This window comes from Lutjanus erythropterus, chromosome 7 (genome assembly GCF_056507025.1).
Source record: "Lutjanus erythropterus isolate fLutEry1 chromosome 7, fLutEry1.hap2, whole genome shotgun sequence".
NCBI lineage: Eukaryota > Metazoa > Chordata > Actinopteri > Lutjaniformes > Lutjanidae > Lutjanus > Lutjanus erythropterus.
This window is the reverse complement of record NC_139323.1, coordinates 42727645-42792644: the sequence shown is the minus strand read 5'-3', so window position 1 is coordinate 42792644 and position 65000 is coordinate 42727645. Positions and strand designations below refer to the sequence as shown.

The window sequence follows — 65000 nt, the reverse complement described above, 5'->3', positions numbered from 1 at the left end:
AAGCTCAAACCAAACATCTGGATCTACAACGAAATAATCAATCAACAGAAAATGAATCAGCAGCTTCTTCGATTCAGTCATTTCAGTAAAAGTTTCTCTGGTTTCAGCTTATGGTTGGAAAAAACGACATTTTTTAATGTTTCATTGATTAAACATGTTGTGCACCACTTTAACGACATATACCAAAAAATACGGTTTTATATCACAATCCTATCGTGTTTTCTTCCTGTAAAACAAAATATGACGCGTGCTTCTTTCTTCTCTCTTGGTTCTTTTCAGTTTCATTTTTTTGTGTGGAAACTATCATAAACAATATTTGTGTGTAGATGTGTGGCAGTGCAGGCTGCTTTAATTTCAAGTGTTGGTTTCATCTATAAACCCTCTGAAGATCTTTTTTAATCCCACCTGTGCATCTTTTATATTATAGTATATTTCTTCTGTTTTGTTTTACTATATGCACAAATAAAGAAATAAAATAATACGTAGACTTGAACCAACCAATATCAGCCAGTAACATCTCGACATCCACCCAAAGATCAGAGCTCAGATTCAGGTTCAGGTTTTGACACACTTCAAATCAAATTCCTCCCAACATGATTTCAAAATAAAAATCATAGACAGACAAAAATTGGATAAATGTTTGAGGCTCCACAGTGTTGCGCTCAGTGCTGCCTCTGCTGGTCAGGAGAGAATCTACAGGAACGATCTAATGTTTTTTTAAATCTCTCTGATGAGTTTAGATCCTAATCTTCAGCCTCAGTGTGAGTCATGTGACCAGTTTCAAACTGTAACTTTAGTCTGTTGGGTTTTTTCTTTTGGTCCAGCTCCTCCGCGGAACACCACGGTCCTCGTCCTGCCGTCTGCGGTGGTCCAGGAGGGACAAAATGTCACCGTCTGCTGTCAAACCATCAGCTTCCCGCCATCAGCCGTGGTCCTGAAGAAACTGACCAATGGGACGGAACTTTATTCAACCAATGGGACCTTCCTATTGGTCAACGTCACAGCCAGAGACTCTGGGCTTTACCAGGTCAATGTGACCAACAACCTCGGATACCAGGTCAAAGTCTTCAGCATCAGCGTCAGAGGTCAGTTACACCAGTTTGACCAGTTTGACCAGTTTAGTTTCCTGTTTCTGTCTGCTGGTCTAAATCATCCACACAAAATCGCTGAGTAGAATTATCATTTAATGGTTTTTATTTTTGTGATTTGTTTTATTTCATTCTGAAGTCTTCATATCCTTTCTCTCCTGCAGAGAGAAGCACCAGCCTTCCTCCCAGCCTCAGCGTCATCATCATCCCCGCCGTCTGTGTTGCCGCTGGGCTAGCAGCTGCTGCTCTGCTCCTCGACTACCTGAGGAGATCCAGGAAGAAAGGCTTCTATCAGCTGCCCCAGTCTGCTCCGCCTTCAGCCTGAGACCAGCGCTGAGCTACCACCTCCCAACATATGGCTACCAAGTTCCAACATGTAGCTACCACCTCCCAACATATGGCTACCAAGATCCAACATATGGTCACCAAGTCCACCATGTGGCTACCAAGTTCTAACATGTTGCTTTGATTTCCCAACATGTGGCTTTCATGTCCCTGTGTGTGGTTACGACATCCCAGCATGTGGCTACCTCTAAACATTATGTGTAGTTACCATATCCTGACATATGACTATGATATGCTAACATGTGGCTACTATGTCTAAACATGTGGCTACCACCTGCAACATGTGATTTCAATATCCCAACATGTTAGTACCACTTCTAATAACCCATTGTGTGGCAGCTACATCCCAATATGTGGCTACACCATCAGAACATGTGGCTTTGATATCCCAACATGTGAATACCACCTTGAAATATCCCAAAATGTGACTACTACATTCTAACATGTGGCTTACATATTCTAAGATGTGTCTACCATGTCCAAACATCTGACTACCATCACCTAACATGTGGCTACCACTTCCTAATGTATAGTTAGTTACCATGTCCTAACAAATGGCTTTGACATGCTAACATGTTAGTGACTGTGTCCAAACATGTAGCTGCCCAAAGTTCCCCGATGCTCCAATGTGTGACCAACAACTTGCAATATCCCATTAATGTGGCTACCACCTCTCATTAAGTGACTGCTTTCCAAAATGTGGATACCTCATTTTGGCATTTCGGCAACTCCAACACATCGTTGTCTCTTTTCCAAGACATCCCAGAATGTGATTACCACAGCCCAGTACATGACTATCACTTCCCAACATGTGGTAACTGACTTGTAATATCCCAAAATATGGCTATCACATCCCAGTATGTGACTATCACCTCCAGACTCCAGATATCCCAAAATGTGGCTACCACAGCCCAGTATGTGACTGCCACTTCACAACATGTGGCCACCATCTTGCAATATCCCAAAATGTGGCTACCACCTCCCAATATGTGACTACCACAAGCCAAAATGTGGCTACCAAACTTCAACACATGGCATTCCAACATATGACTAGTGATTTGACACAATGCTGTCACTTGTCAACTTGTTTTCATGACAATCCAATGCTTGGCTACTACATCCCAGTTGACTACATGCAGTTTATTTCAATATGTGGCTACAACCTTCCTACATGTGGCTCCTGCTCTTCAACATGTGGCTACATCAGTCCAGTCTGAGACATACTGATAATCACTCCTCATTTCTACATCCTGTACCACATGAACAGCAGTCAACACCTCCATTATTTAGTCTTTTGTCAGCTTTCAGCAGCTTCGCAGCTCGTTCATTTTTCACCAGTTTTTGTGGAATCAGACTTTTTAGCTGCTGAGAACAGTGAACTGTCCCTTTAAGTGCTCAGCCTGGAGAATCCAAACTGAAGCACATTTGTTGCTCTGAATCAAAGCTTTGGCTTCAGCTTGTCAGAAAAATTCCCAGCATGACCCGCCAGAGACTCTTTGGAAACTTTCAGTTTCAGTTTTAGAGCATCTCAGTCGGTTCGGTACTGCTGCACCTTTGGTTCTTTATGTTCTGCGTACAGAACCGTGTTGTTTCTGTGTGTTTGTGTTGAATGACCTGCTGGATTTATTTTGTTTGAATGTTTCTCACTGTGTGCTTTTATTAAAAGATATTTATTTCTTCAGCTTGTTGTAACTTGATTTGATTTTCTGGGAATTTCCTGTGATTCAGCAGCTCAGCCAGCTTTTCCTTTCACTTCTGTCAGGATCAGGGTTTTACTGGAAGTCTTCAGGACGTCTCAGCTGGTAACCATGGTGACACCCACGCTGCTGTCCTGAAAACTGACAGACGGACAGACACTGTTTGTTTTTCAGGCCTTTAACTGCAGGAAATGTGTTTTCACTCAGAGTTTAATGCTTCATTAAGCTGCAGGGCGAGTTACACTTCAGCAAACCTGTTCAGAGGAAGTTTTACCTGCTGTGACATCAAAGTCTTTAACAATTAAACTAAAGCTTCTCTGAGATTTGAAAGTGTAGTGAAAGTATCTTGAGCTGAGGGGGAGCTGGAGGAGGAAGTTGTTAAAGTCTAAAGGCGTCGTGAATGTTTTTAACACATTTCATAGAGAAAAAACACGGATCTCTCAGACGTCCTGGAGATGAAGACCAGTTTCCCAAACCGTTTTCCTGAGGACCCACTTTCAAAGAATGACAAACTAAACCAAACAAACTTTGATCAACAGTTTTCAACATTTATTTATGGACCAAACAACTAATTGATTAGTTGAAAAATTATTGCCAGATTGATCACTAGTAAATAGATCCAAACGTGTGAACACAGGTGGAGCACACGGACATAAATCCTATTTTTTAATTGACAAGATTGTACTTTTTCACCATTTTCTGACATTTTATGGATCAAACAACAAATCATAATAATATATATGATGCATAGATTGATCAGCAATTAATTGTTAAAAGTGCAGCCTTAATCTTAAATCTGTGCAAAAATCAGTTTCAGGGCCAAAGTGAGCTCGACATGGACAGACAGACTAATTATCTTACTGTAAACTGTACGGTCGGCTCCTCTGTGGTCGCTGCTGCACGCAAATGTGAAGATAAATCCACTTTTTAATCCCAAAAGTTAGAAAAAAACAAATGCTGAGCTCTTGTCTGTACAGTCCACAGGTCTGTGATTTCTTCGTGGGTCGCTGCTACAGAGGGCTGAGAAGCAAAAGTAAAAATAAATCCTGTTTTTAATCCCAAAAGTTTGAAACACACTCTGAGCCTTGGTGTTTGTTCCTCCAGAAGCTCCACTCTGCCACCGACCCTCTCCTGCAGAGCTCCTCGGCTCTAAGCAGCTGTCTGTCGGCTCTGTGTCTCAGCTCCGCCCAGTTCTCTCAGCGCTTGGTAAAAACCCACGGTAGACGTGAATGAACACAACTGAAGGTGAAGTCAAAAGTAACTGAGTGAGCTGACAAACCCCTGAGCTGAGCTTGTTGTTCATTAGCTGGACTCTTTTTAAGATTCTCTGTCTGATAATTCAGGTTTATATCGACTTTTCCTGCAAGAGATTTTGACATTGATTCAGGATTTCATTGAGAGAACATGAATGTGCAGCTGCACTAGTAGAACAGCAAATAGGAACACCCGGTCTGTAGATGAGCCGTGATTGGTTTAAATCCACTGTCACTGGATAGATAACACACTAGATATGACACTCTGAAAGGTTATTATTAAATTATTGATAATTTCTAACAAAACAATGTTGCCTTTCACAGCTTTAAAGTGATGATTGCAAATGAATCAATTAGCAAAACTATTGCAGAAAAATGATCGTTGACTGTCAGCTCATCAATCAATCAACTAATTGTTCACATGAAGGTCAGTAGAAAACTGTACGTTCAACACTTTAAATAAGACGACAGTTTAAAAAAAAAAAAAGTAAATTGGGAGAGTTCAGAGTTCAGTCCAATTCAAATGCAGCTCATTGGCTGTTTACAAAAAGAACAAAATGCTGAAATTCTGCATAAAAACAAATGTACAGATTCAGAGGGATGAGGGGAGCAGTCCTGTACAATAAACCATGTCTTTAATAATCTGAATACACTTGAGACAAAGGGACGTCTTCATGGTGTCACACTGAGACAGTTAAGTGCCAAACAAACACTGATTGGCTGCTGCAGTGTTAAGATTTCCTTTTACTGGAACAAAAACAGGATAACTGGCACATAAACTGAGGAAACTGTGGGATCTGGCTAATTCCTGGCTCTCTCTCTCTGTTTAACGAGCTGAACCAATGAATTAAATGTTCTGGTGGGTTTTTGTCTGCGACCCAGAGCTCGCTGGCTCCTCAGCTCGTCGTCATGGAGACCAGAGGTGTGAAGAGACGTGTGAATGTGGATCAGATTCATTTGAAACTCTCACGGTGTCTCAGCTCTCAGTGCGGTTTGTTTTTCACACAGTTTCTGTTTGACTCAGAGAGTTTTCTGTTCATTTAAAGGGATAGTTCCAATTATTCAGAGTGTGGTCGTATGAGGTTCTTCTCCACAGTCAGTATTTTACCTACAGTAGATAGAGGTCGACGTGTCTCCAGTCTGGAGAAGCAGCAGGAGAACCGATTTAGGTAGTTAAGCTAACGTTCTGCTGCGGACAGGGTCAGCAGCAACACAGATTTTATTTTATCAATTTAAGTGTACTTTATATTTAAAATACTTTCACCTCTTTACCTTCACAAACACACTAACAGATGGAGGCAGCAGACCAACAGCTCCTGTGTTCTCTGAGCTAAAATCACTGATTTTATCAATGGAGTTTGGTTGGTTTGTAGAGAGATATTTGTCTTATATAACAGTGGTTTCCTGTCAGAAAAGTCTGTCTGACAGAAAGGTAAAGAGGGGAAAATATTCTAAATATGGTGTACACTTAAACTGATATTGATTTTTTTAGATAATACTCTGAGTATTGGTAAGTACCTCATACAACCACACTTCAAAAATTCTGAACTGTCCCTTTAAAGTTTGAGTTAAATTTAGCTGGAGTGAAAGCAGAGATTTAAATAAATGTGTCCGCTCTCTGTGTCGTCTGTGAGGCGCCTGCTGGTCCTCACAGTCTGTCAAACTTTAGAGTTCAAAGGTCAAACAAACTTCTTCTTCAGTGGTTCTGCAGATCTGAGTCCGTTGCTGCAGATTCAGCTGAAACTCTTTAAAGCAAAGTGATGATAAATGTGTTCTCCGCTGCTCCATCTGCTGTTTTTCACTCGTGTGGCGTTCAGTGTCCTGCTGGGCCTCTGTGACCTCTGACCTCGGGTTGTGTAAAAAGGGACAGAGCATTCTGCTGCGTCTTGTCATTTTAATCTGCTGGTATTTCCTGTATGAAAAAGAACAGAAGAAGAAGAAGATGGAGTCTTTTGTTTTCCTCCAACAGCAGCTTGTGGACAAGAAGCCAACACATGTCAGTTCAGAGATCATCTTCATCATCTTCATCATGGATCATCGTCACTGTTCAGACCCTCTGAACTTTATTTAAATGCAAAGTTTCCACAGAGCTCTGATCTTTGTGTAGAACAGACGTGTTGAACATTTAAATCAATGAAACATCATGAACAATATTTGTCTCTGTGGAGACATCAGAGACCCAGAGGGACGTGTTCATGGTTCTGTTTTAGTCTCTTATCTCATCCCCAGTTCTGTTTCCAGAACAGACTGTTAAAGACTGTTTGCTCTTCTGGTCATGTGATCAGACAGTAGTGGAGGTTAAAGGGTTAAACAGATCATTAATTATCATCAGCTGAACTTCAGACTGAAGATGATCCATCAGAGACATCAGGAGGCAGAACACCACAACATGGCTGCCTTCTCTTTACCTTCACTGTTGTGTATAAAATGATTGTGTTCTGTTGGTGTCAGTCTGAGCTGCAGTTCCTCTAATGTCCACTAGATGCTGCTGTGATCAAACAGTAAAATACATTGTCTTTTGTCTGAAAAGACAAGAGATGGTGAAAATCTGGAGGGACATCAGGACATATTTAAAGATAAAAACACATTAGCCACTAACATTAGCATTCCAACACCTCCCAGCTAACGTTACCGTTTTATAATGTTACATGATCGTAAAGATTTAAATTAATTCTGAAATATCAACACACATTTTATATAATAAATAACATTATTTGTTTAAGCCCGGAATGAAAACACACTGGATGTAATCAAGCTAATGTAGGCTAATGTTAGCGTCAGCTGTTCTGCTGTCTCTTCATGTTCTGCTTCAGTCAGTAATGTTCTGTGACATTACGCTCACTGGTGTGAACATGATAATACCAGGACTAAACATGTTAACATGAGTCACGGCGCTGACCTGAGTCGAATAATTTATTTGAATAATGTTGAGTTGCATCCTGATGTAGGTGGATTCCAAACCTGACCACGTCAGTGTTTTATCCGGCGCTATCAATGATAATTATTGAGACAGAAGAACGTCATTTCAGCATTAATCAACGCTATAATGAACAGAATATAAACATGCAGGCTGTGTACAGTTTGACCTTCACTGCAGCTGTGAGCATGAAATGTCCAGTTCACTGCCTGTGATCAGTCTCTGTTTTACACTTGTTTGTATTTTAAACTGACGAAATTTACTACGACGAGTCATTTATTGTTTTCAATACTGAGCTGAGACAGATTCTATATTCTGTTGGCGTTCAGCAGACGGATCACACCGTGTGCGCTTCACTGTTCAACACAGTCCACTTCATAAAGTTAATGATCACATAAAGGTAAAACATAAAACTCAAAAAGAGGCTTCAGATGGATTCTTCAGGAGATTTTGGCGTCTTTCTTCAGTGAGGTGTTTTTTTTTTTTACCACAGCTGAAGGTGAATACAAAATTAAGGTAAATTAAATCTTAAGGATAAAACAGCAACATACTGTGACTTTATTTTCCTTTCTTGTCAAATGCAAATTAAATGTATTAGTCTGTAGTTTTACAGCTGCAGTTTTCCTGCTGTGCGTCAGATAAAACCCAGTGCTCCCCTGCAGATGGGGCCCGTGGTACCAGGTGTCAATATGTGACCATGATAATATTAAGTCTAAGCATGTTAATAGCAGGTGTGAAGAAAAGGCTGAAATATAAATTTCAGTAAGTGAAAATGAGAGTCCTATCAGAGGAGAGTGTTAGACTTGACTGGCAGGAGTTTCAGCCAATCACACGCAGAGTTTCAGAGGTCTTAAGTTAAACTTTGAACATATGACTGAACACTTCTTCAGCTGCTTCAGGATGTTTCTCTTCAGACCTGCAGTTCACTCTGACGGCGAGCGGTGATGACCTCTGGCCGACCAATCATTTCCACTTCCTGTCTCTGCTCTGACCAATCATTTCCTCGTCCTGCCTCTGACCTGCGGCGGCGGCTCTTTAATCACAGGTTTGTCTCCGTGTGGAGGAGGACGGGGCTGCTGCTGCTGATGGAGCGTCGGCGGCTTCTTTTGATGAGGTCACTGAGGTGTGTAGTTGCCATGGAAACTGATGAGCGGTTCCTCTCATCACTGCACAAAAACAGTCCGTATTTCATAACTGACAGACAGGATGAAGATCACAAGCCTCATGGATCAGGAAGAGGAACAGGACCTGTGGTTGGTCTGAGGTTTTCTTCTGATTTTATTTTTGTTGTTATTTATATATCACATCTTTGTTTTTATGTGTGAAATATATAAATTATTATAAGTAATTTATTATTTAGCCTGTTTTTTTTGTTTGTTTGTTTGTTTTATGGTGGAGCTCAGAGATCAGCGAGCATTTTGTGTTCAGTGATGAAAAAAGTACTGAAAATTTGTACTCAAGTACTGTTACATTACTAAAATATTACTCAGTTACAAATCACAAAGTACTCATCTCAAAACTACTCAGAGTATTAGTTACTTTGGTCCCATAATTTCATGGCCGTTCCTGAGTGACATATTTGAAATTTCTTAGAAATTAACCCTCAAATTTCATATTTAATTATGTGATAATCAGTGAGTATCTTCATGAAGTAGGTGATAATTACATGTAGTAACATTAAATTTACAGTTAATTTCAAATATGTGAAGTGGTAACTTACCACCTACTTAACATGAATTATCACATATTTACCATGACATTTGGGGATAATTTCTAATTAATACAAAATATATTACTTGGTAATTACCATGGATTTACTATGACATTATGGACATTGTCTTTTTTTTTTCATTTTAAATTTTATTTTCCTTATTCCACAAACAGACAAAACAATTATTTTTATTATTATTATTAAATTATTAATGTTATTTTTTTATTTATTTGCACAAATATAAAATATAACAATGAAAGAAAAAAAGTGAATGTGTGAGGAGAGTTCAGGAAGCCACAGGTTTATACAAGGGACCAAAACAATAATAAACAATAATAACAATCAAAACAAGAACTAGAATATAATTAAAGAAAACAAAAAATGTCAACATGAAACTGACAATGAGGAAAAAACAGTCAATAAACAAATGATCCAGTAAAAACAAAGAAAAAAAGAACTCAAACAAAATATGATTGTGTTCATGTCAAGAAACAATTTAACATTATGAATCAAATGTGATGCCAGTTTTCTTTTAGAAATCTCTAAAGTCTGTTAAGTTCAGTTGGTAGAACGTCGGTTCTGTCAGCGCTCTGCTGGTTCTGCTCCTGTCTGAGGACCTTTACTGTGTGTCATCCTCTCTCTCTCTTCTGTCCTGTCAGTGAAGGCAAGAAAAGCCCAAAAATATAATAAGATAAAACAAAAATCTCTAAAGAAGATGAAACGTTAATAACATGAACTTTTGCACCAAAGTCTGATGAGCTGCAGTTACGGTCATCAAAGATCCTTTAAAACTGTTTTAACTGGTTAAATTCCTGATGCTGATTAATCAGTTAACGATTAATCAATAACATTTTCACTCCAAACCTGCTGCTGCTGCAGCCTGAAGTTTATCATCCATATGTTCTGTTCTCATTGGCCCATTTGTGATCAGATCATCTGATTGGCTGCTAAAATACAGATGAAATGACATTAATTCAAATAGAAACATGACTTTACATGGTGTTATGAATACTTAAATATAAGTGAAAGTACAAACCTGTACAAGTACGCAAAAAACGACTTAATTACAGTTATTTGAGTATTTGAGTAATTAGTTACTTCCAGCTCTGTTGTGTTGAAGCTCCAAGTAAACAGTAAAGATAAAAACAGTGAACATGAACCTGCAGCAGCTCAGACTTTGTCCTCCATGATGAAACACACACACACACACACACACACACACACACACACACACACACACACACACACACACACACACACACACACACACACACACACAGGCAGGTTCAGTGGCCGAACGTGACACTCTGACGCCCCCTGCTGTCTGCTTCTCGTATCACAGAGAAGAAACGAGTTTTATTTTGAAATCTATCAGATTCACCAAATCATGCCACTGAGTGAAAGTACTTATAACTATTATTTTATATTACATTAAGATAACATTTTACTGAATTAATCAACATTATACTAAATAAATAAATGCAATTTTAAGAACTTAACTCATAAGTATTGGAATACAATTAAAGTAATTATTACATTATAAGCCAAATTCTGAGATATTAAAATAAAACTGTCAGTCAGTGTCCCACCATTTAACTGTTTAGGCATTTTATAAAAGAGATGCCATTGATTTTGATCTTGTAAAATAAATTTGTCCGTGAAAAGTTTTTTTATTTCATCACTCACAACATTTTCAAATATTTTTCTCCTCCGGGTGAGAATGGGCCTCTGTGCATATGATCAACTTTAATAACTGAAAATACTTCTTTTAAAAAAGAAAAGAAAAAGCAAAGAGCCAACACAGAACGTTTCACTAGTTCATTATAATCCAAGTGAAAAACATGACTGCCATAGCTAAATACATATATATACAATTTAAAAACATGAAATAAAGTCTTATAGTAGTTATATAAATACAGTGTAATAGTTTTAGTAATAGTAGTGGTAGTAACAGCAGTATTTCTTGTGGTAGAGGAGTCAGTACCTGTAGTAGGTGTAGTAATATCTTTGTTTGAGTAACTGGGGCGCTTTACCGTTAACGTTAGAGAAAGAGATCGATTTGAGTTCAAATGTTCATTCTCGCGAGATCTTTCGTGACTCTGTGGTTCCCTTCTAGACACGACCCTGAACGCCTTTATTGTGAAAGCTGACCAAAGCGGAAGTTGATAGTTAGCATATCGTAGCTAAGTCTACGTGCAGTGAGTGTGTGTGTGAGAGTGTGTGTGTGTGTTCAGGTGTGAAGATGTTACCGTTATCCATCAAAGACGACGAGTACAAACCCGCCAAATTGAACCTGCTGCTCAAACTGTCAGGATGGTTCAGGTAAACTCACCGCTGCTGACTGCTAACTGCGGCTAACGAAGCTAACAGAGAACCAGCTGACTCTAACGATGAGCTGCTAGCCTCATGCTAACCGGCTAGCCCTTAAACAAACCCGTGTCTTTATTAATCTGTGTTCGGTCCTACTGTCAGTCGCTAATACGGGTTATTGACGGTGTGTGTGTGAGTGTGACTGTCAGGTGTGAAGAAACCAGGTGTTCTCGGCTTGTTCTGTGTGTGAAGGAGGTTCTCTGATCGGTTCTGTTGTATGTTTGTGTTTTCAGGTCGATCCTCGCGGATAAAACGTCCCGGAATCTGTTCTTCTTCCTCTGTCTGAACCTGTCGTTCGCCTTCGTGGAGTTAACATACGGCATCTGGAGTAACAGGTAGGCTAACGGTGTTAGCATCAGCTGCTAATGTCTCTGTTTGTTCTGCTCAGGATGTGCCACGTATGTGTTAGCATGGAGGAGCTCGGGCTGTGTGTGTGTGTGTGTGTGTGTGGCAGCTCAGTCAGCCTCCACACCTCCTGCCCATCAGTTACTCGCAGCTCTGAGTAGTGTGATTACTGATGAGCAGTCAGTGGTGGAAGAAGTAATCAGATACTTTACTTAAATAAAAGTACTAAATAGATAGATTAGGGCTGGGCGATAAATCAATATCACATCGTATCATAATATGAGACTAGATTTCATGATAGATTTTGGGTATCATTAATCAATTAGTTATTTGGTCCATAAAATATCAGAAGACAGTGAAAAATTAATTCTGTCACAATCTTGTCAATTGGCTCCAGCTGTTTTCACATGTTTGAACCTATTTTTCACCCAGTGATCAATCTGTCAATACTTTTTCCACTAATCAGTCAGTTGTTTGGTCCATAAAATGTCAGAAAAAGTCCAAAATGATGAATGATGTTTCTCTACACATGATGACTTTTTAAACAAGTTCCACCTGAAAAACAGCAGATGGAGCAGCGGAGAACACATTTATCAACACTTTGCTTTAAAGAGTTTCAGCTGAATCTGCAGCAACAGACTCAGATCTGCAGAACCACTGAAGAAGAAGTTTGTTTGACCTTTGAACTCTAAAGTTTGACAGACTGTGAGGACCAGCAGGCGCATCACAGACGACACAGAGAGCGGACACATTTATTTAAATCTCTGCTTTCACTCCAGCTAAATTTAACTCAAACTTTAAAGGGACAGTTCAGAATTTTTGAAGTGTGGTTGTGTGAGGTACTTACCAATACTCAGAGTATTATCTAAAAAAATCTATATCAGTTTAAGTGTACGCGATATTTAGAATATTTTCCCCTCTTTACCTTTCTGTCAGACAGACTTTTCTGACAGGAAACCACTGTTATATAAGACAAATATCACTCTACAAACCAACCAAACTCCATTGATAAAATCAGTGATTTTAGCTCAGAGAACACAGGAGCTGTTGGTCTGCTGCCTCCATCTGTTAGTGTGTTTGTGTTGTTGTGAGACTTCAGTGTTTTAAAGGGTTAATTCAGATTCACTGAAGTCTGACAATAACACAAACTGATTTTGGACCTGAACTTTGAGCTGTGTGGGTTTTTTTTCTTCAGAGATCCTCACAGGTTCTGAGAGCTGCTGTCTGTCAGCTGTGGTTCTTGTTCTGCGGTTCTCGCCTCCTCTCAGCTGTCTGTGCAGACGATTACTCATCAACCACAGTTACAAACTAAAGTCCAGTCTGATATGAGTTTATATTTATGTCCAGTTTATTTCCTGCTGTTATCTGATGTCTGATAAAGTCAGTTTGACATGATATTGCAGACAGTACTGATACTCGTACACACACACATATACATACAAAGTACTGAGATGTTTACTGTAGTAAAGATCTGAGTACTTCATCCATCGCTGATCACAACACAAATGATGTTGACAGTGTAGATGCTGGAGGCACTTTGAGTGTTTGATGTGTGCATTCTGTGTTTAATCTTTATATTTGATGTGTGTTTTACACGTGTATTTGAAGTGTGTTCTGTGTGTGTTCTCTGCAGTTTAGGTCTCATCTCAGACTCGTTCCACATGTTCTTTGATTGCACTGCTCTGCTGGCAGGTCTGGCAGCCTCTGTCATCTCCAGGTGGAGATCCAATGACAGCTTCTCCTACGGGTGAGACATCACTCTGCTCTGCTCTGTTAGTCAGGCCTGACTCTGATCTGTGCTCTGTTAGTCAGGCCTGACTCTGATCTGATCTGTGCTCTGTTAGTCAGGCCTGACTCTGATCTGTGCTCTGTTAGTCAGGCCTGACTCTGATCTGTGCTCTGTTAGTCAGGCCTGACTCTGATCTGTGCTCTGTTAGTCAGGCCTGACTCTGATCTGATCTGTGCTCTGTTAGTCAGGCCTGACTCTGATCTGATCTGTGCTCTGTTAGTCAGGTTTGACTATGAATATGTTGTTTTAAAAATCGTTCAGATTGTCCACACAATGATTATAATGAATGATGTCACTGAATCATTTGTCGAACGATATAATCACTGACAGCCAATCAGAATCCATAAAATACAGTGATACCCTGATATCAGCATTAAAGATGGTGAAGAACCCAGTTATTAATGTATTAAACAGTTATATAACATAATATTAAGCTTCATATTGCACATAAAAATCTAATTTTACCTGCGTCAGACTGTCAAACAGTCTCTGAAGTTTGTCACTGATGTCCTCTGTCACTATGGACACCATGAAACTGATGGTGACTCAGATGAAAGTTTATGAATAAATCTCATCTGTCCTAACAGAGTGTTGGACTCAGCTGACTCCTGAAGAGACGTGTCCTTCAGGTCCCTCTGTTTTTCTTTGTGTGTCTCTGGAGAACACAGTGTTACTCTTCACAGTTAGGGTTCATCACATCGCCACGGTTACCGTTATCATTGTTGATGTGGATGAGCCTTTAGTCGGGTCTGAGGGCTGAGTGTTTAAACATCAGTACCCTTAAAGTGATACAGACATTTAAAGGTTCTTCATGAAGAACGTCTGCTGTGATTGGCTGCGAGCAGAAACCTATAAACACCTGTGTGTTCTGTTGTGTTTCAGTTATGTCAGAGCAGAGGTTCTAGCTGGCTTCGTCAACGGACTCTTCCTCATCTTCACAGCGTTCTTCATCTTCTCTGAAGGAGTCGAGGTAACACACACACACACACACACACACACACACACACACACACACACACACACACACACACACACACAGATACAGTTTAGGAAAAGTTCCTGCCTGCCATCTCTTTGTCTGTCTCTCTTTTTGTATCTGTCCCACTGTGTCCCTCTGTCTGTCTGTCTGTCCTTCTGTCTTTCTGTCCCTCTGTCTGTCTGTCCGTCTGTCTGTCTGTTTGTCCCTCTGTCTGCCCGTCTGTCCCTCTGTCTGTTCATCTGTCTGTCCCTCTGTCGGTCTGTCCCTCTGTCTGTCTGTCTGTCTGCCTGTCTGTCCCTCTGTCTGTTCATCTGTCTGTCCCTCTGTCTGTCTGTCCCTCTGTCTGTCCGTCCATCTGTCCCTCTGTCTGTCTTTCTGTCCCCCTGTCTGTTTGTCTGTCCGTCCGTCTGTCTGTCCCTCTGTCTGTCTGTCCGTCTGTCTGTCCCTCTGTCTGTTCATCTGTCTGTCCCTCTGTCTGTCTGTCTGTCCCTCTGTCTGTCCCTCTGTCTGTACGTTCATCTGTCCCCCTGTCTGTTTGTCTGTCCGTCCGTCTGTCTGTCCCTCTGTCTGTCTGTCTGTCTGTCCCTCTGTCTGTTCATCTGTCTGTCCCTCTGTCTGTCTGTCCCTCTGTCCGTCCCTCTGTCCCTCTGTCTGTCTCTCTGTATAAACCCGTGTCCCCTGTCCGTCCCTGTCAGAGAGCTCTGGAGCCTCCTGATGTTCATCACGAGCGTCTGCTTCCTGTCTCTGTGGCCGGTCTGCTTGTCAACCTTGTCGGGATCTTTGTGTTCCAGCACGGAGGACACGGACACTCACATGGAGACGGAGGTAATATCTGCAGAACATAGAACCTCACTTCACCTGTGTAGAACCTTGATTCCAAAAAAAGTTGAGACATTGTCTGAAACATAAAGAATGCACCTTTATTCAGTAGAACCCAGAACAAAGATCAGATATTTATTGATCAGACTGATCAGCTTTATAGTTTCTGTTCATTGTTTCATGTTTCTCTCTGTGATCCATCATCTTTTCTTCTGACACTCAGTCAGTGTTTGTTCAAGTTTTAAAGGTCAATTCTGTCTCATTCTTTCTTGATATTCGTCTTCAGCTGATCAACAGTCCACAGTCTCTGTTGTCCTATTTTGTGCTTCATGATGCACCACACATTTTCAATGGGAGACACGTCTGGACTGCAGGTCCAGGTCTGGACTGCAGGTCCAGGTCAGTCTAGGACCTGAACTCTTTTACTGTGAAGACACGCTGCTGGAACACGTCCACAATGTGTCTCAGCATCGTCTCTCTGAAATAATCAGGGACGTCTCTGAAGAAGACGTGAGGGACGGCAGCATGTGTCTCTCTGTCCTGAATGGACCTGTCAGCATTAATGTGACCTTCACTGATGTGAAGAACTAACTAACAGATCTGACGTATTTTTCAACTGACCAGACTGTGACAGGATTAATTAATCAATTAACTGAGCAAATGATCAACAGATGAATCAACAGGTCAGTTAACGTCTGATCATTATGGATTGTAGATGGTGAAATCTATCACTTCCTGCAGTTTTGTGTCGACAAAACTGTTGGACTGTTTGCAGTTTTTCACAAAGTGTTGAACTTCACTCCATCCATGCTGAGAACCACTGAGTCTTTCCAGGACGCCCCTTTAGTACCCGATCAATTTTTGCTCCTGTTCCAACAGAATGAGTGAATATTTCCAAAGAACAATAAAGTTTGAATATTAAATATCTCGTCTTTGTTTTGAATTCAGCTCTAAAAGTTTTTTCACATCAGTGCATTCTGGTTCTATTAAAGTTTTACACAACGTCCCAACGTTTTGGAATCAGAGTTGTATAACTTCATCGCATTTCAGTAGAACCTGAATGCAGCTGCAGAACCTCACGCGTCTCACCTGTCTCTGTCTGTCTCTCAGGTCACGGTCACAGCCACTCTCTGTTTAACGGCAGTCTGAATCACGGACACAGTCACGGTGGACACGACCACCACAACAAACACAGTCATGATGGACATGGACACAGTCATGATGGACATGGACACAGTCATGATGGACATGGACACAGTCATGGTGGACACGAGGAGCCACACTGTCACGGTGAGTCTGTGCTGACAGGTGAGGTCAATGGACGTGTTAGAAAGAGACAACAATGGTCACAGAGGAGAAACAACAGTTTTTGTCTTGATGTTCTTGAGCATTCTGTTAAAAAGAGTTCTTCTGATGAGAACACTTTAGAACATGAAGTTAAACTGTGTGTTCTGTTGTGTGTTTTTGTTGCAGATGAGCTTCACACTCCGGGGAAAGGTTCCAGTAAACAGATCCTGCAGGGTGAGAACAGACCTGATCTCGAACAGACATGTTCTGAACAGGGTTCTCCATCAAAGGTGGAACAGACCTGATCAACAACTTTTATCGAGCGAGTGCTCGTTGTGTAGATGTTTAATTGAGAGAGAGAGCTGCAACAATTTTTGATTGATTATTTAATTAATTGTCAATTATTTTGATAATTAATTGGTTTAAGTAATTTTTTTTCTTTTGTCAGAAAAAATTCCAAATTCTCTGATTTCAGTTTCTTAAACGTTAATATTTTCTGGTTTCTTTCCTCTCTGACAGTAAACTGATGATCTTTGAGTTGTGGACAAAACGAGACATTTGAAGACGTCGTCTTGGACTCTGATCAATATTTTATGAATCAAACAACTGATTGATTAGTGGAAATACTATTGACAGATTGATCAGTAGTTGAAAAATAGGTCCAGACATGTGAAAACAGGTGGACAGACGTACATTAACAGTATTTGATGTGGACAGTGAACATCTGTTCAAACAGCTGATCAAAGATTCAACAAACACACAGATTATCTTCCAATAACTGAAATCTGAATCCTAAAAAATCAAACAGCTCCTCTGACCTCAGTGTTACAGAACAGAGAACCACCAGGGGGCACTCACACACCATCACACACCATCACACACCATCACACACCATCACACACCAACACACACCATCACACACCAACACACACCAACACACACCAGCACACACCAGCACACACCAGCACACACCAACACACACCATCACACACCATCACACACCAACACACACCAACACACACCAGCACACACCAACACACACCAACACACACCATCACACACCAACACACACCAACACACACCAGCACACACCAACACACACCAACACACACCAACACACACCATCACACACCATCACACACCAACACACACCAACACACACCAGCACACACCAGCACACACCATCACACACCAACACACACCAACACACACCATCACACACCATCACACACCAACACACACCAACACACACCAACACACACCATCACACTCCAACACACACCAACACACACCATCACACTCCATCACACTCCAACACACACCAACACACACAACACACACCATCACACACCAACACACACCAACACACACCATCACACACCATCACACACCAACACACACCAACACACACCAACACTCACCAACACACACCATCACACACCAACACACACCATCACACACCATCACACACCAACACACACCATCACACACCATCACACACCATCACTCACCATCACACACCATCACACACCAACACACACCAACACACACCATCACACACCATCACACACCATCACACACCATCACACACCAACACTCACCAACACACACCAACACACACCAACACACACCAACACACTCCATCACGCACCATCACGCACCAACACGCACCAACACGCACCATCACGCACCAACACGCACCATCACACACCATCACACACCATCACACACCAACACACACCAACACACACCATCACACACCAACACACACCAACACTCACCAACACACACCATCACACACCATCACACACCATCACACACCAACACACACCAACACACACCAACACACACCAACACACTCCATCACACACCAACACTCACCAACACACACCATCACACACCATCACACACCATCACACACCAACACACACCAACACTCACCAACACACACCATCACACACCATCACACACCATCACACACCAACACACACCATCACACACCATCACACACCATCACACACCAACACACACCAACACTCACCAACACACACCATCACACACCATCACACACCAACACACACCAACACACACCAACACACACCAACACACTCCATCACACACCAACACACACCAACACACACCAACACACACCAACACACACCATCACACACCAACACACACCAACACACACCATCACACACCAACACACACCAACACACACCATCACACACCAACACACACCATCACACACCATCACACACCAACACACACCAACACACACCATCACACACCAACACACACCATCACACACCATCACACACCGTCTCAGAGCCGTCCTGTGAAAACCACACATCTGCATATCTGTTGGTTTCTTTTTTGAAATTGAATTAAATTAATTGAATAAAAAAAACTCCTGAAGAAAGTTAAAAATGATTTATGTCTTTGCAGCAGTTTGTCTTCAGGTCACATGACAAACATCAAAATAATACAAACAGATGGTAACAGTAAGTGTGTGTGTGTTTCAGGTGTGTTGCTGCACATCATCGCTGACACTCTGGGCAGTGTTGGTGTGATCATCTCAGCTCTGCTGATGCAGAAATATGACCTGATGATCGCTGATCCCATCTGCTCCATGCTGATCGCCCTCCTCATCGGAGTCAGGTGAGCCTCTTCATCATCTGTTCTTCATCATCTGCTGCAGCCTTACCTCACTGCTCCATCGCTGTAAACTGAAACATCACACAGTCATTTCCTGTCAGTTTGATCTGAGACTGAACTGATGATGGATGTTTGACATTTCAGACATTTTATTAGGACAACTCAGACTAAACTCTAGTTTAAAATCTACAGATTCTACAGCTCAGACTAAAGTCCAGACTCCATAAGTCTTTGTTGCTTTATCGAAATTAAATTCTTCGTCTGCTACGTCTATCAGAGGAGTGTAACTATGAAGACAGATTAATGTGTTAGTAAGACATGTTGAGTCTAATCCAGGATGTTCAGAGTCATGAAGGCGTCTCTCTTTTAACCTGCTAGATCACCATGGTAACTGATGCTAAACTCATCACCTGGTCAGCAGCAGGTTATGTTCAGAGTTTATGTTCATAATATCACAGAACGAATCCATATAATGTAAAAATGTAACAGCAGCATCACGTTGTCATGGTAACCTCTGTTTGGTGATGCAGAGTCATTTTCCCCGTTTGCTCCAGATCATATTAACTCTTTAAATTGACATGGTTTATAATCCACACAGTAAAATAATGATGAAGCAACTACAGACACTTTGAAGACTTTTTACTGTTTTCTGTTTTGTCTGTGATTTTGCAGCTCAGATCACTGATTAGAAAATTGATCATCATTGATCACAGACAATCTTAAATCAGTTCCACTCATTTTACGTTGGTTTGGTGAAAAACTTCAGTGATGTCCTCGTCTCTGTCATCAGAGGACAGAGTCAGACAGACTTCATCATGTTTAAATCTGCTGGATGGACTTTTATTGTTTAATGTTTTCATGTTAGAATAAACGGCAGCATTAAGACCACATTTAGTCCATCAGTCATTTTCTCACATCATTCTTCTTCTCCTGCTTTATTTGTCATGTTTTTTTTTCCACAGCTCATAATTATAACAACTTGATGGTTTTGACTTCAGTAAGACGCTCGATCGCTTCATTTCATGAGGAAGAAGAGTCAAATGAAACAAACGTCCCTTTTATGTGAAACGAAAGTCTGGATTAACAAAGAGAGCTGATAACCACCATCGTGATCCCCGTTATCTCTGATCCAGGTTTTGGGTTTTGTTGATCCAGATCATGCAGAGAAAGTCTGGCTGTGTTGAACTTCCTTCGTAGTTCAGACCTCAGGCACCATCAATAATTCTATTTACAAATATGAAAATACACTCAAACTTAAATGTAATAAATAAAAAAAAAGAAGAAAAGAAGGAAGAAAAAAGGACAAGATGACTCAAGTAGATGAGCTGGTAAACAATATAACAAGCATTATGTGCAGCATAAACCAGAGAGAGAACAGGAGTACTCTGAGTACTCTGAGTACTCTCTGTACTCCCTGTACTCTGTGTTGTTCTGGCCACCCTGTTGATTGACAGTTTACTTACAGCCTGTGACAGACCACGTCAGGGTGGGCGGGGCTTCAATGTGCCACAGCTGTGACCATGCTGTGTGTGTTTGTGGAGGGGGCGGGGCCAGCTGGTGCTTTGTTGTGGGCGTCCTTCTCCTCAGCAGTCGACCAATCAGCTCCTCCTTCTGCATAATGACAGACTGCAGGAGGGTCTGAGGCTTTTACACACACACACACACACACACACACTCTGGACCACAGCTGTGTGTGTGTGTGTGTGTTTGGAAACAGGAAGGTGGACAATAGTGTGAGGTCACTTCCTGTTTGCCTCCTGCTGTACAGGAGAAAGTCTGAAACAGTTCTGAAAAGTTGAACTGAGTTTCTTCCTTCAGACGCTGCTTTCTCTTCAGTTCTCTGGAGAACCTGCAGACTGATCATCAGCACAGTCTGAACATCATCGTCTGAGTTCATGTCATAGGTCATAAACCACTAGAACACCCTAAAAGACCCATAGAACCTCCTTGATGACCACTCTAACCTCCTAAAAGACTCCTAACTCATCCTAAACATCCTCAGTGACCCCTAGAATCTACTCAGTGTTGACTAGAACTTTCAAAAGAACCCTTACAACCTCTAAAATATTCCAGTGGAACCCTAGAACCTCTTCAGTGACCACAAGATCTCATAAATGACTACTTTAGCCTTGTAAAGGGCTCCTAGAACATCCTTAGTGAGCCCTAGGATCTTCTTAGTGGTCTAAAGAATGTTTTAAAAGACCCCTAGAATCTCTTAAGTGCAGACTAGAACATCCCAAGTGATGCCTAGAATCTCGTCAGGGACCACAAGAACCTCCTAGATGATCAGTAGAACCCCTAAAGACCTTTAGGACCTCCTTAGGAACCACTATTATTCATAAAGAATCCTGATAACCTCTTCAGTCGCTGCAAGAACCTCCTAGATGACTCCTAGAACCTCCTCGGTTATCCTAAGAACATTCCCAAATACCATCACACATAGAATTTGTGAATTTTCTGTTATGAATTCACCACTGAGGGAACATTTGAGAACACGTTCTGCTCTCGGCTGCATCGTCACATGATGTTAACAAAGAGTAAAGTTCAGTAAACACAGACTATGATGGATTTTCTCTCAGGTTTCAGCTGTGATTCCAAAGATGATCTGAGACCAGCGTCTGCCTGGAGGGATGCAGATCAATCTCAGACCTGATGGAAAATGGTTCCCACTAATGTAAAGAATGTGCAATTAGTCGTTAATGGGCTCCAACATGCCAAACCGCCACTATGGAACCGAGAATAGTTCTGGAGTGTGGGCTCATCTCGTCGTCTTCTCGATGTAAATGCAGCGGTCAGATTTCCCAGAAGCCCCAGTGATAAATGGAGTTGATGTGTGCTGATGTGGTTTGATAGGCTGGAAGTGAATGCAGCTGCAGATTTAAACAGTCAGCAGAGCGAGGAGCAGAGCGGAGCTGTGGTCAGCTGAGAGGCCTTCAAACAACCACAGGCATCAGGTTACTGCAGCTGGAAACTGCTGAACTCCACTTAAAAATCTACAGATTCTGAGCTGCACTGCAGGGCACAACTCTGTACAACTAGAACCTACAGATTCTACGACTCAGACCAAACTCCTGTCAAAAATCTACAGATTCTACGACTCAGACTAAACTCTGGTCAAAAATCTACAGATTCTACGACTCAGACCAAACTCCTGTCAAAAATCTACAGATTCTACGACTCAGACTAAACTCTGGTCAAAAATCTACAGATTCTACGACTCAGACCAAACTCCTGTCAAAAATCTACAGATTCTACGACTCAGACTAAACTCTGGTCAAAAATCTACAGATTCTACGACTCAGACCAAACTCTGGTCAAAAATCTACAGATTCTACGACTCAGACCAAACTCTGGTCAAAAATCTACAGATTCTACGACTCAGACCAAACTCTGGTCAAAAATCTACAGATTCTACGACTCAGACTAAACTCTGGTCAAAAATCTACAGATTCTACGACTCAGACCAAACTCTGGTCAAAAATCTACAGATTCTACGACTCAGACCAAACTCTGGTCAAAAATCTACAGATTCTACGACTCAGACCAAACTCTGGTCAAAAATCTACAGATTCTACGACTCAGACCAAACTCCTGTCAGAAATCTACAGATTCTTCATCTGTACATTGTGTTGGAGATCTCAGTGACAGTAGTGGCTGTAGTAGTATTCTCAGTGACAGTAGTAGCTGTAGTAGTATTCCCAGTGACAGTAGTAGCTGTAGTAGTATTCCCAGTGACAGTAGTTGCTGTAGTAGTATTACCAGTGACAGTAGTGGCTGTAGTAGTATTACCAGTGACAGTAGTAGCTGTAGTAGTATTCCCAGTGACAGTAGTAGCTGTAGTAATATTACCAGTGACAGTAGTAGCTGTAGTAGTATTCCCAGTGACAGTAGTAGCTGTAGTAATATTACCAGTGACAGTAGTGGCTGTAGTAGTATTCCCAGTGACAGTAGTAGCTGTAGTAATATTACCAGTGACAGTAGTGGCTGTAGTAGTATTACCAGTGACAGTAGTAGCTGTAGTAATATTACCAGTGACAGTAGTGGCTGTAGTAGTATTCCCAGTGACAGTAGTGGCTGTAGTAGTATTCTCAGTGACAGTAGTGGTAACATTTAACAACCAGCACTTGTAGGATTTGAAGCAGTAGTTCATGTATCTGCAGGTTGTGTTGGGTGTGCGTTTGGTTTGTGTGGATGCCCAGGTTGTGATGTCAGTTTGACGGTTTCTGCTTCAGAGGCTCCACCCCTCAATATTAGCTGTCGATGTTTGCACATGCTCAGTCTGACCTCTGACCTCTGACCCTCAGCGTGGTGCCGTTACTCAGAGAGTCCATCGGGATCCTGATGCAGAGAACTCCTCCATCACTGGACCACGCCCTGCCAGAGTGTTACCAGAGGGTGAGTACAGACCACACCTACACTAAACCCCGCCTCCAGCAACACCTGGACCACTTGTGTCTATATGTCAAGGAGGAGTCTAATTGCTGGTGTGTTGTGTTCAGGTACAGCAGCTGCAGGGAGTTTACAACCTGCAGGAGCCTCACTTCTGGACTCTGTGTACGGACGTTTACATCGGAACATTAAAGCTGCTGGTCGCCCCCGACGCCGACACCCGCTGGATCCTCAGCCAGACACATCACATCTTCACACAGGTACCTGACTGTATTCTGTAGTAGTACATGTCTTTGTAGTAACTGTACTGCATCTCTGTAGTACTCTGCTGTAACTCTATTAGCATTTGTAGTATTCTCTAGTACTCAGCTGTAGTTTTATGACTGTGCAGTAACTGTACTGTGTCTCTGCAGGCTGGAGTTCGACAGCTGTACGTTCAGATCGAAACAGCCGCCATGTAGAAGCTCCTCCTCCTCTGAACACCTGGGACCAATCGCCTTCAGTCTGCTGCTGCAGATGACTTGTGACTCCGCCCCCTGAAGGTTAGACTGAGACTGGGTGGGGCAGTAAAAACCTGACTGATCTCCCATGATGCTTCAGCCCAACGCATCCTGGATGAACTCAAACTGCCCCGCCCCCTCTCGTCCTTTGAACTCGCCTGTCCGTGTTGGCGAACAGTGTGACTCCTCCTCCTTCTCCTCCCAGCTGCACTTTGTAGACTGGGGCAAAGCATTCTGGGTAAGTGCCTTCATTATGAATCAGAGACAATCTGAGCCCCGCCCCCTCCTGTGACATCACTGCTGGGACCAGACTGCTGCCAGCTTATTGGTCCATGGTGTGTATGTGATGTCACTCTGTTTTTAATGTGCCAAACCATGTGACCAAACCATGTGACCAGTCAGTTTCAGTCTTTTTTTTTTTTTCAGCTGTAATAAATAAGTCTGTTTCTCTGAGCTGATTGATTATTGATCTTCATCTTTATTGATGACATCATCACAGCGAACAGTTTCTACAAATCAAATGTTTCTCATCTGGTTCACGTTTTTTTTTTATCAAACAGAATTATTGATCATCCATGTTTTTTATCATTATATAAAAGAATAAACCACAGTCTGTGTGAGACTTTTCACTCTCGTTTGTGAGGACAGGTGTCTTATGAGGACTTGTCCTCAATATGTCGTCATCCTGCTGCATTCCAGGTCATTTAAACGTTGAGAATCTGATAAATTGATGAAAAGACAAAAGATAAAACTACAGATTTGATAACTCATGAGCTGCTGTAACTTTGTTTTGAAACAACACACGTGCGTAACATTTATTTAAGTCTGGGCGTACACACACACACACACACACACACACACACACACACACACACACACACACACACACACACACACACACACACACGGTATTATCAAGGTGATAAAGGCTAATCAGCTGAAACGGTGTTAGTGGTATGTTAGCTTCTCACTTCTGTATGAACACGACACAGAAGTCTGTGTTCCAGTGAGCAGAACATTACTGACTGAACCAGAGACAGCAGGACCGCTAACGTTAGCCTGTGTTAGCCTGTGTTAGCCTACATTAGTTTGTTTGTCTATGTGTAGTATCATTTTCAAATATGCCCCAAAATGACTACGATCTATCAGATTCTCTACATTTATACAAACCTGGAACACAGCAGGACGACGTCTGAGTGTGACATCACAGAAAAATGGCTGCCGTGTGCATATGGTGGACTGTACCTTTGTGGGGACAAGTCAGAATTATGAGGACAGGTCCTCAGAGGTGCAGACAGACGTGTGTGTTATGAACAGTAGGTGGAGCTGTCGATCATATGCAGGTGCTGCAGTGCGTTTGGTTCTGCGTTCAGTCTCAACATGTCCACCTCCAGTGGGTGGAGTCGACCAGTGACCACCAGTGAATGGAGCGGACCGCCGAGGTCACATGACACTAGCTGTTGTAACGTCGCAGTGCAGATCTTCTGGTCATCGGAGCCGAGCCGGGCCACGCCCACACACACCGTGTCCTCCGTCAAACCTGCAGGGGGACAAAAGAAGCCGGTCAGAGAAGAGCTGATGGGAGGGTCCTGTGAGTCACAGCAGCCAATCAGAAATATTAGCTATAAGTCTGTTAGCATGCTAACAAACAGCAGCATTAATTGCTAACAGAAGTTTAGCAGCAGAAATGAGTTGAATTCTGTGAAATCATGAACATCCCTGAACTCTGTTAGCTTCTTCTGCTAACAGGATGGAAACACATCAGCTGGTTAAAGTTTCCTCCAGACATGTTTTAAATTGTGTCTCTGCTCTCGCTGATATTTTTAATAGCTCTTTTCCCACTTAAAAAGTTTTTGAAAACTCAAAAAGGGCTGGAAGCTCATCTCCTCTCTGGATCTGGCCTCATGGCCCCGCCCACCACTGCTGTTCACGCTACGTTGACTGCTGAAAGAGTGGCTAGCATCAAAAAGGCTAGTGTTAGCACTATGAAGCGGAGTTTCATATCTCATGATGAGTTCAGGTCCTGCTGGTTAATAAAAATACATTCAGCTATGCGTGTGTAATCTGTTGAGCCAATCGGACGAGCTGATGGGCTGTCACTCACCTAGCTCCGCCCCCTCCTCCCTCCTCCTCTGGATGATCTGGATCAACTGATCTGCAGCCTGACTGACCGTCATGAAGCGAGGAGGCTCATAGATCTTCTTCCCTCTGAAATATGAACAAAAAAAAATCAATCACTAGTTAATATTATCAATCAATATTTCCTGGAACTTTAACAACTTTTACCCAAAACATTACGACTCAATCTCCAAATTACGAGTTTCCATCAGAATAAAAATATTCTATTAAGTTTCTGTTCGGTGCGTCTCAGCAGAAAAAAAAGATCTAATTAAATAAAAAGAGCCAAAAAAGACAAAAGTCACATCATAAGATTAAAATAATTAAAGTCCAGATGAAACATTCCAGGTGTGACATGACAGGAAGTGGCCACGAAGTTGATTATTGATTGATGGGTGGGTGTCATCATATTCTTGATTCAAACCATCAAAATCTAGTCAGATTTTATTTTACAGGACAGGAAGTGACATCAAAGGGTTAAAAAGACATTTTTCATTTCATCTGGACTCAGAAATTCTACATTTATTTGGTCACTTCAAAGTGTACCAGTCCACCTTAATATGACCAGTCCACCTTAATATGACCAGTCCACCTTAATCTGACCTTAATCTGACTAGTCCACCTTAATCTGACTAGTCCACCTTAACCAAGGTACCTGAACATAACCAGTCCATCTTAACTGCTCAAAAACCAGGTTAGTAAATGTCTTCTGAAATCCCTACACTCAGTTTAGTTCCTGAACGCCCCACGCTCAGCGCTGTTGTGTGACTGTCATTAACTGAAGTCCACATGCTCAGAAAACACCGGCTGGATGACATCATCATGTTCTCACCTCATCATGTTCTCGATGCTCTGCTCTTTCACTTTAATGTCTGTCAACAAAAACAAAAGAACACAAAATCAGACTTTACTGACACGCAGATGAATATTTTTAGTTTATTGTTGTATTTATATTTGTGTTTGAACTTCAGATTTGAATATTTATCAAGTGTTTTTAATAATATTCAGTCCTCAAAAGTCTGTTTTGTCCCACAGGACAAAGAAACTCGTCACAGCTGTGAACAACATTTATTTTCATTATGGATTCATGTGATTTCTTCTTTTCATTCATTCAGAATTAAATCAGTGAAAAAAAATCATTCAAATCTCCAAAAGTCCACAAACACACCGAGACTCCAGACTGTGAGTGTCTGTCTGTCTGTCTGTGTGTGTTTATGGTCTTTTATTCTTTTATGACCTCTGATGAAAATTAAGAACCAGCTGACACACACACACACACACACACACACACACACACACACACACACACACACACACACACACTCAGAGCTCATTACACAAACAGTCACCAGCAGGTCGTTCTGCCCCCACAGCACTGTGTGTTTAAAGGGGTGGTGTCCCCGAGGTCCCCGAGGTGTCTGTGTGTGTCTGTGTGTGTGTGTGTGTGTCTGTGTGTGTCGGGGGGGTCTGATTGATGGAGGTCTGATCTGCTCCACATAAACAGACACCTGGTGGCGCTGCAGGAAATAACTAATCAACCCTGAATGCACCGTCCAGTCCACCTTAACAGAACCAGACTAGCTTAACTATTCTAACACCAGGTCAGTCAAACGCCCCACATTCAGTTTAGTTCCTGAATGCAACATGATCATAAACCAATCAAGTAATCAATATTACATAAACAACTGATCAATATAGAATCTGTATGAAGGTGTGATGAAAACACACAACATGATTGGTTCTCAGAGACCTGAAACTGGAAACAATGATAGTGTGAGTGTGTGTGTGTGTGTCTCACCCAGCAGACAGAGTGTGTGTGTGTGGTGTGTGTGTATGTGTGTGTGTGTGTGTGTGTGTGTGTGTGTGTGTGTGTCTCTCACCCAGCAGACAGAGTGTGTGTAAACCAGCTGTTCTGTTTTTACAGATTTTGTCGTAGAAGCTCTCTGGTCTCCACGTGTCGGTCCAGAACACCAACGACACCGTCTCCCCAAAGTTATACAGCTACACACACACACACACACACACACACACACACACACACACACACACACGAAAACATCAGCAGTCATTTTGAAATGTTCTGCTCCTCATTTGTAGAAAACATTTATTAAAAATCACAAGAACAAAATGTGACGCTGCTGTTAGATTACAGGTTATTATTTTTATTTGATATGTTTTTACAGCTGTGATGTCACAGCTGATTCACTGTGAAGTTCAAAGGAAAAGCTCATTTTAAACAAACAAAAAATGTTGCTCACATCAGATTGATTATTATTTTTTGAAGTCATCATTTTTGTTTTTTTAGTATCATCATATCCTATTAATATTCTACATATTTATCATATTCTGAAGTTCTGCACCAAAACATCAAAGCAAATTCATCAAATAGAACGAGTGTGGAGGGTCATGTGGTGTGTGGGTGGAGCTTTTGTATCATCTAACAGTCCCACAGGCAGCAGGGGCTGATGGGATAGACTCCCAGTGGAGGGAACACTCACCTCATTTACATACCCCACCCCCTCATTAGCATATTAACAACCTCCCGGTGGAGACGCTGCTGTTAGCATTAATGCTAATCTGTGAGTGTGTGTGTGGGGACAGCTGGGTCCTGCTCTCTGATTGGCTGCTCTGACAGGTCGGTTATTGATGAGGTTGCATTCAAACACAATAACAACATCAGTGTAATGAGTTTCACCAGCAGATGGGACACACACACACACACACACACACACACACACACACACACACACACACACACACACACACACACACACACACACACACACACACAGTGGGGGTCTGTGCCCTGAGCTGAGACTCAGGCAGACTCCTCACCTGCCTGTCCAGGTGTTCTGACGTCACTGTTCGTGTTTCAGACCAAGAACAGGTAACAGACCATGTTTCATGGTCGTCATGGTGACTGACGTACCTGCAGACCACAACAGCCCACTGCATTCATGACGGACGCGTTGTGGATGACTTTGTACGGTATCCCAGCATTCACTGCTCTCAGGACCAGGTCACTGTGGGTGGTGGCTCTGCAGGAACACAGTTACACAAAGGTAGAACATCTGAAAAAACATTAGCGTTCATCTCTCAGACCTGTCTGACTTCCTGGCTGAGACCCATTGGTTAAGTATCTGCTAATGTAGCTAACACACTGCTAAAAAAGCTACACACGGCTAAAGTGTCTGTCAAAGTTGTTAACACTTAAAAATAAAACATTAAAATAGCTAATATATTGCTAAAGTATCTGTTAAGGTAGCTAACACACTGCTAAAGGAGCTACATAGTTGCTAAATAGTCAATATTGTATGAAAAAGTGTGTCCATTTGTTTATATGTTGTCTGAGTCAGGTTGTTATTAAAATCTGCATTTTTCTAAATTCATGTGGACATCAATTAAAGATGGCCTCCATACAAACCCTGTGAGACACCAGTCGACCTCAACAACATCAAAACCTCTTTATCAGGATCCTAAAGACCAGGTTCGAGTTGAACTGAGACACAAACTTTCAGATTCTGGGTGGAGACTGACTGACTGACTGACTGACTGACTGACTACAGACTGACTGACTGACTGACTGACTGACTGACTGACTACAGACTGACTGACTGACTGACTGACTGATAGACTGACTGACTACAGACAGACTGACTGACTGACTACAGACTGATAGACTGACTGACTACAGACTGACTGACTGACTGACTGACTACAGACTGATAGACTGACTGACTACAGACTGACTGACTGACTGACTGACTACAGACTGATTGACTGACTACAGACTGACTGACCGACTACAGACCAACTACAGACAGACTGATAGAATGACTGACTAGACTGACTGACTGACTACAGACTGACTGACTGACTACAGACTGACTGATAGACTGACTGACCACAGACTGACTGACTGACTGACTACAGACAGACTGACTGACTACAGACAGACTGACTGACTACAGACAGACTGACTGACTGACTACAGACTGACCGACCGACTACAAACTGACTGACTACTGACTGACTGACTACAGACTGACTACAGACTGACTGACTGACTGACTGACTGACTACTGACTGACTGACTGACTGACTGACTGACTGACTGACTGACTGACTACAGACTGATAGACTGACTGACTACAGACAGACTGACTGACTGACTACAGACTGATAGACTGACTGACTACAGACTGACTGACTGACTGACTGACTGACTACAGACTGATAGACTGACTGACTACAGACTGACTGACTGACTGACTACAGACTGATTGACTGACTACAGACTGACTGACCGACTACAGACCAACTACAGACAGACTGATAGAATGACTGACTAGACTGACTGACTGACTACAGACTGACTGACTGACTACAGACTGACTGATAGACTGACTGACCACAGACTGACTGACTGACTGACTACAGACAGACTGACTGACTACAGACAGACTGACTGACTGACTACAGACTGACCGACCGACTACAAACTGACTGACTGACTGACTACAGACTGACTACAGACTGACTGACTGACTGACTGACTACTGACTGACTGACTACAGACTGACCGACCGACTACAGACTGACTGACTGACTGACTACAGACTGACATCCAGCTGCTGAGGTCACAGACGAGGTCAAAGCGTGGTGTGAGGAACAAAAGAAGAGACCATGTCCTCAGAGGGACAGAAACAGAAGCAGCTGCTCTCTTCATGTAAACTCAGATGCTCTCAGTCTGTTATTAACTCGCAGGAATCTGGTGGTTTGGGGGAGAAAATGTGCAGGAATGGAGGCCGAGCTGCTCTGAGACCAGCTCTGCGGTCACATCGGTCTGTTAATGTGCTGACTCAGCAGACCTCAGAGCTGCAGGATCAATACGAGCTGCTGATACGTGGACATCATGACTCACCCGAACGGGTCGCCCACCACCAGGAACGCCACATCAATGACATCAGCATCCTTCAGGATCTCATCGGCCCCCTGTTCCACCAGGTCTCTATCTGCCAGGATCAGCTCCATCCCATAATACTCCTCCTGATGACAACAGACACAACGCTGTAAAACTAATACACTGTAAAAACAAGCTATCACACTGTTAAAGTGTTTAATACACTCACTGTGTTACTTTAGCAGTGTGTTAGCTGCGGTGGCTAACAGAAGCTATAAACTGAATATCTCTGAGTTGTGGAGAAAACAAGATGGCGTCTTTTACTTTTTTAACATTTTCTGACATTTTATGGACAAAACAAACTAACTGATTAGTGGAAAAATGATTGCCGAATTGATCACTAATTAAAAAATAGATCCAAACGTGACAAAACATGTTTGGACCCATTTTTTAATTGACAAGATTGTGACAAGATCAATTATTTGATTTTCGTAATTTTCTGACATTTTATGGACCAGATAATAAATTGATTAATGAAGAAAATAATTCTTACAGAAAAATGTAATCACGTGGAGCGCTCGGCGTACGTCGACGCTCCACATGATCACATCTAACAAAATCATTTTCTGACATTTTATGGACCAAACAAACTAATCAAAGGAGAAAATGATTGTCAGTTTAATCAATAATAAAAAATAAACTGCTGCTGATAATGTATTAAACAGCAACGTTTAATAAGTAACTAATACTCTGAGTAATTCTTGGAAAGAGTACTTTTACTTGAGAAGTTTTGTAACACCAGTACTTTTGTTTGTAATTGAGTAATATTTTAGTAATGTTATTGTGTCTGGTGGACTTGTCTGTCCTCCAGGTGTGTTGTGACCTGATACTCAGGTGAGGGTCAATAAAGTTTACATTAAAAAAATCAAACCCCTCAGACACAGACAGACAGAGGGACACACAGACACACAGACAGACAGACAGACAGACAGAGACAGACAGAGACAGAGACAGAGGGACACAGACAGACAGACAGACAGACAGACAGAGACAGAGACAGAGGGACACACAGACAGACAGACAGACAGAGGGACACACAGACAGACAGAGGGACACACAGACAGACAGACAGACAGAGGGACACACAGACAGACAGACAGACAGAGGGACACACAGACAGACAGACAGACAGACAGAGGGACACACAGACAGACAGAGGGACACACAGACACACACACACACACACACACACAGACAGAGGGACACACAGACAGACAGACAGACAGAGACAGACAGACAGACAGACAGAGGGACACACAGACAGACAGACAGACAGACAGACAGAGGGACACACAGACAGACAGACAGACAGACAGACAGACAGACAGACAGAGGGACACACAGACAGACAGACAGACAGACAGAGGGACACACAGACAGACAGACAGACAGAGGGACACACAGACACACACACACACACACACACAGACAGAGGGACACACAGACAGACAGAGACAGACAGACAGACAGAGGGACACACAGACAGACAGACAGACAGAGGGACACACAGACAGACAGAGACAGACAGACAGACAGAGTGACGCGTATGTCCGTCTCTCACCAGCGCGTCCTTCCCCACCGTCAGGATGGAGGTGTAGGCCTCCAGGTAAACTCTGGAGCAGCTCTTCACCGCCTGCAGACCCTTCACCGTGATGTCCGAGGCGTCTCCCAGACCCAGGCCGATCAGATACAGCATCCTGCCGGCTTCACTGTCTGCGAAGGGTCGGTGTCAGTCAGTGGATCACAACAGCCTCAGCAAAAACACAAATCAACTAATCAATAATCGATACTCAGCCTGTCAGTTTACAGTCTGCTCTCACGTGTGTTCTCATTGGACAGGCTGGAATACGGTATGCCGTAAACTGTTTATGTTTTACGACAGCGACAGCCGCAATACGATCGCTTCTTCACTTTACACCAAACTCAGTTGACAAATCGTTGTGTTTAGTATTTTTTGGTTTATCGACAAAACTTTGCAGATTGAGTAAAAACGGTTTTGTATTTTCTATGCAGTTTTATTCAGGCTTTAATTCGGCTAACATAGAATTAGCGAATTCATTAGGAAAATAGATTTATAATAAAATACTAATCTGAGCGTAATCTCTCTGCACTCGTTCGCGCCCCAATGTTAGAGGAGACAAAGCTCAGGTTAAAGTCTGTGGAGGACAGGACGAACAATAATTAATCATTTTAGTTCATTTTAGCAGCTTCTGTTGAGCTCATTAAGAAAAAAGAAACAAACATTAAATGTCAAATGTATGATTGAAGGCAGATTCAGAGGGAGATAAACTGTGATGATGTTCAGTTTCATTCAGTTTCTTAATTCATGTGAAAGTTTTCTGGAGGTTCAGTAAAAGTAGAAGTTTAATTTTTATTTATTTATTATTTTTTTAACTTGAAACTCTGCTGTGTATCAGTCAGTGCCTCAGCTCAGGTCAAAGGTGTTTCTGGGAGAAGTTTTAATTCCTCACCTCAGTCATCTGAAATAGGGAGTAACAGATTACATGTAACAGGATTGTGTAATCTGGATACAAAAAAGGTAACTGTTTCCTTTACAACTACAGATAAAAAAGATGTAATCAGATCACAGATACGTTCAGTAATAATGTGGATTATTAGTAAGATTACAATTTTTAAATCAATAAAGACAGATGGACAGTCATTATTTCATAATTATTCATTATTATAATAAATCATGGCCAAAAAAGGAAGGAACAGCTGAACAAGGAACATAAAACACTCAGAGCTGCAGCAATTAATCTATTATTAGATTCATTTATCATTATTATTTAATTAAATTACTCTGCATCTATTTTAATAATGAATTAATAGTATTTTTTTAAGGTCCAAATAATTAAATTAAAATATGAACTCCAATAATTGTTATAGGAAGGAATTGAAAAATAGGTCAGTAGATCAGAGTTTGAAAAACTCATCTGTGCTCCATGTTTGGATCATTTTTCAGACTTTGATCATTATCAATCAATAAATTGATTGATGGGAAAAATTTGAAAAACTGGTCCAAACACATGGATGGTAGCACATGTCGCTCCAAATGCTCCACATGTTTGGACCCGTTTTCACATGATGGGTCACTTGACTGTGACAGGATCAATTAATCAATCAATTAATTGTCATTTTAGGCATTTTTTAATTGAAAAAAGTCCCTCAGAAGTCCCCAGAACATCCAAAGAACGTCCCCAGAACATCCAAAGAACGTCCCCAGAACATCCAAAGAACGTCCCCAGAACATCCAAAGAACGTCCCCAGAACATCCCCTCCTGTCTCAGCTGTCCACATATTTTTGGCCACGATGTTTCAGAGTGAGGCTGGACGTATAAACTGTTTAAGATGAACCATCTCTCTCTCTCTCTCTCTCTCTCTCACTCTCTCTCTCTCACTCTCTCTCTCTCACTCTCGGTCCGGTGGTTTCCATGGAAACGGCGGTCATCAGCGCAGCGTGTGAAAGCGGGTGAGTTGTGAATGAGTCGGTGGGAAAAAGCTGCCTCTCTCTCTCTCTCTCTCTCTCTCTCTCTCTCTCTCTCTCTCTCTCTCTCTCTCTCTCTTCACAGTCTATTTCTCCCTCGTTCAGCCCTTGTTGTGGTAAACAGCCTGTGAGAACCACGTGACTCTTTTAACTGGAAACCAGTTAATGACTGGGATGGTTGGTGGGTTACATAATGAGCTCCTCTCCTTTTATGGAGGAGGGGGTGAAGAGGAGGAGGAGGAGGAGGGGGGGGGGGGGGGGGGGGGTGAAGAGGAGGAGGAGGAGGAGGAGGAGGAGGAGGGTTGTGGTCCTTTGTTGGCTGTTTCAGGGCTTGTTCGGCGCCAGTCATCCAGAGAATCGATGCTCCGTCTGTTAACTGTTTCTCTTCACACTCTGAACCTGATCCTGATCTGGATCCTAATCTGGATCCTGATCTGGATCCTAATCTGGATCCTGATCTGGATCCTGTGTTTGAACATGTAAACATCAGATTCTGGTTCCAGAGGATCTGGACCGGTCCTGGTTTTGTGGATCATGTCAGACTGAAGTGAACACAGCTCCTCTGTGTATGAGGTGTACAAAGTGCCACAGTCACACGTGATCAAGAGCTGCAACAATCAATCAAATAATCGATCATAAATCAATTATTAAATTAATCGCCACCATTTTTTATAATCCATAATCCAATGATTGATTGGAGAATTTATTGCCAGATTGATCAGTGGTTGAAAAATGATTTTGACAGGATTGATTTTTACCATGTTCTGATATTTTATGTACCAAACTAATTGATTAATTAAATAATGTTGGTGTTTTGAAGGTTAATTCAGATTCATTGAAGTCTCACGACAACACAAACACACTAACAGAAGACCAGCAGTGTTCTGAGATAAAATGAGTGATTTTATGAATGGAGTTTGGTTGGTTTGTAGAGAGAGACATCTGTCTGATAACTCTTAAAGCAGGACGGCGTCTTCAGGTGCGTTCAGGTGTGTGACGAGGTCACATGACTGGTCACAGTCTGCTGCAGTCAGACACAAACAGGATTAAACTGATTCAGAATCAGATGAGGATTAAACTGTTTGTTTGTGTGGAGGTTTAATCTGACCTGTGATCAGTTGACAGTGAAGTGAACTTGAGTCAGAACAGGTTCAGTCTCACTGGAATAACCTCTTTTATTATTAATATTCCTGAATATACTCTAGTATCTGACCTCCAAATGTGTCAAGGTGGCAGTTTTGCTTCTGGATTACTTTTGGTCAGTAGTAACTGAGTACATTTACTCAAGCACTGGACTTAAATATAAATTTGAAGTACTTACTTTACTTGAGTATTTCCATTTTCTGCTCCTCTGTAGATCTACTCCATTACACCTACAGGGGAACATTATACGTTTTACTCCAAATGTTTCTGTATATAATTATCTAAATACTCAATCATGTTCCACCCCTTGGTGCCAGCTAGAACCATAAAGAGTTCTCCAGCTTGTCCCTTGTTCCTGGTAGAGCCTTTTATAAAGATTCCACTTGGAACCCATTAAAAAGAGTTCAACCTAGAACCCAAAATAAAGGGTTATACCAAGAACCATCTGTGAAAGTTTTCAACCAGAACCTCCTACAAGAGCTTCTACAGAGAACCCTTCTGTAGGGTAATGGTTCCACCCAGAACCGTCTCTAGGGGTTCTATCCAAAACCGTTCCACCTTCTAAGGGTGCTGTCTGAGTTTACGCTTGTTGTATGAAATGTGTTATATAAATAAATAAAGAAGAACCCACCGAGGTGGTTCCACCAAGAACCGTTTAACATCTTGAGGGATTTATCTTCAATCCATCCATAATGTTCTAATGCGAATCTTTTTTTGTCTAGAACCCATGACGAAAACGTTCTTCAAGGATTGCTGAAAACTTGAGGAACCCTTTCTTCTAAAAAGGGTTCTTTGGATGAAAGGGGTTCTTAACCTGTAGTCTTACAAATAACCCTTGAGAACCCCCTTTTTTCAAAAAAGGTTCTTCAGAAGCCAAATGGTTCTTGGTAGAAGCTCAGCACTTCAGAAAGAACCATTTTGGAACTCTTATTTATTGAACTGTGAATTATTGGAATGAAAGTGAAACTAAGATCAAAAACTGAAAAAACAAAATAAAAAAATAAAAAAGTTCTTTTGGCCAAATTCTGTTTGATTCTTTTTATTTAGTTTGGAAGTAAACATTTTTTCCATATTTCCACAATGTTTGTTTGTTTTTGTTTATTTTATTTTATAGTTTCATCAACATGTTGTCCCTTCTGGTTGTCATGCCAACAATGAAACATCATCATATCTTTACACATCATAAACAATCTTCTTCCTCCTCTTCTTCTTCAGTCACGTGTGGCGGCAGCGCGCTCCGACAGGTGAACTTCAGCTCGTGGTGGATCCAGATGTGCGGACCTCCGGCGTCGGCTGTGACAGCTGTGATGCGACAGGACGTCTCTGTGGTCTGATCTCGGGTCGTTGCTGCAGCTGTAAGTATAACTCTGGTTGTGATTACTGCGTCTCTGAGACGTTGTCTTCAGCTCTGCAGGACAGATCATGACACAGAGTCGCGTGTTACAGCTGCTCTCTGCTCATATATCATGTATGTTGTGGTTTCAGAGGGTCTGAGGATTAAAGCTAAACAACCTGAAACATCAGCTGATCAGGAACTAAACGCTCACATCGACGGTGTGTGAAGTGACGTGTGTCTGAACAGAAACGGTTCCTCCACTCTTGTGTTCAGGTGAGGGAACTGAACTTTTTACAAAGAAACCCAAACTTCACTGCCAAGGAATAGAGGTATTATGAGGGAACGCAGAAGTACTACGAAGGAACGCTTCGGTACTGCAAGAAAATGCAGACCTATTGTGAGCAAACAGAAGAACTGCATGGATATGCTGAAGTATTGTGAAGGAATACAGAAGTACTGCAATGGAATGCAAAAGTGTGGCAAAGGAACGCAGAAGTACCACAACGGAACGCAGAAGTACCACAACGGAACGCAGGTTTACTGAGAGAATGTAGAAATGTTGAGAGGGAACACAGAAGTATGAAAAGAGAAATATGATGTTGAACAGTGAAATAAAGTCTTGATGAGATTCGTTCACTGTTATTCTGACAGAAACTGAGTTTAACAAACATGTAGACAGTTATCTCCATTAGCTGTTACCATGGCAACCACCACCTCTGCTGGTGTTTTAGTTAGAGTGTTCAGGTCAAGTCGATGATGATGATGTCGATTTGTTTATCCGTGCAGGTAGGGACCATGTGACCAGGTGAAGATCCACCTGTCTGTGATGTTCTGTTGGTTCTGCAGTTTGAGACTTTGATGGGATCATTTCTTGGAAGTTGAATCTTTATGCAACAAGTTACACAACAGAGAGAGGAGGGAGGACAGGCTGAAGCACAGAGGAGTGATGGGGTGGTGATGGTGGAGGAGGGGTGAGGAGGGTGAGGAGGGTGAGGAGGGTGAGGAGGCCCTGGTCTCTTTGTGGCTCCCACAGAAACATCTCCAATTACAGGACAAAGGCGACTCATTCAGGCCCGCAGCTCCAACACTGCAGCTTTGCATGTCTAATGAGGACTCTGCTGAATGTTAAGAGGACCCCAGGGTGCTGCAGAGGCCTCAGTACCCCCCCCCCCCCCCACCCCAACACCCCCCCGTACCCCCTCAACACACCCGACACTCTCCTGTACCCCTCTGTACCTCCCTACAGCCTCCTGTCTCTGAACACATCACATCTGAAACTTCAAACTGTCTGATGGAGGACAAAGTATTCAAAGTACTAATATCACACTTCAGGAGGACTCTGTTACAAGTAAACATCGAAAATCTGACTCAAAGTTCTGATACACAAACATATTTTCAGTGTTTGGACTTGATTTTAGTGAAATATTTGAACAGTTCTTAAAATGAAACTACAGAAAAAGTCAGAGACTCTGAAGTAATGAAATATATCAGCAATAATAACAGACTTAAAAATGGCTGAAAAGATTTAGAAAATAAAGTTGCAATTTTTTTAAGCAAAACTTGAGATATTGTAATGATATCAGATTAATTCAGAATATTTAAAAAGTATCATTTTAATTTTATAAGAATAGATTTTCAATTTTACAATGAGATCAAGGAAATACTAACATATATGTTAAAAAGAAAAATATGAAATATTTAGAGGATAAGATCAGAATGTTTTAGAGAAAGTAATATTTCAACGGCAAAACTGTAATTTTACAAGACAAAATAAACATTAAAGGTAAACCACTGTCAGATGTCTCTACTTCCTGTTTGGACGGCGTCACAAAGCAGACAGATACTCTGATGTTATTAACTTTTAATCTGTTATTGATTTCTGTCTTTTATTTCCACTTAACTTCCTGCTTTTAAGGTGAATGGTGATTAGACCATCAGCCAGTCAGAGACACTTTTTCTGATAATATTGACAAAGTTTTACTTCATTGAGATTTTGAAAACACGACTTTTATTTTTACTTGTAGTAAAATATTTTTAGTGTTTATTTAGACTTTTTCTGCAGCGAAGAATCTGAATCCTTCTTCTTCTCTTAAACTTAAACAGGATAATCACGTGTGAAGTTCTCTGGTTCGTGTTGTTTCAGTGACATCGCTTCCTGTTGTTTGTTTATTAGTTTATTTGTTCTGAGGGAGGTTCACCATCATCACCATCATCACCATCATCACCATCATCACTGTACTTCCTGAGTGCTGTTTTTCTCTCCCTTTTCACTCTCCTCTCTCTCTGTCTCATTTCATCAGTTGAACAAAAATAAGACCAACAGCAGGACACTGAGGACACTGAGGACACCGAGACACGTCCTCCTTCCTGTATCAACTCTGATGAGTTCATATTATTTAAATGTGCATGTTTTAATGCTGATTCAAATATAGTTCAGCTCAATATCTGTTTGTTTGTAAGAGATCTGCATCAACTCTCTGACTTACAGTCTTCTGATGGACAGACAGCTTTCACTTACTTGTTTTTACTTGTAGAGTTAGCGGTGCAGCTAATGTTAGCAGTGTTTTTTAGCTGAAGTGGCTCCATTGTCTGCTCACTGGCTCCAGTTCTGGGGTCCATCCATGTCCCCAGTGATCCAAAGCTTCTGTTCTAACAGCACAGTGTCCTCCCAGTCCAGACAGAGTCAGCTAACAAGACTGCTAACTAACTGACTCTGTCTATTAACATTAGTTACACTGCTAACATCAGCTACACAAACCAACCGCTAACATCAGCTACACAAACCAACCGCTAACATTAGCTACACAAACCAACCGCTAACAGCAGCTACACAAACCAACCGCTAACATTAGCTACACAAACCAACCGCTAACAGCAGCTACACAAACCAACCGCTCATGTTAGAGGTAATCCAAAAGTAGTGTCATCAAGTTACATTACTTTAATACTGTTATACTTGGATTAGTTTACTGACTACATCTTTAAACAGGTAATCTGTAACTGTATCAGACTACATTTTTAAAGTAACCCTCCCAGCCCTGACTGGATGAAGACTTGTCACCCTGGTAACCAAGAAAATGGCGTCCTGTCCTGTGTTTTTCCTGATGTGCAGCAGGAGAGCAGAGAGTCTCGGAAACAAATAAATGATTAAGAGCTCATTTTTGCAACAAGGAGCTTTCTAGATCTTGTTGTCATGGAAACAAAACCGACACGCAGCATGTTTTTTAACAGCAACGACTCCTGAGTGTGGAGGTCTGTGTCTACGTCCCTCTTTACATCTGACTGCTTTTAGGTTTTAAAAAGTCAGAAAATAGAATAAAATGAAGTTCAACGTGATTAAACTTGGATTAAAACGTCGAGCCTGGAGACAAAATAATCTGAACTACATACGAGGTTTTTCCTCAGCTTTCATCAGACTTTCAGCAGGCGAGTTCAGACGACCACAAACTGAACCCACTTCATTCTCCACTGCTGAGGTCACTCAGTCGCCATGGAAACAAGAGTCAGACAGACCATCAGAGACCTGGACCCTGTTCTGATCGTCATCAGAACCAGAACCCGAACCAGACCCTGATGAGACTCTAAACAGTTTGGGGCCTCCAGGTGACGTCTTATTCTGTGGTGTTTGTTTTGAACACAAAAGCTCCAGACACAACACACACAGATGAACTGAAACACACACACTTAACTACACACAGACACACACAGACACACACAGACACACACAGACACACACTGACCTGCTGCTGCAGCTCCACAGACACGTTACGTCTCTGTCAGTATAAACCAGGATCTTCTCTGACCTCAGCCGTCTGTGAATCCTGGTCGGATCAGAACATCAGGCCGTCAACATTTCCTCAAACAACGTGATGCATGCTGGGATGTTGCCTTTGCAGTGAAATTGTGGCAGCTGGTCAAAACTGAAAAACAAAAGCTGCATTTTATTTACATAAGTCACTAAAGATTAAAGACGAGTTATTCCAAGGAGAATAACAGCAAAATACCAAAAAATAAAATAAAATCCTGAGTCCCTGCTGTGAGAACTGGAGAGAAGAAACCAGGGTTGTTCAAAGTTGCAGTGTTTGGACAAAATCACAGAGTCATGCAGAATTCACAAAGACTGCATGAAGTGTTGCGACGTCCTGAAGGGACTGATTCTGTGGTTTCTGTCTCCGTCCGCCTTTTATAATGTTTTGCTTTTATTATGTCGTTTTTCATTTTTCTTTCTCTCATTTTAATCCTGTTATGACTTTTCTGATTCGTCCCGTCTGTCCTGTGTGATGTCCTCTGATGTCTTTTCTGTGTCTTATTGTTTCGTCCATTCAGGTTGAAATCAGTCTTGATGTTTGAAGGCGGCGCACGATGATGCAAAATAATCAATAATCAATAATTGACCTCAGAGTCATTCAAACTAACGAGGCTGTTTAGAAAATGTGAGGAGGAGAAAGTTCAGATATTTATGTTCAGATGTAGAAAAATAAATACTCAAGTAAAGTACAGATACCTGAGAACTCTACTGAAGTAACTAAGTATTTGTACTTAGTTACTTCCCACCTCTGCTGGGAGGGCAGCTTAAAGGAACTTTATCACATTTCATCAACTGTGAGAGGAACTTCTGCATCATTCACTCTGTTGTTCTGTGTGTGTGTGTGTGTGTGTGTGTGTGTGTGTGTGTGTGTGTATCATGCTGTCAGCAGCCATGTTTGTTCTTCTTCATGCCCCCCCCCCCCCCCCTCCACCCCGATGGAAAAGATGGCGAGCCTCCACATTCCTTACCACCGGGAAACAACCAATCACATCACAGGAAGTCGGAGAGGAAGAAGCTGGCTAATGCTTTCCTGTTACACACACACACACACACACACACACACACACACACACACACACACACACACACACACTCACACTCAGTCCAAACCATAATTACAGGCTGCAGATGTTCTAATGTTCTACAGTTTCACTGTTTCACTGCAGAATGTTTGAGACTAACAGAACCAGGACTGAGACACAGACTGAGACACAGACTGAGACACAGACTGAGACACAGACTGACACAGACTGAGACACAGACTGAGACACAGACTGAGACACATACTGAGACACAGACTGAGACACAGACTGAGACAGACTGACACAGACTGAGACACAGACTGACACAGACTGACACAGACTGAGACACAGACTGACACAGACTGAGACACAGACTGAGACACAGACTGACACAGACTGAGACACAGACTGAGACACGGACTGAGACACGGACTGAGACACGGACTGAAACACAGACTGAGACACAGACTGAGACACATACTGAGACACAGACTGAGACACAGACTGAGACAGACTGACACAGACTGAGACACAGACTGACACAGACTGACACAGACTGAGACACAGACTGACACAGACTGAGACACAGACTGAGACACAGACTGACACAGACTGAGACACAGACTGAGACACAGACTGACACAGACTGAGACAGACTGACACAGACTGAGACAGACTGAGACACAGACTGAGACACATACTGAGACACAGACTGAGACAGACTGAGACACAGACTGACACAGACTGACACAGACTGAGACACAGACTGAGACACAGACTGACACAGACTGAGACACAGACTGAGACACAGACTGACACAGACTGAGACACAGACTGAGACACAGACTGAGACACAGACTGACACAGACTGAGACACAGACTGAGACAGACTGAGACGGGGCCATGAATATAATAAATAGAAATGAATAAGGGGCTATGAATCTCAAATTAAGGTAAAATTATCGACGCCTGTCTTAACTGATACGAAGCAAAACATCGAGGAAGTTCTGGTTCTCATTAAAGTTCTCTGTCAGTCCACAGGTCATCTGTTCTTCAGTTCTTCTATTCTTCACGTCTTCTGTTCTTCAACTGAAGAACTGAAGAACTTAAACTTTTGAACGTGACTGAGGGATCAGCACGCCAAGGACCATGTCAGTGGTTTACATGTTTAACAAAGTTGTGATTCTGTTCTTCAGTTCCACTGTACTTCAATTCATCTGTTCTTTTGTTCTCAGTTCTTCTGTTCTTCACTTCTTTTGTTCTTCAGTTCTCAGTCCTTCAGTTCCTCAGTTCTTCTGTTCTTCAATTCTCCTGTATTTCAGTTCTTCTGTTTCAGAGTTCGTTCTGCTGTTCGGTTCCCCCTGTTTCCCTCCAGCCGTCGTCATGGTGACGCTCAGCTATGCAGAGTCTGAATACAGTCAGCAGCTCAGAGGAAAGAAGCTTTTGTTACCCACAACCCCTTTCACCTCCTCCCCCCTCCAGCTTCTCCTTGTCTCGGCTCCGTTCTCTGACTCTCAGCAGCAAAGTGGAACTGGACACAAATCCAACAACCAGTATGGAACCAGTAACATTTGTTTCCTCATACAACCGATCCCAGTTTGCATGTTCCCAGTATATACTGGGGTCATACTGGGAATCCATCAGTATATACTGGTCATACTGAGTGTATACTGACAAAAGAGTATATTGGGAGTATACTGGGACCATACTGGGAATGTATTGAGATCATACTGGGAACGCTGGAAACACAGGGGATATAATGGGAATATACTGAGATCAAAGTGAGAATAAACTGGAATTACACTGCAAATATGACATGACAACAACACTGTTAGGCAACAACAAACATGGACGCCGCTGAGGAAAAATCTAAAGTCATGTTATTTGTCCGCAGATTGAAGAGGCGGCAGAATTATTCCAAGATGGTCAGATAGTCGTATAGAGAATCTGACCAATAGTTATGATGTCACTGCCTCCTGATTGATCAGCAACTGAAAACAGAGAGAAAATCTGGAGGGAAGTCAGGACATATTTCAAGATAAAACTACATATTTGACAAACCATTAGCTACTGTGAGACAACAGCTAATGTTAGCATTCAACCACCTGCAAGCTAACACTAGTGTTACATGTTACAACAGGAAAGATATTAATTTATTCTGAAATATCAACACACTTCTTAGACACATTTATTGAAACCTGGAGGTAAAACACACTCTGTGTAATCAAGTTAGTGTAGGCTAATGTTAGCATTAGCTGTCCTGCTGTCTCCGGTTCAGTCGGTAACGTTCTGTGACGTTCTGCTCACTAGAACACAGATTTCTGTGTTGTGTTCAAACAGATTACAGCAACACTAAAGTGATATATGTCTGTTAGAGGAAACTTTTAAATTATCTCACCAACATACTGCTAAAGCTATTTTAGCTGCTTTACATACTTGGACAGCAGGACAACTAACTTTAATGTTAGCCTACATTAGCTTGATTTCATCTGGTGTGTTTTACCTTCTGGGTTCAATGATTGTGTCCAAGATGTGTGTTGATATGTCACAATTAATTTATATCTTTCCTGCTGTATCATGTAACACAGTAACGTTAGCTAGCAGGTGGTTAATGCTAATGTAAGCTAACATGTTATCAAATATGTAAGGGGTAATGTTCAGTGAGCAGGTCGTTATCATGAAACTAATCCCGACATGATGATGATGATATGTATATATTGTTTAATTATTTTTTTAAACAAACAAACAAACAAGTCTTTTCAGTATTGAGACGTCAGTGTCTGAAGCTTTGTTTGGTGGCCATTTTGTCTCCAGTTTGTTGTCACTTCCTGTAGTCTTTCGTCACGTCGGACATGAGCAGTTTTTCAGTCTGAACGATGGAACCTGAACGCAGCATCTTTAGGAGGAGAGAGGAGGAGGACACCCTGTGTTTGAGCCCCCCCCACAAACCGTGACTCCGCCCCTGCTGACCTCACAAATCTGATGGAGGTCAGAGGTCAGTGACGAATCAGTATAGGAGGTCAGTGTGTGTGTGTGTGTGGGGGGGGGGGGTCAGCTGTTTGTTTCTCACACAGGAAACAAAAGAAGACATATTTATATTTTATTATTAAACCGTTACAATATTTTCTTGTTACTGTTTTGTTATTAATTAAACATAAAACAATCATGTCTATTTAATCACATCTTTATTTTTTTAAATATTTTATTTGTTTAACTTATTTGAATTTTGTGTATGTCTTTTTATCAATACTCTGTATATCATATATGTAGGTTTTTTATGGATTTTATGAACCAAACAACTGATCGATTAATCAAAAGAATAATCGAGTATGAAAATAATCATTAATTGCAGCCCTAAAAATCAATCAAACTGATCACCATGAATAAATTATGTGAAAGAAAGTAGAAAAATAAAAAATCAGACATGTTTAAAATGTTTGATTTACATTTGTTAAACTGTTTCGTTGTGATATAAATTAATAATCTGCTAATAACCAACATTATTGATCTGGTCAGTTTTCAGGGAGAATAAAAGGAGCGACGACGAGGAGGAGGAGGAGGGCAGCATCTTCATCCTCCTCATCCTCAGTGTGTGTGTGTGTGTGTGTGTGTGTGTGTGAGTGTGTGAGTGTGTGTGTGTGTGTGTGTGAGTGTGTGAGTGTGTGAGAGTGTGTGTGTGTGTGTGAGTGTGTGTGTGTGTGTGTGAGTGTGTGTGTGTGTGTGTGTGTGTGTTCCTCTGTGCTCTGTCCTCGCTGCTGTCTGCGGGCTGTTTTTCCTCCGGACTCTGACTGAAGGTAAAAACTCTTTTTCTCTCCGTTAAATTCGCAGTTTTCTTCGTGAGCTTTGGTTCGGATCGTCAGCAGAAACTCTGTCAGCTGCTTTCATGTTTGAATTTAAATAAAGCTGGAGTTCAGTTTTTCTCTCTGATGATGAGAAGTGACGGAGCTTCAGCAGGAACAGTCTGATGGAAGAAACACGGCTTTTTACTGGAAAATAAAATCACATCAGAAGACGTTCAACGGTTTATATTAAAGATTTTAAAAATACTGACGTGATGAAAAGACGTCAGCGGAACCTTTATTCCTTTCACTGCCGAAAAAACATCAAATACCGAATTATCTAATAATATTTAAACTTGAGTAAAGATTCAAAAAACGCATTAAAAAGCGAGTTAAAGAGTTAATGAGATCATGAATCGACTGAAGGGTTAAAACGGTTGAAAACGTCGATGTGAACATGTTGAAATCTGCTCCGAGTCATGATGATGTGTGATTAGTGAATATTTCTGCAGTTCGTCCTCAGTAACAGAACTCCATTCAAAAATCTACTGATTTAAGGGACGTTTGAAGGTTGAAGTCTCTTCACCACCGTGAAGTGACGGTGAAGATCAGAGGTTTTATTAACCCTTCAGTTAAATATTTCTCTGTTTAACTCGTTAAACTGAAGTATATGAGCCAAAAACTAGAATGGACCCTGGTTCAGAGTTTGTTCATTAAATCATGTTTAAAAAGTCGATTTTAATTAGCTAATTAAAACCAGTTATATTTACACTTGAAAAATATATTTGTTCTCTGGGCTGCCTTAAAATTTTAAGTTTGTGAATTTGTATTTATTTGAATTTATAATGAAACAAATGAACTTTTCTTGTCAAATAAACTTCAATCAACTCTTCAGAACTTTTGAACATTAGAAACAAATGTGATGTTTCTTTAGAAACTTAATTTGACGAGTTGACTGAACTTTGTACAGTAAATTCATTCAACTCATCAAGAAGAACTCCTGTTTTCTGATGTTATGAAAAAAGATAGTAAAAAATAAGTTGAATTAACCAGAATAAATAAAACTTGTATATTCTCCTGAAGTTTAACGAGACAAGATCAGCTGATATGACTAAATTAGAGTATGATTTTTTTACAGTGTAAATGTTTTATTAAATCAGCTTGAATGTCATTTTGAACAAACTAAAGATTTAAATGTTGCACAGTGAAAATAAAAGGTTTTATTAACTTCTTCACGCACGTTTCAACAGAAATCCATTCAAAAATCTACACATTTAACAGACGAGTTTCTGCATTCGAACATGTTTCAAAGTGTTTTTAAGTTGACGATGTTTGTTCTCTAAGGAGCTGATCAGAGATCAGTTTACACTTCACTAACGAACCAGTTGGACTCACAGTGAAGATCAGAGGTTTTATTAAGCTTCAGTGAAATATTTCTGTGTTTAACTCATTAAAGTGAACTAAAGATGTAAAGGACACAAACTGAATGGACCCTGGTTCACAGCTTGGAGTGAGTCCTTCTGTTTTAATTGATTTAAAAGTTGTTTTTAAAAGTTTTCTTGGATCAGTTTGACTCTTAACTGAAGATTTAAATGTTGCTTCACAGAAAAAACAGAAAAAACTGTTTCTCTGCTTCAGTTTCTGCTTCAAGTATTTAAAAGTCGTCCTTCAGGATGTGTTTTTCTGACAGTCTGTCTCCGTCCCTCTGCAGGACCATGTCCCCGTCCAGCAGCAGGACTGTCTCTGTCTCTGCATCTCTTCAGGGTTACTACCTGACATGAAGGACTGAAGCGCCCCCTGCTGGACCCGTGCTGCCGCTGCAGGCCATGGCTGAGCCCAGCTACTCCGACCTCATCGCCAAACACTACAACTACACCGGCAAGTTCCGGAAGACGCAGCACGACTCGGGGCTGAAGGCCGACTCGGTGGTCTTCATCATCGTGTGCTGCTTCATCATCTTGGAGAACGTCCTCGTCCTCGCCACTATCTGGAGAACCAAGAAGTTCCACAAGCCCATGTACTACTTCATCGGGAACCTGGCGCTGTCCGACCTGCTGGCCGGCGTCGTCTACACCGCCAACATCCTGCTGTCGGGCGCCAACACCTACAAGCTGACGCCCACGCAGTGGTTCTTCAGGGAGGGCAGCATGTTTGTGGCGCTGGCGGCGTCCGTCTTCAGCCTGCTTGCCATCGCCATCGAGCGCCACCTCACCATGCTGAAGATGAAGCTGCACAACAACGGCAACACGTGCCGCGTCTTCCTGCTCATCAGCACAGTGTGGATGATTGCGGCGGTGCTCGGCGGCCTGCCCGTGATGGGCTGGAACTGCATCGAGAGCATGACGGCGTGCTCCACCGTGCTGCCGCTCTACCACAAGACCTACATCCTGTTCTGCACCACCGTCTTCAGCATCATCCTCATGGCCATTGTGGTGCTCTACGCCCGAATCTACGCGCTGGTCCGCACGCGCAGCCGCAAGCTCGTCTTCCGCAAGGTGTCCAACGGCCGCGGCAATGCCGGCGCCAACATCAAGAGCTCGGAGAAGTCGATGGCGCTATTGAAGACCGTCATCATCGTCCTGAGCTGCTTCATCGCCTGCTGGGCGCCGCTCTTCATCCTCCTGCTGCTGGACGCCGCCTGCGAGACACTCAGCTGTCCAATCCTCTACAAGGCCGAGTGGTTCCTGGCACTCGCCGTCCTCAACTCCGCCATGAACCCGCTCATCTACACGCTGACCAGCAACGAGATGCGCCGCGCCTTCCTCAAGACGCTGCTGTGCTGCACCGCCTGCGTCCGGCCCAACGCCAAGTTCACCGGGCCCATCATGGGGGCGGAGTTCAGCCGCAGCAAGTCAGATAACTCCTCCCACCCCAACAAGGAGGAGGCAGAGTACTCGCCAAGGGAGACCACGGTGGCGTCCTCGGGCAACGTCACCTCGTCGTCCTAAATGCTCGGCCGTAAATGAGTCGTAGAGTCAGACGTAGAGTTTGTGTTTGTACAGGAAACAGGTGTGAACGGCGCCTGGTGGCACCATCACAGACCGCCCCGAACCCTCAGCCAATCAGGACTCACAGCACTTATGGAGACTTTAAACTGGTTAAACTGGGACCAGTGAACCCTCAGACAGAGAGGGGAGGCACTCTGTACGAAGCTCACACCTGTGACGAGTCATCAGGTCATCGGTCGAGACGTCGAGTCAGTCACACCTGCAGGACGTCAGCTGGTTCACCTGCTGATGATGATGATGACTGACGTGTCTCTGACAGCGTGATGAAGGTTTCCAGCAGCTGTGACAGTGAATCATCGATGAGTTACTGATGAGTCATTGATGACTTATCGATGAGTTACTGATGAGTTGTGATCAGTCAGAGTGATTAGCAGGTCTGGGCTTCATATGAAGTGTTATTGATCCTCGTAGAAGAAGAACCAGACTTTATACTGACCCTCTAAGAACAGTTAGAACCTGTAGAACCTTAAACACACACAGCTGAACAATATTTAAGAAATATGAATTAATTCATGAGATGTTTGGTTTTTTTTCTCCACTTTCCTTAAAAACACCTGAGATGTGAAAAACCTCAGACATGAAGTCGGAGCTCCGCTGCTTCTCATCAACGAACGTCTCACAGAATTCAAGCAGAAAAACTTCAGTTATTTCAAGTTTAATGTTTAGTGTTTTGGTTCTGTACGGTTCGGTTCTCCTGGAGTCACATGAGTGTCATGAAAGAGAATAAATCTGTGAAAGATTAAATAAATAAATCAATAAATGTGTTAACATAAAGACAAATAACAAAATAGAAAAGAAAAATTCAAAGAATTTTCATATTTATCTGTTCATTTATTTCTATTTATTTTCAAATGTTTATGTTTATTTATTTATTGTATAAAAAATACTATTATTTTCTTGTGTATTTTTAATGTATTTATATATATAATATAATTTATTTACTGGTTTTCCCTTTATTTTACCTTATTTTGTTCTATTCCTTGAAACACCGTGTGTCAATCACCTGGCTGTGGGCGGGACTTCCTGTGCGGGCTCAGTCATCACTTCCTGCACACGTGAATCCTGCAGAGGAGAGAGTGAGGAAAAATAAAGGGACGGAAATAAATAAATGAATTTATATGAAAAGAAATAAATTATAAATATATAAATACACACAGAGAGAAAAATGTAGTCATTTATATTCAATTAATAAATATATATTTTAAAAATATATAAATATATATACAGAAATAAATGCACAAATAAATGTGAAAATAAAATTGCTTATAATTAGTTTTGTTTTTTTTTCTTTTTTTTAAACAGATTTATGTTTTTTGGCCCTCCTGTGACTCCATAGAACCAAACGTCAGCTGACGACACGACGTGTTGAAACGTTGAAATAAATGACGTATTTGTTTTTTCCACATAAAAACTGAATGAATCTGAGAAGCAGCTGAACTTTGACCTTCTGAGTTTTTGTTTTGTAAAAAGTTTTAACTGTTGTTGTAGAAACAGTCGGTCAGAATGTTGTTTTCTACTTGGTGTCTGTGTCGTTGTTCTCGTCAGTAGCGACGTCAGTGTCGTCAAATTAATTTATATTTGAAACCAGAAAAAAAAAATCCGCAGCATTTCGTCTGTCAGATAAAAGAAAGAAGGTTTTTTTTACAGAAGCTCATTTCAGCCACAAAATAAAATCTTTAATGAAAAATTAAAAATACAAATGAAAACAGTTTGTGCTCAGAGAAAATTCAAATTATTCTCGACTCATCTGACTTTTCTTTTGAGCATCATCACATGATCTTCATCAGCAGGTTGAACTTTGAACTCCAGCACTTAAAGGCGATGAGACGTTCTCAGAGAACATCTGGATAAACTCATGAAGATCATGTGATACGACTGAAAGCTACTAAATGGACCTCAACGATTTTTAAATGAGTCGAATCTCAACACTTTTTATTTTCTGTTGCTGCTCAGAACCTCACAGAGAAATTTCACCTTTAAAGTGAATCTTTTCGTCATCGCTGTCGTCGTCATATTTCAGCTTTGGCGGGAACAAGCTTCCGTACAGATCAGGCTCTGTTACCATGGTGACCAGTCCTCTTCAGTTTCCACCTGCTATCAGAATCTGATCGATTAATCCATTAATTCCTGTGTGTGTTGACGTCTGTCTGTTTTAACTCCTGAATGTTTTTGCTCCGTAGCTTTTAATAAAAACACAAATAGAAACTGAACGACTGGCCTCGTTAATAAAAACACAAATAGAAACTGAACGACTGGCCTCGTTAATAAAAACACAAATAAAAAAAATAAAGATAAAATAATACACATAAATCAAATGTGAAAATCTGCTCAGAAACAAAAGAAATGTAACTCTCAGACAACAACACTGAGCAGCTGACCTCTGACCTCTGAGAGGAGGGGGCGGAGCCTCACGAGTCTCCAGGGAAACATAAATATAAATAAAGGCTCTTCTTCTGATTGGAGGGTCAGCTGATGACCTCAGAGTCAAACAGTGACTGTTTCTCAGCTGTTTTATGTCCTTAGACCAGCGTTCTGAGGACGTAACGTTCTGCTCCCCCTGGTTCTACTGCTCCCCCTGGTTCTACTGCTCCCCCTGGTTCTACTGCTCCCCCTGGTTCTACAGCTCCTCCTGGTTCTACAGCTCCTTATGGTTCTACTGCTCCTCCTGGTTCTACAGCTCCTTATGGTTCTACTGCTCCTCCTGGTTCTACAGCTCCTTATGGTTCTACTGCTCCTCCTGGTTCTACTGCTCCCCCTGGTTCTACTGCTCCCCCTGGTTCTACAGCTCCTCCTGGTTCTACCACTCCCCCTGGTTCTACCGCTCCTCCTGGTTCTACTGCTCCTTATGGTTCTACTGCTCCTCCTGGTTCTACCGCTCCCCCTGGTTCTACCGCTCCTCCTGGTTCTACCGCTCCCCCTGGTTCTACCGCTCCTCCTGGTTCTACCACTCCCCCTGGTTCTACCGCTCCTCCTGGTTCTACTGCTCCTTATGGTTCTACTGCTCCTCCTGGTTCTACCGCTCCTCCTGGTTCTACCGCTCCCCCTGGTTCTACTGCTCCTCCTGGTTCTACCGCTCCTCCTGGTTCTACAGCTCCTCCTGGTTCTACCGCTCCCCCTGGTTCTACTGCTCCTCCTGGTTCTACCGCTCCTCCTGGTTCTACTGCTCCCCCTGGTTCTACCGCTCCTCCTGGTTCTACTGCTCCTCACAGTTCTACCGCTCCTCCTGGTTCTACAGCTCCTCCTGGTTCTACTGCTCCCCCTGGTTCTACAGCTCCCCCTGGTTCTACAGCTCCTCCTGGTTCTACCGCTCCTCCTGGTTCTACCGATCCTCCTGGTTCTACTGCTCCTCACAGTTCTACTGCTCCTCCTGGTTCTACCACTTCTCCTGGTTCTACCGCTCCTCCTGGTTCTACCGATCCTCCTGGTTCTACTGCTCCTCACAGTTCTACCGCTCCTCCTGGTTCTACCGCTCCTCCTGGTTCTACCGCTCCTTATGGTTCTACTGCTCCTCACAGTTCTACCGCTCCTCCTGGTTCTACCGCTCCTCACGGTTCTAAAACAGAACTTGAAGAAAGAACTTAGAACCTTTACTTCAATAGAAGTACTAATACTGCAGTGTAGAAATACAATTTCACTTTTGTAAAAGTACAAAAATATTAGAATAAAAATGTACTTAAAGTGCGAGAAGTAAAAGTACTCATCATGCAGAATAAAATATTATTTTACTGTAAAACCAAACACTCACATTTATTTATTGTAATAAATAGTGAAAACCTCAAACTTCATCTTTTATGTTTAAGTTTTACAGAAAATGAAATAATTGTTTTTTTATTCTTTAATTCAAGTTTATCTGAAGAAGAAAAGTCAATTATCTCAACTTGTCAGCAAAATGTTTTAAAGTTTATTTTGAAACTTCAGAATCTGAGTTTTGCTCTTGACATTTAAAATTTCTCAACTAATTTATTTAGTGTGTTTTATTTAATCAGGACGTGACATCAGCGTTGAGATTTCATTCACAAATGAGTCCAGAATGACGTCATGATATTTAAAGATTTAAATAAAGTCATACAGACATAATCATAAATAAAGACGCCTAAAATCAATAAAACCTTTAAAGCACCTGATTCACTGAAGCTCTGCTCAAACTTCAGGTGAATCATCAACATCTTTATTTTACAGACAAACACCTGAGCGAAGTGGGCGGGGCGTTACCTGCTGAGCTGCAAGTCTATTGGCCAAACACCAAGTGATACATCATCAAAATGAGAAAGGGGACAAAAGGAAAGAAGAAAAATAGAAAAAAGGAAGAGAAATAAATAAAATAAAACAAGAAAGAGAAAAGTAAAAACAAACAGGTGAGAAAAAAGGCGAAGAGAGAGAGACAGAAAAAAAAGAGAAAGAAAAGAAACATTTTTCTGTGTTTTGTACTTTTCTCTTTCTTACTTTATTTTATTTTATTTATGTCAGTTTGTCTGAGACGGTCTGACCTGAGTGCTGCTGTCTGCTGACTCTTTAATCTGTGATATAAAAAAAACTAAATTGATTATTTTTGTTTTATCTGCAAAGATTCAATGAGATGTAATGAAGTAGAAGTAGAAAGTTGCATAAAATGGAAATACAAGTACTTTAAAATCTGAAGGTATCCCAGTGAAAGTACAGGGTTTGAGTAAATGTACTCAGTTACTTTCACCAGCTGGAACAACAGCACCTCCTGGAGGAGAGGAGGGACATGCTGCCTCCCTGTGGTCACATGACGACATTACAGCAACAACAACCTGATGTTTGTCACGTGTTATAAAGGTGCAGTCCGTCACGTTTATTGATCCGCCTGCCCCCCCCCCCCTGCTGGAGAAGAGAGGAACAGCAGCTCAGACTAAATGAACATCTTTCTCATTTCTCAAGCTCTAATATTTGTATAATGCAGTGATTAATCAATTATCAAATTAATCTGCATCTATTTTGATAATTGATTAATCAACTCTCTTTAATGTGAATATTTTCTGCTTTCTTTCCTCGTCTCTGACAGTAAACTGAATATCTTGGACGTCATCTTGGACTTTGATCAACAGTTTATGGTCCAAACAATCGATCAATCAGTGGAAGAAATATTGCCAGATTGATCACTAGTTGAAAAAGAGGTCAGTAGTTATTGATGTATTTTTTCTTCTGTTAGATTTGTTCTGTTCTCGCTGCCGTGTCTCCAGGGTTCATGAGTGATATATGTTAATCATATATTGATATATATTGATAATATATTGATCATAGATTTAGAGGAGCAGAAACTTTAATCTGTTCTGTTCCTCTTTGAAAACTTTTAAATTTGTTCTAATATTTGTGGGAACTTAAGGAACGTTTGATCAGTGGTGGAAGAACAAGAACTGTGACGTTAAGTATCAGTCAGTCAGTCAGTCAGTCAGTCAGTCAGTTAGAGAGTCAGAGAGTCAGTCAGAGAGTCAGAGAGTCAGAGAGTCAGTCAGAGAGTCAGAGAGTCAGTCAGTCAGTCAGTCAGAGAGTCAGAGAGTCAGAGAGTCAGTCAGTCAGTCAGAGAGTCAGAGAGTCAGTCAGAGAGTCAGTCAGTCAGTCAGTCAGTCAGTCAGTTAGAGAGTCAGAGAGTCAGTCAGAGAGTCAGTCAGAGAGTCAGTCAGAGAGTCAGTCAGTCAGAGAGTCAGTCAGTCAGAGAGTCAGAGAGTCAGAGAGTCAGTCAGAGAGTCAGTCAGTCAGAGAGTCAGTCAGAGAGTCAGAGAGTCAGTCAGAGAGTCAGTCAGTCAGTCAGTCAGTCAGTCAGTCAGTCAGTTAGAGAGTCAGAGAGTCAGTCAGAGAGTCAGAGAGTCAGTCAGAGAGTCAGTCAGTCAGAGAGTCAGTCAGTCAGAGAGTCAGAGAGTCAGAGAGTCAGTCAGAGAGTCAGAGAGTCAGAGAGTCAGTCAGTCAGCTGTAGTGGAACATTCTATTGTGGAACACACTGTGGTAGAACATTCTATAACGGAACACACTGTAGTGGAACATTCTATAGTGGAACAGACTGTAGTGGAACATTATATAGCGGAACAGACTGTAGTGGAACATTATATAGCGGAACACACTGTAGTGGAACTTTCTATAGTGGAACACACTGTAGTGGAACATTCTATTGTGGAACACACTGTGGTAGAACATTCTATAACGGAACACACTGTAGTGGAACATTCTATAGTGGAACAGACTGTAGTGGAACATTATATAGCGGAACACACTGTAGTGGAACTTTCTATAGTGGAACAGACTGTAGTGGAACATTATATAGCGGAACAGACTGTAGTGGAACATTCTATAGTGGAACACACTGTGGTGGAACACACTCTGGTGGAACATTCTATAACGGAACAGACTGTAGTGGAACATTCTATAGTGGAACAGACTGTAGTGGAACATTATATAGCGGAACAGACTGTAGTGGAACATTATATAGCGGAACACACTGTAGTGGAACATTCTATAGTGGAACACACTGTGGTGGAACACACTCTGGTGGAACATTCTATAACGGAACACACTGTAGTGGAACAGACTGTAGTGGAACATTCTATAGTGGAACAGACTGTAGTGGAACATTCTATAGTGGAACACACTGTAGTGGAACATTCTATAGCAGAACACACTGTAGTGGAACATTCTATAGCAGAACACACTGTAGTGGAACATTCTATAGCGGAACACACTGTGGTGGAACATTCTATAGTGGAACAGACTGTAGTGGAACACACTGTAGTGGAACATTCTATAGTGGAACACACTGTAGTGGAACATTCTATAGTGGAACAGACTGTAGTGGAACACACTGTAGTGGAACATTCTATAGTGGAAAAAAACAAAGAGAACGTGAAAAACAAAGAGAACGTGAAAAACAAAGAGAACGTGAAAAACAAAGAGAACGTGGAACATGTTGCTGTGTGTTTGGTTAATGAAACATTTTTAAGATTTTGTAAATTTGATTAATCGATTAATTGATCATTAATTTGCTGACAGTCTGTCGTCCTTCTCAATCAAAGATCAATCAAAGGGTTTTAAAATGTGTCTTGTGATGAACATTAAGAGAGTCGCTATGACGACGCCGTGACGTTTAATCAAATATTTAATCAGCAGGTTTAATAGACAAAAGTTTGATCTTTATTTTCCAGCAGAATTAAAGATAAATAATAAAGTAACTGTCGATGTCTGACTCTGAGTCTGTCACATATTTCAAAATCCAAAATAAAATATTAACATAAAAGAGGAAAGAAAGAAACAGTTGGGTAACATTTTATTTTATTTTATTTTATGGGTCCTTTTTTTTTTTCTTTACAAATTATTTGCTGATAACAGAGAAATAATTCAAAATAAAGATTCTTTTCATCAGTGAAAAGCTGAATGTCTGAGTCAACACACGTGAAAAACAAAGTTTCAAATAATAATAAATACTTTATGAATTCAGATTTATTTGGCCGTTCATTGAGAGAAAAATGTTTCTAATAATTAATGTTCTGCAGTTCTTTCTAGAAAAGATAAAAAGGATATTGATCCACCTGCTCACAGTTTCATCAGATTATCAGATAGTTTTCAGAGGAACTGACTGATCTCAGCTGGTCTGGAGTCAGTCTGCAGTAGTTTAAGCACAAAAAAGAAAAAATAAGACAAAGATTCTTAGAAAATGCGTCTTTGACATAATAATCTGAATATTGATGAACAGAATAATATTAATAATGATGAACAGCGGAGGAAGATTTGGCCTCTTGACAAACCGTCGACCGATTCATCCAATACCACCTTAAAAAAATATTGATTATCCTGCTGAGGCTCCTCCAGCAGCTTTGGCGCTTTTCTTCAAAATGATTGGTCCATTTTTTTCTCTTCCTGCAGCATCATTGGTCAGTCCTCTCTCTCTCTCTCTCTCTCTCTCTCTCTAACAATCAATAATCAGTATCAGCTGATGTCATCCACAGAGGTCACATGACTGGTCTGATCCATCAGGAGGTGAAGACGCTGCAGACGACGACAGGACTTATCTGAACAGACACAGATAACACCGATCAATCAGCTGATCAATAACCTCAGAGAGCAGAGTTCAGGTCGGTTAAAGGGACATTCAGGTGTTTTAACTTCACGAGGTCAGTTTATAACAGGTTATAAACAGCCTGATGTCTCCATATGAATCACATACGTGAATATGGTTTTATGTTTATATTTACACGTGAACAAATATCTTTACTGTTTTATGAGAAATCACTTTTACCAAAGTTCAGGTTAAAATTCATCCTTTTGTAAGAAAAAGTTTAAAAATCACAACTCAGTGTCTCAGATCCAGGAACTTTTTTCTGTGGTGAGTTCTGTCTGTTTTTGTTATTAAATAAATAAATAAATCATATTTTAAAAAAACACATGAACTGAAAACCGATGTGGAAGTTTTGAGAATAAACATTTTTTTTATTTGTTTTTATTTTTGATGTTATGTTTTGTGGTTCTTGTCCACCAGGAGGCTCCAAACTCAACACAAGATAAAATCTTATTCTGTCACTTTTCTGCTCCAACAGAAGAAGAAGTAGATATTCTCCAGTTTAATAATGTTATATTATAATAATATGTATAATAAGTATAATAGTAATACGTATAATATAATATGTAATATAAACTATCAATTAAAGTAATTTTACCTTTGATACTTTTGTACTTTTTGTGCAGCAAATCAAGATAAAACATAATCTATGAAAGATCAATTTAAACATAAAATATGTTTATTAAAGCAATTCTTTACATGTGAGGTGATGACGGCTTCATGTTGTAGTTGTGCTTCATCTTGAACTGAAATAATTAACTAATAATTAATTAATTATAATAATGAATAGAACCTGGAGGTCAGTTAGATTTCACTCCAGACAAAGTTTTCATCCTGAACGATGAACAATAATCAGATTTTCCTGTTAATCTGAATGGTCAAGGTAACTATTAATAATATTATATATACATATATATATATGTACATATCTCAAAATAATGATTTACTGTTTTTAAATAATGAATAAATAAATAAATAAATAAATAATGACTTAGATGAATAAGTTTATTATCAGTATTATAGTTTTTAAATAAAGAGTGATATTCTGTCAAACACACTGCACAGCTGCATGACCTCTAGTGAAAAAATGCTATTTTTGACTTTAAATCAATCAATCAATCAATCAATTGATCGATCAATCAATACACTGAACACAATAAAGTAAGGTATAGCTGGACAAACTAATACACTTACAACAAACATAAATGTATTATTTATTTAATCTGCATCTATTCTGATAATCGATTAATCATTGTGACTCATTTTTAAATTGAAAAAAGTCTAAATTCTCTTAAACGTGAATATTTTCTGGTTTCTTTCTTCTCTGACAGGAAACTGATGATCTTTGAGGACGTCATCTTGGACTCTGATCAATATTTTCTAACACTTTATGAACCAAACAAACTAACTGATTGATTATTGGAACAGTTATTGCCAGATTGATCACTAGTTGAAAAATAGTTTGAAAGTATTTTTCAATTGACAAGATTATGACAGGATTAATTGATTGATTAACTGTTTTCAGTCATTTCATTTCACCCGAGTCAAACTCTTAAGTTTTGAAATAAACTTAAAGAAAAAGTTTTGCTGACCTTTAATCTTTTATACAGAGATAATTTACTTTTTCAATAGATAAACTAAAAATGTGTATTTCAGAAACTGTTCACAGTGAGCCGTGAACCTGATTGGTTTGAGAGCTTGATTAACTGTTTAATATTAAAATATTAACTTTTATTCACTTTCACTTTGAGTTCACGCAAAAAATTTCAAATACATTTTTTTTAACTTCAACATTTAACTTCATCTCTTTTTAAATGTGATTTTTTTTCAGAGCTGTGACATGCAGGACTCTGTGTTTGACCTCTGACCTGCGGAGGCTGCGAGCTTCATACAGCGTGTCGTCCTCGTCGCTGTCCACCGCCTCCATCTCCACAGAGTCGTCGTAGTTGGACAGCAGACCGTACTTCTTCTTCTGGACGGGTCTCTTCAGCCTGCCGTTAGTTATCGGTAAAATGAAATTTAGCATCATTGTTGTTATTATTATTATTATTATTATTATTATTATTATCATTATTATTACAAGTCATTGTTTTTGGTGGATCAGACAAATGCTGAACTCAAAAGTGGCTCCAACAGCTTCAGAAAACCACCTGAGTTGTAAATCCCAGAGAACGTAGACCTGCTGGGAAGAGAATCAGTGTAAAATTGTGAGATTTATGAATGGAGTTTGGTGTGGCAGCTGTCCACATTCAGGGGTATGACAGAAAAAATCAGTCTGTTCTGAAATACTGTTAGTTTAACTGATAGAACTGCACAGATATACTCGTCTTTTTTACATTTTTAAAATCTTGAGAGATAAAATAATAATTTTCAATTGTTTGGAGGAACAAATGCAGCCATAAATGTGAGAGGAGGATCAGCTGTGTGAGAGCCATGCAGAACTGAAGCAGCTTCAGAAAAACACATGACTCACATTTAACACACTGTGCACCGTCACTAACAGGAGAGAAAAGCTTTAAATCGTTGAATTTTAAATGGACTTTGGTGTGATATGTGTCCACATGCAGGAAAAAAGCAGGTAGGACAGGTTGTTGCTTATTTTAGAGTCATCACACAGCTTGGATAAAAAGGCAGAGACTTACTACTGTTTAACCACCAAGCAAAGGTATTTATTGATTAATTGATTAGTTTACTAAATGTGTTGGGAGAGGATGGAGGGAGTGGGTGCTAAAGTTTAGTGCGATATCTGTCTGTTTTTATCACTGCACAACTCAGATAAGAAATAAATTAATTAAAAATTTAATTGATTCAGAAACTAAACTGAACATCGGAGAAGAAGACTATGATTAGTAGGTGAACTAGTTCAAAATAAACTGTTTAATTGAAAAGTTGCCACTAATATTGATCATAAAGGCATAAATCACTTTGCTAGATTTTCAGGTAATCAGGCACAGTTTTTTATTTATCTAATAATTTATCAGCTGTACTAATATCCTCCATTTGTGACAAAAAAAACTAACATTACAATTTTAACAATCTTATATCCTGAGCTTACACCAAACCCCTTTAATAAAACTAGTGATTTAACACTTCCTCTCTTATCAACAGTTCTACATACTGTGTAAAATCAGAGTCCTCTCTTCAGTTCAGTTTCCATCTGATCTTACTGATCTCTTTACCGATTTCCTGCATGACTTGAGTTTGGCATTAAGGCTTTCCACACTCACCATACAGCTGAAGTACAGATGTGGTGCTGTAGAACTACTGGACAACATTCGTAGAAGTGCAAATGAAATTCTGTTTGATGTATGAGATACATGCCAAATTAAAAACTAGCCACTAAAATTACACAAAAGAGCAGAAATAACCTTTTACAACAAGTAGATACCTGCTGATACTAGAGGAAACTTTAAATTGCTGGATTTATGAATGATGTTTGGTGCGACATCAAGTACTGTGTCACGCTCTGAGCTCTACTGATGCACTTTAGTAGTTTTGTACGCAACTAATCCAAACTTTGCCAAAAAACTAACATTACTTTTTTCACGATCGTACATCTTGAGCTTACACCAAATTCCATTAATAAATCTAGTGATTTAACACTTCTTCTTTTATCAACAGTTCTACATACTCTCTAAACTCTGACTCGTGTTTTTTTCTGAAGCTGGAGTTGCCTCTCCTCAGTTCAGCTTGCATCAGATCTAAAAATGATTTGATTAATTTACAGAGTTTGGACAAAAAAGTGACCTTTGTTACAGAAAAAAATACATGAAAGGCAGATAGTTTAAAATTATATTGTATTTACTGATTTGGTGAATATGTGAATGGAGTTTTGTGTAAAGTCTGTATATAAGCAGCAGTGATGTATTAACTGTTTTTCCTCAGAGCCATTGAACTACTAAACACAAAGTTAGAGGGTGAACCATTTTAAAAGGAATTCTGTTTGATGTATGAGATGCAAGCAGAGAAGAAGCCAATAAAATTATACATTAGAGCACGAATCTTCTTTTATAACATATAAACATCTGCTGATACTGGCCAAAGTTTTAAATTGCTAGATTTAAGACTGATGTTTGGCGTGACATTATGCAGTATTGTATTAATCTAATAATTTATCCTTCTGTAGTTTTGTTCCAAACATTACCTTTTAAACAATCTTACATCTTGAGATCACACCAAACTCCGTTATGAAATTTAGTGATTTGAAACTTATTCTCTTATCAACAGTCCTACATACTCTGTAAACTCTGACTTGTGCGTTTTTCTGAAACTGGAGTTGACTCTCTTCAGTTCAGCTTACATTAGATTTGAGAATACTTTGAATAATTTTCACATTTTGGACAAAAATACTGCCTATATTGCAGACAGATGAGTAGTTCTACTCGGTATTGTATTTGCTGATTCGCTGAATATCTGAATGGAGTTTGGTGTGAAGTGTGTCCACACTCACCGCACAGCTCTGATGAGGAAGTAGAGGACTCCGATCATGGTGATACCGATGAGGACGTACAGGGCCCTCTGGATCATGGAGCTGTCCACACTGAAGCCGGTGAACGGTCCGGGACTCTTCCCGCCGTTCTGTGTGGAGTTCACCCCGCTGGAGGAGGTCGTCGCTGCGGGTCTGGACGTCGCGGTGCTGCTCGGGGCGGCGGGTTCGGTCACATCCTCCTCCGCCACCGACGCCAACAGCCAACAGATCGGAACAAGAACCACCGACAGAACTCTGGTAAAAGAACTCATTTTAAGACATAAGAACACAAAACCACGGAATAAAGACGGAAACGACGGTGGGAGAGTTTTAAAGGGGGTGCGGGGTTTCCCAGCTCCACGTCGCGTTAAGTGAACTCAGCCTCCGGCTTTGTTGATAGAAAGTAAACCAGAACTAGGAAGTTCACGTCCACCTCCTGCTGACGTCACAAACAGACCATGGGGGAAATTATCCCTCAGTTTGACTCGTAGGACTTATTCTGCCAACCAATCACAACGTGAGCTCTGTACACCTACAAGAATACATAAAGGGTGAATAAACAAAGTCATATTCTACAATAATTTAGTCCAAAATGTGAAAATTTTTTAAAAATATTTTCAGATGAGATTGATGCCGAAATGAAGAGCGGCCCTTCTTGCTTTGGGAAAACATATGAGTCACACTTTACAAAGTGAGGAAAGCTGTTGATGTGAGAGTAATCATTAAATAGAGTGATTTCTGAATGAAGTTTGGTGCAAAGTTTTTGTCAGTTTACGAGGAGGTACAGAATTACTGGGATGTTGGTTTTGCTGATGAACTGATCTCCATACACCTGTGGGCTTCCATAAAGGAGTTAAATTTAGTATAACCTCCTAAATGATCAGCTAAGTACAATATGATACTGTCTGCCTGCTTTATTTTTCTGCAATAATTTTATCCAAAATGCAAACATTATTAATAATATTTTCAGATGAGATTGATGCCAAAATGAACAGCGGCTCCTCCTGTTTTAGAAAAACATATGAGTCACATTTTACAACATGTGAACACCTACTGACACACAGCTGGACTGAGGCCTCTGTGGGAACATCTGGACATCTTCACAGGTTCTGATGTTTCTTCTCTGATCAGAACCAACTGGCCGTGTTCTTGATGGTTCTGTTTGCTGATGTTCTAATGGTCTGTTTTAATCCTGGTTCTGTTCAGCAGCAGCTGTGTGTGTGTGTGTGTGTGTGTGTGTGTGTGTGTACCTGCCTGAAGCCTTTTAACTGATGAGCACTGAGCACACTCACATCTGGACAGCTGCTGACATCACTGAGTGATAATAAATCCACCCTCACCTGTCCGTTTGTCCACCTGTCCATCTGTCCACCTGTCCATCTGTCCTTGTGTCACAGGGTCACTGCAGCCTGAAACCTGAGAGGTCAGTTTGTCGGTTTGTTTATTCAGATATTTAAAATAAATTCAATTTTATTTTATTTAGATGAACATTATTCTATTCTATTCTATTGTGGAAACTGGAGAACAGAAGTTTGTTTCCATCATGTGTGTCAGCAGAGCTCCTGTCCACAGGGGGGCGCTGTGGTGTCTCTGCTGCACTGACTGGACTCCTGTCAGCCATATAAAGGAGTTTAAACTGTGATTTAATAACACAGAAAAAAAATTCTCAACAATTAACTGACATTTTTTACTGATATTTTATTCATTTTCAAAAAATATTTTTCCACATTTTTTTTTCACAAGTTATACAATTTTTGTTGGATATTTTGCTGATATTTCATCGATAATATTTCTTAGATGTTATATTCTGATTTCACAAATATTTTATTGATATTCAAAGCTGCTGATTTGTTTAAGGAAAAGTGTTGTGCAGCCATTTATTCTCTCCTGTCAAACATGAACCAGATAGTAACTGTAACTCTGACTCCAAAGTTTATTTTTTAAATCTCACGTTGACAGGAACAAACTTCTGATGATGGTGTTGCTAAGTGGTTGCTCTGTGGTTGTTAAGGAGTGGTTGCTAGGATACAGGTAGCTGTTAGCATGCATTAAATGTTCTGGTTCCTTAATGCACTTCATCTTCATAGTTCTCAGCCTCATATCAATAATGAAATAAATACAACATTTCCTCCATTAAATTTCTCAGCAATTTAATTATTTTTCATTGTAAACAGTCTGAATCTGTTCAGTCTCACAGCAAGATTAAAAATAAATGTTTGTTCTACTTTAAAATGTATTAAACTCAAAATATTGTATTAAAAAAAATTTGTAGGTGTATTGAAGTGAAAGTAAATATTAAAAGTTTAGTATTTTCAGTTAAAACGATGTCATTTTTTAGGCACTAAAAAAGACAAATCAGGTTCAATCAATTTTTAAATTTCTTTCACAGTTTCTAAAATTCAAAGATTCAGGTTTAAAAGAGAGAAAGGAGAAAAGTCAGTTCTCTCAACTAAAGATTATTGGTCAGCAGAACTTTAGTTTATTTCAAAACTCAAGAGTTTAAAAAACTCAAATCTATTTTTTTTACAGTGTGTACATGTGAGGTTATTTAGAGGATTAAAAAAAAAAACTTTCTAAACCAATTTTTATCTTAAAAGCTTCTGTTTCTCATGCAGCTGCAACAATTAATTGATTAATAAATTATTAAATTAATTGTTAATTGTTTTGATAATTGATTAATTGTTCTGAATATTTGTTTTTTAAGAAAAACAGACTTTGGGACATTTGGACATTTGAGGACGTCATCTTGGACTTTGATCAATATTTTCTGGTATTTTCTGCCAGATTGATCACTTGTTAAAATATCTATGTCTTATTGACAAGAATGTGACTGGATCAATTTTTGACAATTTTCTGACATTTTATGGACCAAACAACAAAAATAATGAAAATAATCGTTACGGGACTGATAAGTGACACGTGATTAATCAAGAAAATAATTCATATGGATTAACTGATAATAAGATAATAAGTTTATGAAGAGTTTTCTTTTATGTCATTTAAATAAACTGCAGCTGAAGCTTTAATCACACTAACAGAGTAAATAACAAATAGATATAAAATCAATAAAATATCAATAACTAATTAATATAAACTCAATATCAATAAGACATATTTCTTTATCTGTACAGACTCTCTGTTGTTGCTGATGTTTTTTTTTTTCCTGACTGTTGATGTTTATTGTTGTTGTTGATGTGTGACGTGTCAGTGACGTGTCCCCGGTGTGTTGTCGGTGGGTCACGTGTCTCTGAGGTGTGATGTGCGGTCCGTGTTGCGGGTTTGAGTCCCGCAGGATCAGGATCAGCTCCTGTTTGTGTTATTTCTGTCTGTGGGCCGCAGCTGACTGATGGCCCGCTCAGCCAATCAGAGCGCGGCTCCGCTCCACGCGGCGCTCTGATTGGCCTGGCGGTGATGAAGGGGGCGGGGCTCAGAGATTACAGCAGCATCCTCTCCTCATCCTGGTCTCTGCAGATCCAGCGGACATCTGGAGCTCTGGGACGCGGACCGCCGACACCACTGAGGACAGAGACAGACCGGAAGCCGCCGTCTGATCCACAGCACCGCTCCGGTTCCGGATCTGGGCTCATCCGGATCTCATCTGCACCGGGAGGCTCCGCGGGGACCGACGGACCGACACGACCCGGAAAAAACACGGA

The 65000-nt window shown here is 40.9% G+C and overlaps 6 protein-coding genes across 6 annotated transcripts in view; 4 read left to right on the top strand and 2 right to left on the bottom strand.

The window, feature by feature from the left end:
- The window catches only part of vcam1b (vascular cell adhesion molecule 1b), an 11486-nt gene extending 9904 nt beyond the window's left edge, over nucleotides 1–1582 (top strand). Inside the window, exons 9-10 of the mRNA XM_084723868.1 lie at nucleotides 825–1085; nucleotides 1253–1582. Of these exons, the coding sequence (XP_084579994.1) occupies nucleotides 825–1085; nucleotides 1253–1413 (422 nt within the window). The 3' untranslated portion in view covers nucleotides 1414–1582. The remainder of the gene's footprint in view (nucleotides 1–824; nucleotides 1086–1252) is intronic.
- A 9552-nt stretch (nucleotides 1583–11134) lies between these two features.
- slc30a7 (solute carrier family 30 member 7) lies at nucleotides 11135–24757 on the top strand. The gene is made up of 11 exons (XM_084723861.1): nucleotides 11135–11333; nucleotides 11615–11716; nucleotides 13360–13473; nucleotides 14398–14485; nucleotides 15190–15319; nucleotides 16424–16603; nucleotides 16787–16834; nucleotides 19126–19261; nucleotides 23563–23653; nucleotides 23758–23907; nucleotides 24061–24757. Exons 1-11 carry the CDS (start codon nucleotides 11254–11256, stop codon nucleotides 24106–24108), a joined length of 1167 nt encoding a protein of 388 aa, XP_084579987.1. The 5' UTR covers nucleotides 11135–11253; the 3' UTR covers nucleotides 24109–24757.
- A 494-nt stretch (nucleotides 24758–25251) lies between these two features.
- On the bottom strand, nucleotides 25252–33097 carry dph5 (diphthamide biosynthesis 5). The gene is made up of 7 exons (XM_084723864.1): nucleotides 32790–33097; nucleotides 31190–31314; nucleotides 29195–29303; nucleotides 28146–28266; nucleotides 27098–27137; nucleotides 26252–26355; nucleotides 25252–25687 (listed from the first exon to the last, which is right to left on the bottom strand). Exons 1-7 carry the CDS (start codon nucleotides 32922–32924, stop codon nucleotides 25455–25457), a joined length of 867 nt encoding a protein of 288 aa, XP_084579990.1. The 5' UTR covers nucleotides 32925–33097; the 3' UTR covers nucleotides 25252–25454.
- Nucleotides 33098–45714: 12617 nt separating this feature from the next.
- Nucleotides 45715–49414, top strand: s1pr1 (sphingosine-1-phosphate receptor 1). Its single transcript, XM_084723863.1, has 2 exons — nucleotides 45715–45818; nucleotides 47515–49414. The coding sequence occupies exon 2, from the start codon at nucleotides 47630–47632 to the stop codon at nucleotides 48749–48751; it is 1122 nt and encodes a 373-aa protein (XP_084579989.1). The 5' UTR covers nucleotides 45715–45818; nucleotides 47515–47629; the 3' UTR covers nucleotides 48752–49414.
- Nucleotides 49415–58658: 9244 nt separating this feature from the next.
- fam174c (family with sequence similarity 174 member C) lies at nucleotides 58659–61783 on the bottom strand. The gene is made up of 2 exons (XM_084723865.1): nucleotides 61327–61783; nucleotides 58659–58867 (listed from the first exon to the last, which is right to left on the bottom strand). The coding sequence occupies exons 1-2, from the start codon at nucleotides 61614–61616 to the stop codon at nucleotides 58687–58689; spliced, it is 471 nt and encodes a 156-aa protein (XP_084579991.1). The 5' UTR covers nucleotides 61617–61783; the 3' UTR covers nucleotides 58659–58686.
- A 2757-nt stretch (nucleotides 61784–64540) lies between these two features.
- Nucleotides 64541–65000, top strand: part of LOC146324499 (calcium/calmodulin-dependent protein kinase type IV-like) — a 36970-nt gene continuing 36510 nt past the window's right edge. The window contains exon 1 of the mRNA XM_084723860.1: nucleotides 64541–65000. This exon is cut by the window's right edge and continues 327 nt beyond it. The gene's annotated coding sequence lies outside the window, so the exon portion shown is untranslated.

What these genes read in the sequence shown, in the direction of transcription:
- fam174c (XM_084723865.1), bottom strand. Translation starts at nt 61,616, where the DNA reads ATGAGTTCTTTTACCAGAGTTCTGTCGGTGGTTCTTGTTCCGATCTGT. An exon ending in TTCCTCATCAGAGCTGTGCG is followed by an intron (nt 58,868 to 61,326) that starts GTGAGTGTGGAC and finishes AACTAACGGCAG; the next exon opens with GCTGAAGAGACCCGTCCAGA.
- dph5 (XM_084723864.1), bottom strand. Translation starts at nt 32,924, where the DNA reads ATGCTGTATCTGATCGGCCTGGGTCTGGGAGACGCCTCGGACATCACG. An exon ending in TGGGCTGTTGTGGTCTGCAG is followed by an intron (nt 28,267 to 29,194) that starts GTACGTCAGTCA and finishes GTGTGTGTGTAG; the next exon opens with CTGTATAACTTTGGGGAGAC. An exon ending in ACACACACTCTGTCTGCTGG is followed by an intron (nt 27,138 to 28,145) that starts GTGAGAGACACA and finishes TTTTGTTGACAG; the next exon opens with ACATTAAAGTGAAAGAGCAG.
- slc30a7 (XM_084723861.1), top strand. Translation starts at nt 11,254, where the DNA reads ATGTTACCGTTATCCATCAAAGACGACGAGTACAAACCCGCCAAATTG. An exon ending in AATGACAGCTTCTCCTACGG is followed by an intron (nt 13,474 to 14,397) that starts GTGAGACATCAC and finishes GTTGTGTTTCAG; the next exon opens with TTATGTCAGAGCAGAGGTTC. An exon ending in GCCCTCCTCATCGGAGTCAG is followed by an intron (nt 19,262 to 23,562) that starts GTGAGCCTCTTC and finishes TCTGACCCTCAG; the next exon opens with CGTGGTGCCGTTACTCAGAG.
- s1pr1 (XM_084723863.1), top strand. Translation starts at nt 47,630, where the DNA reads ATGGCTGAGCCCAGCTACTCCGACCTCATCGCCAAACACTACAACTAC.